Below are 60,343 nucleotides of genomic sequence, written 5' to 3' on the forward strand. Positions count from 1 at the left end.
CCAGCGCATCAGGGCTTCAGCCACCGATATCTCCTTAACGCCCCTGGAATAAGAAGAACAGTAATGTGGGGCAGCACATCATGCATCGAAAATGTGAACTTCGCGACTTTAAGCGGGCTTACTGAACTTGTACAACGCTTACAGCAAATCTCGAGTTGCTTAAAAAGACAGACAACCGATTTTTCTGTAGTGCGTGTCCTCAAGCTCCCATGAAAGCCAGCGTTTTATATAGTGGGATAACCGCGAGAAATTCCCGAATAAGCAGGCAGAGATAATTTTCATTTACCACTAAACAAACGTGTCTAAACTGCGTCGGTCCCAATGCGTGGTTCAAAAACCGCACATTATTGTTGTTTTAGCAGGAGACAAGGTTTTAAATGCCTCTTTCCCTGTCACGTACAGTTAACAGTATGTTGCCGCACGGATCACTGGCATGGTTGCCAGCATTCCTTTCGGGAGCCTACGTATAGATGGTCGATCTAAATACTCCGAATTTAAAAGTTCTATGGTGCTATCAGCAGAACCGTTTCGGGTAAGTGTTTTAAGTGATTCCCTTTTATTTGAAATAGAAAAAATATAATTGACAAAGTTCGGTTGTCTGTCCCTTTAAGCATTCTTTGTGTGCTTAGACAACAAACTGCACCCACCCAAGTTTTATAAATACCGCCAGTAGACAGCAGGACGCAATTTTGAAGATGGTGTCTCTTTGTGTGACGTTCTTTCCAATACAAACTTTCTCACTCCTCTTGTAAAGAATGAAGTGCCATCTTGTACCCATCCTACAAAAGCACTGTGCAAGTTTTTTCTGCAGCTGGTCTCGCAATGCTTCCATTATTGTGACAGTTTCGGCTGAGCCAAATGTTTTCTGAAGTTCTATAAAGGCTACGTACCGAGAATTATTAAGTATATCCTCTCTGCTGTCTGATGGTTTGAATGTTACGAATACTGGAGTAACATCAACCGGACCATGCGTGTTCTCTCGACTCATGTAAATCGGCGTTTCCCTTGTGAGATCAACCATTTGGTAAATTACTTGTGTACACAAAAAGTTCCAGTCTGCAATATTTAAGTTCTTCAACACTGTCGTTTTTCCCCACCGGCATTTTTACGGGCGCGTGGTAACTTTAAACTACACGGGAACTAGGATTATTTTGAAAACCTTTTTTGGTAAAACATCAACTCCACTGACTTGCCAGTCCACTTCAGTTATCGTCTGCACCTTTCCCACATTTTATTTTATCTCGTTTCTTATAGGCAAGCACACAACTTCGACTTTTTTTTAAATAAGAGGGACTAACAGTCAAGGACCCGTAAGAGTATTCTTCGTGATTCCCTAAGTCTTCCAATGCTCTGATAAGCAAGATTGACGAATTACCAGCAAGCGAGTTTTTAAAGGGACACTGAAGTGAATTTGTCAAGCTCCCGTTTTTGCTTGCACTGCGTAGACTGGCTCAAATTAGCCCACTTTTCATCGTTTATCCGGTTGACAAATCGGTAATTATTTTACAAAGCGCTTACAAAGCGCCAAAGAAGAAAAACTACCATGCGCGGTTTGCGGCGGCCGCACCAACTAAAGCTGTGACGTTGGGAGGAGCGGGACCGTGATTGGACGATGCCCAAGGTGAGCAACCAAACAAGTTTCGGTTTCGGTTTCGGTTTTGTAAAACACAACCTGTGCGTTGTTGGATGGGCATTCTCAATAACTCAGTAATCATCGTACCGCGCTTCTGCCATGTTGTCAGCTGTAAAAATGCATAAAGATAAGCCTCCCAGGACGGCTTGGAATCGTAGCAGTCACTAGCCGAGGCCTACGCAGTGCATGGACGCCCTCCGCGTGCCCGCAGACGCACAAATGTCATGCGCTTCCCCCCCCCCCCCCCCCCTATTTGGAGCTTGCCTCACTCATGCCTGTACCGTAAAATGCGTGTTCGCACCAGGCCACCAGGCCAAGGGTCTGTTCATTCTGGCCTGTGCCCACTGCCCGCAAGCAGTCGGTGCTTATGGACAGCGCGCCAACGAGAACTCGCTAGCGCGGCAGTGCCAGCATGCGCGCGTTCTGTGAACTAGTTCGTGGAGCCATGAACGTTGCGGCCCAAACAAAGGTGAACTCAATGTAGAAAACATCGGCAGAAAACAAAAAAGTTAACTTACAAAAAAAAAAAAAAAAAAAAAAAAAAGCACGTACCCGCGGGGACTCGAACTCGTGACTTGCAAAACACTCGGCAGCGACATACCTGCAGCCTTAGACAACTCGGCTACGAGACGGGCTGCGCCGACCTTGGTAATATAAGGTATATATTGTACAACAAGTTTACATTTTTATTTAGTTTTGGCATTTCAAGAAATTTAGGTGACTATTTGTTGTATTGTGCTCGTGCAGTAAGCGTCCCCCGAGTTTCCGCAATAGTTCACGTCTAGCAATTGCATTTCGTAGACGGAAAAGCGTTCGCAGATGCGTAGTCGTGCTGCTGACCGCTGTGCTTGTTCGCCCAGCGCAAAAAAGTGCTTCCCGCACCCTATTTTTACGCTGTACGGTAAAAATATCAGTTGATTTTATTTCCTTAGTACCTATATTGACTTCGCTGACTCTTCTCCCGCCTTCAAGAGGCCTTATATTTTCCTACGGGCGTACCAGTCAGCGAAGCGTCGCATGTGCGTTTGCGCAGCGCTTGTGTGAAGCGACCTTGACTTGGAGCTAGATACAGTGTACAAACTAACCAAGTAAAGAAAGGCCCATTCTTCCATTCACAAACATGTCCTGGCCCTGGCTTCGTTTCAACTGAGCGAACGAATTGCGACGACCCGTCGGCGTCCGGCGGACGAAACGCTGGGCCGACTGACTCTGTCTGAAGGCCGGGGAGCCGTGCAGATAGCTCAGCCAATTGCGAGCTCGGCTCCTCTCGACGTCACACGAAAACGCCGCAGAAAATGGGCGAGCGTAAAGAGAGGAGGACAGCATTTTCGAATTAAGTTTTCTACTAAATAAAAGCGCGTAAACGCGCCCAGAGTGGTCGTAACATGGCCTGGGTACCCCGGACTACAATTTGCGCAAGTAATCCCGCAATGTTTACATATCACTTCAGTGTCCCTTTAACACAAACTCGAATTACGCAAAAGGCGACTACAGCTTGCTCATTAAAAAATTTAGAACTTTTCTCACGAGTTTCACACAAGTTTGTCACGTTTGTGAGAAACTTTTGTGAAACGTATTTGAAACGTTGTGTGAAAACTAACTTATCAAATACATGTTCCACACGATGTGAGGCACCCGTATGCTTGGTTGCGCCCTTTTTCAAGAACAAATTACGGATTCTCTAGATTGCAATATCGAGTACTAAAATTACTAAACTCCTAACAGAACGCTGATATAAACCTGATTGATTGTAGGGTTTAACGCGCCGACGCAACGCAGGCGATGAGGCGCGCCGTAGTGGAGGGCTCCGGATTAATTTTGACCACCTGGGGATCTTTATCGTGCACCGAAATCTCGTACACATGGGCGTTTTTGCTTTTCGCCTCCATCAGAAAAGCGGCTGCCGCGGCCGGGAATCGAGCCCGCTACCTCGTGCTCAGCAGCGCAACGCCGTAGGCACTGAGCCACCGCGGCGGGTAATGATATAAACCTACCCGCCGCGGTGGCTCAGTGGCTAAGGCGTTGCGCTGCTGAGCACGAGGTCACGGGTTCGATTCCCGGCCGCGGCGGCCGCTTTTCTGATTGAGGCGAAAAGCAAAAACACCCGTGTGTACGAGATTTCGGCGCACGATAAAGATCCCCAGGTGGTCAAAATTAATCCGGAGCCCTCCACTACGGCGCGCCTCATCGCCTGCGTTGCATCGGCGCGTTAAACCCCACAATCAATCAATCAGATATAAACCTAAATTCTATTTCTAAGTGAATGTGGACAGCTCTAATTTCGGAATATGGTGAACTTGCTTGGAACCGGTGACTTAAGTGGTTGTGTAACTTGGTTGGCATGAATAATATGACTGTATTTTCGTCTCTATATCTTGATATTCCTTGTACCGAACCTGTCATTATTATGACCGTAGTTACGAGTTATGTAAAATGCTAAAGTATAAGGTTTTAATTTCTGATAATGTTTGGAACATCACGTCATATGTATACTTAAAATATTCCTCTCTTGTGGTTTGTATGTACGTACTTTTCTCTGTATATAGCAGAAAGTTAGTACTGTGCATATGTAAACATGTATGTACGTGTGGATTTATAGATGTATTTATATAACAGTGTGTCGAACGAAAAAAAAAAATACCGGTTACAGTTCAGGTGAAATAATTTCGTTCAGGCCCGACTAATTTACACACCGAACCTGCTCGTAAACGGGTTCGCAAGCCTGAACCGGTTCGCGAACCGGTTCGGACAGAATAATTATGACTAAGCGGGAAAAAAATTTCTTTGCAGCTCAAGGGACTTTAACCAAAAATGCAAGTTTGGTTTGTTCTAAAAACGACTTTGTCCCAATGGCAATGATGTTGATCTCAACGACAGCTTTAAACAATTTAGCTACATAACCTGGTAAATGAAGTTGTTGCCGTTCACCAGGCACTTTTCGGCTCAGCCCTTATGATGTCATAGGGGGACATTTACGCGATTGAAGCCCCTGACCAAAGCCACCGAAAAAAAAAGGTCTCTGAGATTTAGCGGTGACTCGACTTTTGTTTGAGCGCGGCTCTGTATTGCTAAGATGCCGTTAACGCACTGATAGATCGGTTTTTCAACATTACGTCAGCGCTGATGTGGGGAAGAGTCAAACTTGAAGGTTTTTCAATACTTGACATCTCTTTTTGTGGAAACACCGTCTTGCGGAACCGGAACAGCGTAGAACGAGTTACCAAACGCTATCTCTTTCACGTAAAGCAATGTCAGTTTATTTTGCTTTCATGGTTGCCTTGACGTCGCATGCAGAGCGTGTAGGCAGACGCAGCTGAAGAATAGCGCCGAGCACGATCTTAGACGACTTCGGTATAAAGATGCCTTTCACGCCCAGCAAAAAAAAAAAAAAATCTACCTGCCTTTTTACACCACTAACAATGTACAAGAAATGGTACAACAATTCCGACAGTTGCTACTGATGCGTAAACATTCTTTCCCACCGCTTTCCTATGTAACGATCCTCTATATACAGAGGTTTGTTATACAGAAGTGAATGTGTGAGACGATACTTTACCAAGAGTAATGTAGGCAGTTTTATATCACCGTATGAAACCACTGCGTCCCTAGGAATTACCTCTGCGTCCCTAGGAATTACAGAATGGAATAATTAGACACTCATAGGGCGTGGCTCGCTGTTGCACAGTGCAACAATCTGGTAGCCTACCTGCCCATCCACATTTTTTTCTCATTACACGAGCGTTTGGTCAACCAGGCAGTGGGGTGACTTCTCCTTCAGATCGGCCAGGGAACATATGAAAACGTATAATGCGCTCGATATGCGCTATTGCCTTGAGCGATTTAAATATTCTCCACCGAATAGATCACTCAGCGAAATTCAGCAAGTCACCTGGAGGCAGCTCCAGCCTACCTCCTATAACCCCTGTAAACTACCGTTAATCTATTCAGGAGCTTTCCGACCCGAATTTTCCTTATGCAGTGCCGAACTAGCAGATTTAGCCAATCTTTTGTATGGCTGCCCCGAGGACCCCAGTTCTGGCGGTATGTAATGACCTAATTCAGAGCTGTGGGAGGGCGCGATATTTCGCACCGACCCCTCTGGAATGTATGCTCTTGTCGCAAGCCCTCGGGCCCAATAACCCACCATACCGTGCCCCTTTCGGACGAAATTAAAGTTCTATATTCATCCATACATTAAGCGGGGACAAAGGGGGGATTAAGCAGGGGGGGGGCACGAGGGACAAAAACCCCGCCAACAAAGTATAATGAGTTCAGGAAAATTGTATCTTAAAATTTTGTTTCTTGTGCTATGTATAAAACCGGAATATTTCGCAAGATATTTATCAGAAATCTATTCTTCCTTTATTTTGTCGTTCATTCTGTGATGGTGTACGGTACCTGTATAGTCGCAGCGAGACCTCTGCATGGAAGCGCAAAGCATATGTTTCATATCGCCTGCACGCAGCCGGGTGAGCTATCATGCGCGCGACCAGCAGCAACATATGATATTAATATTCTTGCGCATTTCTTTCCTCGAGCTGCTACCACGAATAGGGCGGGCGTTGATAGTGTCCATCACGAAGATGATGGTACGTAAAGCAGCAGCAGCTCGAACAACACTGACCGCACTATATCAACAACGGGTGATTGAACCGTTTTGTCATGAACCGACAACCGTTATTCATTTTTTCTGTTCAGTTCCGGTTCGGGTTCAGCATGCTAAACAAATAACGGTTTGGGTTCAGTTCCGGCAAAAATATCGGTGCGGTTCCGGTTTTTGGTGCGGTTCTGGTTCGACACCTTGGTATATAGGTATACATATGTAAGTATCGCTAAACAGATTAATATATTGAAATATGCGTGTATATACGTGTGTATTCTGATTTTGTATGTATATATATATATATATATATATATATATATATATATATATATATATATATATATATATATATATATATATATATATATATATATATATATATATATGCAAATGAAGAACAGGGCGCGGACACGCTGAAGATTGTCGCCAGTCAGCTCGTTCCTTCACGTCCAGTGAATAAAGTCGCCGAAAGCACCAACACGACCTAGGTGGGTCATCTCCGCCGTCTTTCCCCCTTGGCTCCCTTGTTTGGTTATGGATCCCGCTTACAACGCCTGTCCTGACTTCTAAGTTCCTCGAATCACGGCCCGTATGACACCATGGAGCGCGCATCGTCAAGCCGCTGACGCCGTCTGACGATCTTCGTCGCCTTGGAAGCGAGACCGTCAATGCCAACCATTTGAAGCCCTACTACGAGCCCATCGTCTTGTTTTTCGCCATGAAGTCGCCAGGATGGTCCCTAGTCACCCGGGAGTGATTGTAATGAAGAAGAGAGCTCCAGGTCCAGGGATTCAAGCTCAGGCAGAAACCCAAGCTGAACCCAGACGCGTATTCTGGAGGTCGTGGGTTCGGATCCCACCCGGCGGGCATTTTTTCTCCACTTTCTTTCTGTCTTTCAAAATTCTTCATCTGTTTCAACCATAATAAATGACCTACCGCATTCACCCCTTTGCTTCCCTGGACATCCTTTACTACCAGCCTTTATTTCTGTATATATATCCGGCTGTCGAGCCGAACCGAAAACTGCAACTGAACTGATATTTTTTCCGGAATTAAACCCGAACAGAACTGAAGCGAAACAATAAATAACGGTTAGCGATTCACGACAAACCGATTCGACCACCCTCTTCACGTACCATCAGCTAGTGATCATCCACGGACTTTTACCCTTCAGATAAATCACAACATTATCAACGCCATCGCTATGCGTCGTGGCAACTCGAGGAAATGAACGCGCACTAATATAGAAATCGTTCGTTGCTGCTGGCCGCCTTAAGAAAATCCCACTGATGGCTGCGTGTAGGCAATGTAAAACATGCTTTGCGCTTTCATATACAGGTCTCGCTGCCGCTATACAAGCGTTGTACATCAACACAAAACGAACGCTAAAACAATGAAATAATTGGTTTTTAATGATTACCTTGCTTAATGCTTAAATTTTATGCATACCACGACAAAAACGAAATTTTAAGATTCAGTTTTTCTTAACCTGTTATACTTTGTTGGCACGACAATGGTGTCTTGTGTATTGGCCCGCTTAACGTATTGATAAATAAACTTTCATTTCATCAAAGATGGGGCAAGGAATAGTGTTTTATTGGTCGCGGTGGGTGGCGACAAGACCATGCCGTCCAGCAACCACCTGCGCTCGTGGCAAGGCCCAAACTTGCATCCACTGGCCGGTGCTGAGTATCGCGCCCGGCCACTGCTCTGAATTAGGTAATTACAGACCGCTAGGAGGGGTTGATCTAAATCTCGCCTTTCGGCTCTAGAGAGCATTAGGGTCGGTAAGGATAAATCAATGGTAATTTTCAGGTGGAATAGATTTTATTGGTTTATACCTGCCTCCAGGTGGCTTGCTGCATATTGTTGAGGGATTTATGAGGGGGAGGATATTTATGTCGATACTCGGGGACAACTTTCTATGAAAATGGAGCGAAAGCTGGGGGGGGGGGAGGAGGAGGAGGAGGGGAGCTAACTGCGCTGTGTTACTGGTTTCGGTTTCAGTTTCGGCGTGCCAGATACGCATTTGATACAGCTAATTTCTTTGCATGAGCTTCATTTTATGGTTGAGTGCGCTGAACTACGATCACAGAGCATGCAGGCATATTGGCGTCTCCTTCATCACGCTTCGTTTGTTTTTAAACACAAGCCAACGCTTTGACCGGAGAAGCCAGACCGACCGGAACGGAATAATACCGGCCAACTGTGTATCGTTCGCAAGAGAAGTGAATTTTGTGAGAAGTGAAGTTTTCACGGCATGCTATAATTTGTAAATTATTCCGGACCTCAAAACTGGGCAGCACCACTGGCATGTGTAGTGTACTTAGATATTGCGGGCGCGGTATTCGCCCCGAGATCGAACATGGTCGGCCCCTGGCGGCGGCGGGACGAACCGCTCCAAGTGTGGATGGCGCTTTCGCGTCGTCTGCTCTTTCACGTTGCACGCGGCACAAGACTCGTGCTGCACACGATAAAACAACCAATGTGTACTTGTTTAGCAGTAAGCAATGACATAATTACCTCTGCTTGCGCATTTCCTCTAGAGACGCAATGATCAGCGGCCGTTGCGGGTTAATACGCTGGTTTAATTCCACGAAACATCTTCCCCGTGGTGAAACTTATTATTCCTGTGAAACGTGTTATAAACACTGTTTCGACAGATTGCACTTTTCTTATTGATGAGTGCAGTCTTCTGCCGTTTCGGGAACGTCAAAGGGTGCTTTTTGAAGGTGGCGTGGTGCTATTTAAAGGATAAAAGTTTAATACACGAAACGGGTAAGACGCGACAAGACCTGTGCCACGGCGGCTGGATGAAAGGCGCACTGACGTGCGCTCTCATTTAGCGGCCGTGCCTATGCATACCACTGCACTTGTCACACCCTTGTAAAATTGCGCTGTGTCCTTATAGAAAGACGAAACAAACAAAAACAATTACACTGCACACGACCCGTGCGCTATCGCCCATACGTTACCGGGGATGTATTTTACACCCGTAAGCTCCTGTGTGATCCCGAATTCTTCCTGTACCTTTTCGATAATAAACACCATTTCTGGACAGGCGTTGCTTAGACTGTGTTGCTAATGTTACGAGTTATTTGAAATATATTTCTTAGGATGCGCAAGAGTACTTCGGGGGGATTTCTCGGTAAAATTAAGCACTTGTGAGTTTGCGCCTGTCCTGTGGAATTTCGAGTGTCATTTTAATATATCCCATTTTCAAATCCCGCCATGAATCACCTTGTCTAGAAATGTGTTTCACTCAGCATAACCAAATGCTTAATATGGTCACGTCTTAAACTCTTAAGATGGACATACGTTCAAAGGAGGAGGAAAAATCGCGTAATATAATGCAAGTTGTTGTCCACATGTGTGGAGGGTGTGCGCCATGACTCCCTGTTTTTTTTTTTTTTTTTCACAATGCTCGCTTTCAATACAATTTTGAAGAAGGCGAGCCACAATTCCTGGACAATCTCGGGCCGAAAATGGGGTTAATCAGTTTGGAAAATACCGGCGTCTACTCGTTGAAGTACTGCTGTTTCACCGCTACGGAACACTAAGCCTAGAGTACTTTTAATTGCAAGTAATACTGATAACCAATGTTTGGCTTTTCGCGTTACATGCGTTCTCTTCTCGCTGCGCTTGGAACGTTGGCAGAACACCCCAATCCCCCCCCCCCCCCCCAAAAAAAAAAAAAAAACGAAATGCACAGAAAATTCTTATCCGTTCCTTTTTTAGCCAATCCTCAAGAATTAAATGCCAAGACAAAAGCGAGGTTCTGTTTACAACACAAAGTAGTTACCGGTAACCCGTTGCGCTGTTTCGCAGCGAGAAATAAAAAGGGAACGTTTTACTACATCTGCCACAGGGCAATTTTATTTGCCATCTTTATGGTTCGTAAGCGACACAACAAAAGCATGCAAGCACATCTCGTTGTTCTAGCCACCTGTTAGATATTAGAAGGAACGGAAATGGTCAGCAGTTCACCCGTGACAGAAAATCTGTGCTCACTGTGAGGTCCCAGAACTTGGTTTACACACTGTAAACCTACTTGTCACTTTACAAGTCTAGCTCAACATGAGATGTTGATTGTAGTGCGCGCGTTAGAAATTTAATTCACAATTTCACTTGCGACGAAATCCTTAAATGAGTAATCACCGCTATTCATCAAACGTGCCTTCACAGTCCCTAAAATTTCGTTTAACTAAAGCTGCGCGCAAAAGACCTGTTAGAACGGTTGCATTTATATCTCTGCGCGGGTTCAAATTCGGTAATATTTTGCTGCCATTCGAACGCACAAAAAATATTGTAAGCTCTTAGAAAAAATTTCGGGGCAGTTAAGTGGTGTTACCAATTCAGGGCACCTACAAATGCAAGAATGCGTCACGCTACCAGTGAAAACGGTTGAAACTGCTGTTGTAAACTGAATTCCGGAGGTTGAGGCTTCGTGATCTGTTTCTACTTGTGGTTTTATTGAAGCCTCAAAGCCATAGTCTGGAAAGATCGACCTTGCTACGAGCCACGGCGTACAAGTTCATTGTCATTATTGCGGCCGTTCTGAGATTCCTAATGGGTCGCCGCTTTTTTGGCGTAATAATGAAAACTTATTGTCGCTTCCGTGCTATGCATTGAACGTTGAGAAACCGAATTACAGCATACCACTCTTGCCTGTGCCTTTGATGATCACATACAGTGCGAGAAAGGAATGAAGCGGCCCAGCGGGCGCACAGTGTGCATTCTCCCAGGCCACTCGGCGGACCATCCACACTAGCAGCGCGACGCTGTCGCCACCTACATGTCCATCTCGCGGCGAATATACCGAAAGAGCAGCATGCACACATGCTTACGCACACGCTCGCTTACACCGGCAAACTGGCTCACCAAACAGGTTGCGGAAACGGCGGAGAGTCCCGGTCGCATCAGTCTCACCTGGGCACACACTTTGCAAGCCACTTGCTTCGTTTGTTTGGAGAGCGAAGCTTTTAAAAATCCTGTGCCGAGAATGAAGGGGCGAGCTGCCGAAAACCATCAACATAGAGTTAACACTACTGACTGTCAACAAAAACGTCATGTTTCTTTTTGTTTTTTTCTCGGAAAGGAACCACCGCGACGCCAGCGACGACAGCCGCAACCAAACAAATCCGCAATGTAAGAAATAACGGTCTCTGTTTCATATATTCTGGCTAGTAATTTAGTGGCATTATAATCTAAGTCTAAAACATAACGACTATATGTTCTTGAATTGCTTAGGTTACCGCCAGCCAATTATTTTTGTTGAACTATTTCCAAGTGCGCCGCGAAAAGCCGTGGTTCGGCTCTGTAGCCTTGACTGCATGGCCACAGAAAGTTGTCCCCGAGTATAGGCGGTAGTGCATAACTGTCCAATGGTACGCTTTCGTGCGTTCCCTGGCCGATCTGAGGAAGAAGACACCCACATTCCGGTTGACAAAAAGCAGGGGCAGGCAGGCCACCAGACTGCTGCACCGCGAAACAGAGAACCACACCATAAAAGTGCCTATACTTGTCGCATTTTAAACATTCTGGTGGCGGTGGAGGTGGTGGTGGTGGTTGTTGTGTGGGATCAGGCGAGGTTAGCATGACTGGATACGCCGGCAATTGCTTCGCCCGAGCTCATTCTAATTAGTCAATGTTAGGGTCCTTTCACCACGAGTCTGCCAGTTCCGTCTCCTGAAGGAAGCTTAGTAGAAGGCGCGACACGTCTCTACGCAGTATCCAATGTCCCCTTGGGGAGACAATGTGGTCCAGAGTGGTGTGTGGGGCTGTTAACTTTCGAATCGCTGTGGGCATTGCGGTCCTTTCAGCATCATGCTCTGGGCGACAGATGACATAGTGGTGTACATCCCCTATCACTGTACATGACGAACACCGAGGCGATCGCACGAGGTCCACCTGAGCCCGTTCGGATGCGGTACAGCAAAGTTGCCCCCAATCTCGTAAGTCCCTTTGTGACGCAAGGCTGATGATAGGAATCTCTCAAGAACTTGAAATGTTCAACTGCTGCTCGCCTGAAGTCGTTCGAGTGATCGGCGAAAACTTTAACAGTCGGTGCAAATGACAGTGCATTCCGTGCCATCTGATCAGTGGTCTCATTGCCCTTGACGCCAACATGCGACTGAATCCATTGAAACCGCACATTAAAATTCTTGCTGCTGAGTTCTTGCACAAGGTCTAAAGAACGCTGAAAGATCCCTTTTTTCGTGGGGGATCCCATGCTACAAACGTTGTAGTGCTGCTTTCGAATCAGTCAGAATTGCAACTTCCTGCAGCTTGTATGGCTTAAGTTTTCTAAAAAAAAGCCGCGATTGCAATGTACTGGGATTCGGTGAAGGACACTACATAATCCTGGCGTGCAGCCCAGGAAACGTGGATATCAGGAATGACATAAGTCGCTGCACTAACCCCTCTGTGCGGATTGACCCAGCCATCCCTAAAAATTTTCAGGTGATTAGGGTAGGAGTTCTCCAGGTGTTCAAGCGCTAAAAATCTGGCTGCTTGCACTGGCGTGTTTCTTTTGACTCTCATGGGAGTAACATATAGCTGACACTGGAGACTCTCATAAGATCATGGCGGCACTGAAGTGTGAATTTTCCCCGACCACTGATGGCACAATATTTTCAGTGTTAAGAGAAGTATGCGCATGAGAGGCCGTCCTTATGCGAAGCCGACGCATTACCTGTGTCAATAACCTCTGAGACGCCATCAAGCGCAGTGCAAAAGACTGGCTCTCCCGTATGACCTTCTCGTTCGCCGCTACCTGAGGAACTCCAATTGCTGTCCTCAGCCCTTACATGTGCAACGCTTTGAGGCGTTCATATATTCTGAATAGGAGATCAGAGGCAAGTGATAAAGAATACGACTCAAAATCAGCGCTGAGTGCAGATTAATCATGGACGGCGGGTGACTCTAGCACTTAGCTCAAGCAATCCGCCTCAAAATGTTCACACGGGGAAGCAGAGCAGAAATAGGCATGACCACTGCCCGTCGCCAATACATTCTGCTGTCCAGAGTGACACCAAGGAACAGCACGTGAGTGGCTTTGCAGATAGCGAGGCTCCCCAATGATAAATTAACACGGGTGGACCGTCGCCGGTCCGGTTCCCAGTGAAAAGAGCAAAACACTACGTCTCGGCCGAGAACGTCAGTCCGACGGAGGACAAATATTTCTGCAGGGTGTGAACACTCCGTTGAACCATCACTGCCAGTCGCTTATGTTGATATCCCGACAACCAAATGCAAACATCGTCAGCGTACACGAATAACGTGAACTCGTAGTCGAACTTCTTTTAGTGCTCCAGGTAGCCGATCCATGGCCACGTTGAAAAGAATAGGGGGACAAAACACTAGCCTGGGGTACCACCCCTTGAGACGCTTTTTTTTCGCTTAGCACACTCCCCAACCGTACTTGCATGTACCGATCTGTGAGAAAACCGTGAACGAAGCGAAGGATGTTTCCTGACACCCCCATTGCATGAAGTCTGTCTACTATTGCTTGTCCCAGGACGCAGTCATAGGCCTTCGAAACGTCGAAAAACAGTTCACACTCGACGCGCTCGGTTATGCTCGACGTGGCTGATAAAGTCCAGAACGCTATCTCGGGCGCTTAAGCGTCACTGAGAACCCGTCATGCAAGTTGTTAGTTGTTTAAAACGATCTAGCCACCAGGCTAGTCTCACACAAACCAGTTCCTTCATCAACTTCGCTACACAGGATGTGAGGGAAACAGGCCGGCATGAAGACACCGCCGTTCAGTCCTTTCCAAGCTTAAGAACCAGCACCACCCAAGCGAGTTTCCACGACGAAGGAATAGTACCCGTCTCCCAAAATATGGTTGAAACACCGAAGGAGATCGTTTTTCCGTTCTGCCGGCCAATTAAGACAGCATTTGATTGACTTCGTCAGGACCTGGTGCACATGGTCTCCGTAAGGTACTTAGCGCGCTCTCGAACTCCAAGCGCGTGAGCAGCCTTTGCGGTCGCATCTCGCGTCAATGGGCCCTGGCACGACCAAGATCATCCCTGAGACTGTGCTCAGCTTAGAGCCAGTCATTGTGGGAACTTTGGTTGGGCACAGAGATGGATACATGGTGCTTTCATACTGTCTTATAAAACCCCTTACATTACTCTTGGCAGAGTGCTGTCTCATCGATTCACTTCTGTACAGAGGTGAAACAGGCTCTATACAGGCTCGTTGCATAAAATAGCGGCTGGAAAGGATGTTTACGCATTAGTAGACAACTGTCAAAATTTTTGTACTATTTCTTACAGATTATACCAGTAAAACTTCGTTTTACTGGTATAAAACGCAGGTAGAATTTTTTTGCCGGGCGTGAAAGGAAGCTCCGTACCGAAGTCGTTTAAGTTCGCGGTCAGCGCGATTCCCCATGCTGCATCTACTTACAGGCTCTTCATGAAAGTTCCAAGCAACCATCGCACCATATGCTTTACCGGCATCCGCAGGACATTGCATTCACCAAAAACGATAATAAGCATTGAAAAGCCTTCAAGTTTGACTATTACCAACGTCAGTGGTGACGTAATATGGGAAAACAGATTTTTCAGGCATTTAATTTCATGTTTGCAGTCGAGAGGTACGGTAAAACAAGATTGGAGGCACCACTAAATCTCACAAAGCTGATTTTTAGCTGCGGCTTTGGTAAAGTTATTATTATGATCTGCATCGTCCCTATTCAGACAAGGTCATCTTTTGTACGAACCAAACTTGTATGTTTTGGTCACGCTCCTTTTGAACCACAAACTTAATTTTTTTTCGCAATTAGATATAATTCATCGTGTTGAACCAGTTCGCGAACCAGTTCAAGCCTGCGAACCAGTTCGTGAATCGGTTCGGTGTCTAATTTAGTCGAACCGGAATGAACCGGAACGAAATTATTTCACTCGAACCGTAACGGAACCAGTATTTTTTCTGGTTCGACACACCGCTTTACACACACATGTGCCCGTTGCTAAACTCAGGGGCAGGGACCTTTGTCAAGCTGCTGCATTGCAGCTATTTGTTCTTGCCCTAGCATTCCTGTTGTTCGCTGTTAAAGAATGCTGAAATAAAATGAAATGAAATGAAAAAAAACTGTTCATTCCTGGCATCCGCCCGCTTTTTCCTTTTTGATTAAAACAGAGATCCCTCAGAAAACAAACCACCTAAGGCATAAGCACCGCACAGAAGGAAGTGGTTTAGGCATCGTCAATGTGAAATTCACCTGATGCTGCTGAGGATGAAGTCGATTGTATATTCTTGTGCCACAATAAAGGTTTCTGAAAGAAGGATATTATTTGCTTGCCCGGTTAACACCACATTTAAAGCAGCGGTGTCCCTTTCTGGCTCCTGGGTTGCGCCGTAGTAGTTAAGGTAAGCGCAGATGTTTGAAGCGCTCAACCCCCGCTTGATGTAGTCGGTGCAGCCTTCTACAAGTTTAGACACGAGGTACTTCCTGGCTGCTGCTCGAGCATGTAGCGCCTCTTCGATGGCCTTCAGTGTAGCCTTCCCAGAGTACAGGTACCTGCGTGGCACAAAACAACCATCTCAAGGCTACCCGCAACAGTACCTTTGTCGCATCAGTATAGATAAGGTAAGCCTATCATCATTCATCCAAGAAAAAAAAATTTTCGTCAAGTACTGTGAATGAGCACTTAAGCGATGAAATAGTGTGCCCTCCGCCGAGATGTTAGTGATGATAGCTGGAGTTAAATTCCGCCTCTTTATCACGCGAGAAACAATACAAAAACTTTGCTGTGTTAGCCAAACGTATGTACTTATGGTGGACAATAGTGTATTGGAAGTCGAACGAGAGCAGTAGCATGCCCGAATGAAAACAAAAAAAACTCCACAGTCGCCTACGTCAGATCAAAGTGAACGGCTCCACTTCTAGTCGCGGATTCATACTGCACTAACATTAACACTGACAATGCGGCACCAGATATTCCGCTACACCAAGCGACAGTAAAAACCAATGCTGCGCAAATTAGTTCATCACAGCTTCCGCGAGTGAAAGTTCACTCCCGGGATACATGGTATGAAAGGTTTGAAGGTATACTTGAGCGGATTCTCGTTCACGCAGGCGCTTCGTGTCTTAACTACTGCGTTTGGCCACCTGTAATGAAACGAGAAGTTCGGGCGCCAACGCCCACCAGCAAAGATGCCGTTCAGACACGAGTTACAGTCTTCAATACAGCGCTACGTAAGGTCCGGGCACCGCGCTTTTCCCGAGACTCGACGCTGGTTTTGCCATCTATTCAAGTTAGGTGCTAGACCGAGTTCCATGAATTTACGTTCTTCACTCTCACTGCCATTTCCGAAGCACGAGCACGCACAACGAACGCGGTCTTTACGCTGCAACAGTCCGTGCTTCGCACAACTTCGGTACATAGGGCTATAATAGGAACCAAAAGAGATCGCATGACGAAAAAAAAGTTTAGCACCGCCCAGCACGCACAACACAGCCGACGGCGCCTGGCACAGTACCACAGGAAAACACGGCCGTGGTGGCAATTGAACACCGGCGATCATATTTGCACTGTTATTCCCTGCGTATCGAACCACAGCAGCACTCTACCAACACCACCTAGATAAGTTATCTAGGTGGTGTTGACTCTACTCGAGGGAAAGTTATCGGAGCGTACATTTTAACCACGACCAGCTTTATAGATAGGGGCCTGTCAATTCCCGCCGAATCCGCGTGCCGAGTGTGTTTTTCCTTGCATGACTTTTAAATGCAGAGCATTTCTTAGCCTAGCCTGTTCCTGCGTCGGACGGTGTCAACAGTTCCGCGTCCGCAGCAGGTGCGCCTCTCCTTCCCTCCTCTCTCTCAACAGCAGCTGGCGTGCGCATGCGTCGTAGTCAGCCCGTTCGCTCCGTCGCGGTCTCGGCGTAACAGGTGCGTGATAGCAGCGCGGTGGGGCGTGGAAGGGCGCGCGCTGCTTGCGCATGCGCGCTCTCCCCCCCCCCCCCCCCCCCCCGTACTGCTCTCCCTTTACTGCGCGCGCTGCAAATATAGCGGCTAGCGGTCGCTCGTGTTTCAGTCACTGCGTTGCTCCTTCCTTCCTTGGTTGACGCTCGTGCCCACGTTTACTCGTGTCTGCTACTCCAGCATCACGGAAGAAGCGATGGAAGCAACACTGCCTTCAATCAGTACTGAGGCCCCAATGCTCTGCATTTACTCGTGTTCCCCTCGCGGGAAGGCGCGGGAATTTTTTTTTTAGTTCTTTCCGGCGCCACTACGCCGGCTTGCACTTCATTTGATACCCTACGCGTTAGCGCAGCCTGCCATCGTTGTTTTTTCGTCAAACCACCTACGCGAACCCCGCAGACATACATTTAAGGGGCTCACCTAATCGCATTCCTATCGGACTTACTAGTTCATGACCAACGGGTTTAAAAAGCATTGTGTACCGATACGAAACGTTTTACAAATTCACGAAAATGTTCCTAATGGCCAGTTTGCTCCTTTCAGAACTTTACCAATTTTTTACTTACATTAAAAATAGACAAGAAACGCATTTTGGCTTACCCCTTTTACACTAGATGTGCTAACTGTCTAGCAAGCAAGAGTTTTATTTTTTTATTTCAGCACAGAGGTGACATACTCTAAAATAAACAAACTACTTCGTTGTGAACATTGACATATATTTGAAAAGCTTTTGCTATTGGTGCACGATGGTTCTTCAGTCTGTGGGTCATGTAGTTGCAAGTCCCATATGAATATAAACAGGCGAGTCCCCCTTAATACTACCAGTCCTTCAAGCATTGAAGGACTCTGATACTACTGACTATAGGCGAAAAGCTGCCCGGCCAGTCCGTGTTTTGAAACGTGCTAAACCCGAGCGCAGCCACGATGCCACCGTCACAGCGTTGCCCGCTGTCTTTCTGCCTACTAATGTTGGCGGCAGAAATGGGTATTTACCTGGCGACTTACGAATTCCATCATGGCAGCCTCCATTGCAGCGAATGAGCAGGGACAACTTTCGTGTGCAAAAACGTTGTGTAAAGTTTTTCCCGGGGTAGGTAGCCAACTTTTGCGCCACGTTAACGGGTTAGACGCAGTGTTGAATTATCCGCAACTTAGAAAGGCAGCGCGTAGAGTGGCGCGTACTTCGCACGCTCCGAGGTAGCTTTCGCGGAGGCACCAGAGGAGTTCGGTTGTCGCTTCGGAGCTGAGCGGACGTGTTATTTCGCGCTCCTCCGCTTCGAAGGGACTTCGTTTCGGCGGCCCATTGTCCGCGCGGGCCGTCGCCCTGGATTTAAATGTTGTTCAGCTTTCGCTGTGCTGGTGTGGACCGTCGAGTTCCAGCTTCCGCGCCCCAGTACCACCAGTCTGTCGGCCGCACTCCATTCCAGTGGTCGGAACCGCCGCAGACTTCCCTCTTCGTCACAGTACTCGCTTGTACGCTTCACCCATCCCGTCGAGCTTCTCGTCTCCCGGACGCAGCCAGACGCCAGCCAGCAGAGTTCGAAATGTGTTTTGTGCGACGGAATCGGCCGCAGTGTAACTACTGTTTTCAACTATTTTCTCACCTTTCTATTCTTTACTTTTCTCTATCCTATCCTATTTCCCCAAATATTGCCGCCTCCGGACTGGGTTGAATGCAGGTGAGCTCCCATGAGAGCCCGTCCATTTTTTTCCCTTCTTCCTTTAAAAACGAATCCCTTCACCCTAATTGCTTTTTTTTCCTGATTGCGTCGCCCGCATGCGCTGTTTCAGTATATCTTCTTTTGAGTGTGGTAAAAAAATTCAGTTGATGTCCAGCGCTAGTCCGGTGTAGTCCCTTCTTCGTTGCCCCGTCCCTACCGCGCTATTACAACATGTTTCACACTCCCCCTCCCCCCCTCGGAGGCGTAAGCTAATAGGTGGTATTCATTGAAAAGTTTAGCTGTCTATTTCTTCGCTTGGCAACAATAGCAACGGCCACGGACATGGCGCGGCTTGTGCCACAGCGCCCGCACGCCGAAGAAAAGAAAAACACCGGCGTGCGTCGTCTGCTCTGTTTCAAACTGATTCTCAACAGCGGTGTCAACAGAGATGTTATTAATCGCACTCGCATTGGACTCGAGGCATTACTTTGCGTTCGGTGGGGCAGAGTTTGGAACGTCCAACACAGATCGTGTGCTTAGTCCGGACAAGTACCGCCATCCCGCGGAGCCCGACGTAACCAGTGACGGCGCACTCACATGGTTGCCTGTATGCGTGCCTCACTATTGAATACAGGCTATAGTCTCTTAGCGCTCCGTTGAGGTGCTCTATAAAACCGCTTGCTTTTGTAGTGAATAGAAGTTCGAACTGACCAATGCTACAAAGAAATGCCTGTAAATGTAAATCGTAAATGTTATTGCCCTTTTAAACAAACACGCCTTTTTCAGATAATGTAAATGCCTGTCTACGAGGCCCCTGCAGCACATGTGCTAACTTTTTGTCTCCAATTGCAATGCTTTTATGTAGTGGTCCTTGGATTAGCTTAGATTAAAAAACCATATATCTTCTGGGCGTCAAAAAAGACACTCAAGAGATTTTTTCTCTTTCTAGGTAAGCTAAGAAGGTTAAACAATGGTTGTATTCTTGGGGGATCTCATACAAGTTATACTATCACTGTTGCATGGTTGCTTAAGGTCGAAATTAATGTGTTTGATAGAAACTTTAACAAAATACCAACAGAAGCAAACCAGAGACTACAAGGTTATTATGCGAAACACGCAGTGCTGTTCTGGGTTGGTGGTAACTATAGCTTTCAGTACTTCTAACCACAAAGAAAGTAGTGCGCAAGTATTCATGAGTATCACTGCAGGGCTTTTTACCCTTTAAAATTCCATCTCCCCCTCTCCTAGAATAAAGTAAGAGAAAAATAATGTGGGGAAATAACTTTCTCCAGCAAAGCTACGGCAGGTTTAAAGCCAATAAACAGACAGGGCTAAAAGCCAAATAACCTCTCGGAAGAAAAACCAATTTGAAGATAAAAAAACCTTATGTGCTGGGGAAAAGCAGAAGAACGAAATAAACTAATACAAATAGAGGCAGCATAAATAAGCACAAAATGAAAAAAAAAAACAAGCGCAATTGTACGAGTCAGTTAGGCACAATAGCTCGCCACAAAGGCACAACTCCACTTCCGAAAAAATTCAAAAAAATGTGTACCCTATTTACATCATATACACAGCAAATGAGTCATATTTCAGTTGTTTTGGACAGGGTGCAGCCGAGGCAGTAAAATTAATTCTTGTCTTGAAGAAGAGGATTGAAGTGCATAAGAGAGAAAAATACACAGAAGTGCTGCAGAGGTGTTACCAGCATGCAGCTTCCTTCGTTTGTCAACCTTGTCATTTTGCCTGCTTATTTTTATGCCTTCTATTTTTTTTTTTGAACGTGGGGTTGTCTGTGTACTGGCAACTCCTGGGCCATGTTTTTTTTATTTTGTCCCCAAATTTCTATTCTTTATTTTATACCAGTCCTTTCTTTTCATTTCAAGCCACTTGCTCCCATTTCCATGCGTAGTGCAGCCAGCCTGACAGTTTTTCTCCTCCTTTCCTCGGTTAACCTCCCTACCTTTCTGGGTTCTTGGTCGGCTTCACCTTTCTCCTACTGTTTCTTCCTTCTTTTTTTTTCAACTCGCACATTAGGTCATCTTAGCCTCGCTGTTTACATCACAAACCTCACTATAGGCCTGGTGTGATTACTGGTGCTGAAATAAAATTTATTTGATGAGAACTGTTCATAGATACGAGCTCCTTGCCTTTTCTGTGTTTATTTTTGCTTGTTGTCGCAGCCAAAGAGTAACGTGCTATATGTGCTGTACGTATGAAAAGTAATGTAGTGATGTATGTATACAGGATTTTATTTGGTTGAGCTTGCACAAATAACTTCTTATGTCTCAAACAAAATCAGTGGAAGGATGAGTGGGCCAGGCTGTCGATGCAAAATTTCTTTTTTCGTTGCGAGAACTGCAACACGGAATATGTTCTGTGGTGTGAAGTACATGATACACAGGGATCTGATGGCACTATGATGCCCCTACTATTTTTGATGAAGATAAGAATGCAGGTGACCTGAACCTGAATGAGCATTAGCCGAAACATTTATAATCAACTGCAGCATTACTGGCACCCAGTTCAGGTAAAGCAACTTCGTAATTATCCTTGTTGCTGTGAGCATGCTAGAATTGAAGCGTGGAGATTCGAGTCTGGCATGGTATCTTTGTGGCCACCGCGATTTGACGTTGGCATAAATAAGGAGGCTGTGCTATGCACATCGAACTGCGAGGTGGATGGTTTAATATTCCCTTCTTCTATCTGATGTATACAGCTGAAAAACGTCTCCAGGTGGTCCGGCTGAATTGATACGTGGAAATATAGCTGTCGCAAATAAAAAAATCTGTTTAATTTATTTTCCGCTATCTTGATGACTTCTATATGCAATACATATTAAGTCTCAGAACACTCTACACTATTGAATGATGATGGTCCCATGCTAATCAATGTGATTCACCTGCTATAGTCATGTCTGGCAGCTGTTTCAAACAAAGCACTATTATTTAACTGATAAGGTTAAATAACTAATTTATAGATGCACTCAAATTCATTTACTTGTGAAGGGAGACACACATCCTTGGTCGGCTTCGCCTCGCATAAAATGCATGACGGGGCTATCGTGACCCGAGAACGCGCGTAGGTACGTTAGCTCTAGGTGCTTCCAAGGCGGCTTCTACAGGCACGCATATTTCCGGCCAACATTACAGGCATTTCAGGTAAAACCACCTTCAGTCGGGGTGTTCCTGATAACCGGGCAGAAGCGGAAGCGGCCGTTCATTAGCAAAGGCGCACAGGGAAGGACAGAAGAATTTTTCTTAGCGCCCCCTCCACTCTCCCCCACCCCCCAGCAGGCGGGTGCCCAGACATCAGCACCTAAGACTCGCACGAATAAAGTTTACTCCTCCTCATCCGCCTCCTCCTCTTCTTTGCAGGTATAAGCGTGGGCATAAGGAGTGGAAGTACAAGTAGGCGTAAAGGAATGTAATTTCGCAGATCCATCTAGTTTCGGAAATTTTTCATGCAAAGCCTCAACTATATCTTCGAAAATTCCGGATTGCGTGTTTCAGTAATCAAAGGGATATGCATGAATCGAAATCCCGCACACACCCCTCCGGGGATTCATGTACCCACGTGGGGGGCTACCAATTGTGCTCCTCTAGAAAAGCATCTTACTGTGAAATAAAATTATTATTGCAATTATTAGTCGGCGCTTCTTTCATATCGCACTCAAACAAAACAGCGTTCAGTGAAAGTATAACAGCCCACGTAACCAAGTTATACGCTAGCCATGGTAAAATGTTTCAGACGTTTGTTTGTTGTTAATTTACGAATCATATGCCTTCAAAGGCAGCCGACCTCTCGCGTACGTGACATGACCGACTGACGGCGAGTTAAAATCAGCAGCAGCCACTCCTTGCACGTAGTAGTCATGAATAGGGCTCCCGCGCTGGAGTTTTGGCGTCATGCAGCGCCCCCTCGTGCCCGCCGCGTGTGGGTAACACAGACGCAGACGACCCCCTCCGCCCTCCGTGTGTTTTAAATTACAAGCCCGAGCAAAACTTGGGTGTACTTATTTTAGTAGCGTTTTGGTGCGTTTCAGTGATGGCATGCTGAATGATATAGCCGTTAAAGTAGCTACAAGATACTATCCATTTAGGAGCCTGCGCCGCGGGAGAAACGTGAAGTCTATACATAAAAAGTAAAATCGAAGTTGGCCCAGGCGTCACTGCACCACGTGACCCCACCGCACCACCGCTGTATGGGCCGCCGAGCACTCTTCAATTTCATCTGCTCGAAACTGCTCTGCGGCCCGTTGTCGCGAAGCCAGCTATATGCTGTTTTTTTAAATGCATAGCATTTTAGTAACTCACAATGTCACGCGGCGTTGGCGTGCCTTGTCGTAGTCCGCATGCGCGTCTTGTCGTAGTCCGCATGCGCGCCTTGTCGTAGTCCGCAGGCGCGCCTTGTCGTAGTCCGCAGGCGCGCCTTGTCGTAGTCCGCAGCCAGGATAAGTTTCCGGCGCCCGGTTTCGAACCCATGACGCCGCGGGCGGAACGCAAGGTGCCCGGCGCACTACCGACCGAGCCACGAAACCGACACAGATTTCGATGCACCGAACGCGCCTTATATCCTTCACTCATTTCTCGTTTGTTTCGAAAGCGCCACAAGTTGTCCCGCGCCTCCAAAAAATGGCGACACGGGTCCCGCGATCGAGAGATACGACTTGCCGGCGCACCCCCTCGGAAATGCTGTGCATTTGATCGTGCCCCTCGCGAGGGGGACGTCTTTTTCACATGCCACCGGCAGGAATTACCACCGCCACAAAATAAGACCCGGCACCAGCGGGGCCACATCTGATACGGCGCTTTTTGGATAAACAGTGCGCTGTGCATCCAAGGGAGCGAGCGCAGGATCCTGCCCGTGCGGCTGCGAGTTCGCCGCCGATAAAAAGTCGCGTGCCGCCGATAGCAAAGTTCTGGAGCAACGTACACCGCGAAAGGGCAAGGCCAGGCCGCCGCACACATGGGGCCAGATTTTTCGTTCGCTTTTTCCACGGCTTTTGTCTTCCGCACGTACGCGGCAATCCTGCCCGCACGCGGGCATGAGATTGCCGAGCAGACAAATGCAGGAAGGACGGGGAACAGCTACCGCCAACGAAACATGAGAGATGCGCCACCCGACCATGGAGGTCACGTGCTGGGCCGACTGCGGCTGCTTGAGAAAGGGAAACGGCGGAGGGAGCGGCTTCAACGGACCTGGGCTTGCGAAGGCTAGCTGCGTGACGTCATGCCGTCTCCTAACTTTTTCTTCCTCCATGGATTTATCGGCTCTCTTTTCAGCGAGCTGCCTCGATCGTCGCGACGTGCGTCAGTATCGCCCGGTCGGGTGGTCCAACTTCCTGACGATAATTATCGTTCTTTCTTCTTGCGTACGGTCGAAAAAGGAACAGTTCGCAAGTAGCATAGAACATACAACGTTGCTCTCCAATAGCCTGAGCTGGCTCTCCTATAACAAAAGGTTGCTTCAGCGGGAGCATGCAAGCGGACGCGAGAAGGGCGCAGCCAGCTCAGCTGACACCACCGGCCCGGCACCGCCTTGAAAACGACTGGTCATATTTTCCCAGATTAAATGGTTTTTCACGCAAAATTTTACACTGCACGGTTTACGAACGGCAGGGTATGTTTCTACAAGCGGGTATAAGGTGGGGCAATAACATCATATAAATCCAACATCTGTTGCCTGCTTAGATATGTTCCTATATATTTACAGGACATGACACAGCCACATACACGGTGCGCGACCCCAAACATTTCCATACGATCGTCACAGTGGCTGTGTTCGTTATCTTCTAGTGCAGGGGTCAACAACCTACGACTCACGGGCCGCATGCAAGCCCCAAACCCTCCTCCTGTGACTTACTATCTGAAGGCCGACATGCCAGCCAGTTTTGACCTCACACGGGGTTAGACGGGAGCCAAGAACAGAGAATTAATCGCTTCGAGTTGCATTGTCCCCCATGTTCACGCTCAGCCAGATTCTCGGTTATTATCAAATATTATTGACAATTTCCGGAATTTTTTTTCTCTTTGCTTCACAGCCCCCTCCCCCTCCCATCCAATTTGCCGTCTTCCTGCAACTCGGCCCTCCAGGCAAAAACGTTTCCGACCCGTGTTTTACTGAAATCGAGTGGAGTTGCGCACTAGAATTAGCTGCAAAAATTAGTGCTTGATTACAGCGCCGTATGGTACATAATGACATAAGGACCTGCCTCTTTTATTATTTTTTTTTGCTTACTTGTTGACAAAATTAACCAAATTTTCCTAACTCTATCGAGCGCTCCTGCCTGCCAGCCACAATGAAGATACCCAGAACTGGCCCACTCCTGCGTTCCACGAACTAGCTCTTTAGAAACGCCTTGTGATTCTTACCTTTACTTTTTCTCTCTTTCCACCCTTATTTCGCATTGTGACCAGTGGTCCTCCTTCTCCGGTTAAAAGGTACACTAAATCTCATCCCAGGAGAACCGTTTTAAGAACAAATTCTAACCTCAACAGGACGTTGAAGCCATCCGGGTGGACATCCACGATGTTCACCGGCCCTTCTTCGGCGAGGCCCCCATAGAACATGGAGTAGAATACGTCATTCCGCATGGCAAGAAACAGCTTGTGACAGCGAAATTTCCGCTCAGGAACTTCGGGGAACATTTCCGAGCGAACGTTCAGCACGACGTCCGTCAACAGCCCGCTGTCCAGGTATTTCTCTACGCTAAACTGAGGGAAAAGGAGCATTGCAACAACGGCAAATAACACACATTCATCTCAAATGCAAGGCCTGCAAGGCACCACAAGATTGAGGATAGAAAACGCCATACAACGAGCCCCAGTAACCATATATTTCCATACTGGAGTATGCTAGAGTAACATTTGGCGCAATGTAATGTCAGCGCCAGAAGTTGGACTAACACATTAATCAGCGTGGGGGCTATGGAGCTCCTGGCGAGGCGAAGGGAACGAGCTTCGGAGGGTATTGTCCAGGGGGGCTGGTAATGTGGTGACGGGAGCCTCCCCAAAGTTCGACAGAAACTTCTGCAGCAGATCAACAGAAGGTCCGACTAGACTGTCGCCTTCATATCTTTAGAAAGTTCTAAGCATTCCACTCATTCCTTTTTTTTTCGTATAAGTTACAGTAATTTCTCTAAATACCACTAATGCATACCAGGTTACTTTGTTACTTTGATGTACCGGCATTTTCTGTATGAAAAACAAAGCATTTATATTTACGTTCTGTTACACTAAAAACACCTGCTTTATTTTCAAGAAATCTCCGTTTTGAACAATAACAGAACATCTGTGTTTTCTAAAGAAAAGAATGCCCTGTTTGATTTATTCTACATGAAAGACTTAAAAAAGCGATTATTTCACAGAACAGTACTCCTGTTCAACAGATTTTTTAAAGTGTGGAAGTGTGCGATTCCTACTCAGCATGTCCACACACGAGGTCTGTGGCTACAAAAATAGTAAACCAGAAAGTATAGAAAGTATTGCCAACAGCTGTTTTAGCGAGATACCAATGCAGTAGTTAAATAACTTCGCAGCAACGCAACACGCTCGAGAAAAGCATTTAGGTATAGGCATTCTGTGGTGCTATTCCAGACTTCTGGAATTTTGCTTGCCCTCCGAGGCTTCAATATACCCATGTGGCGAATTGAGTATCGCAAGCATACCAGCTGTCTTTTTGGAGCCAATAAAAGAAAGCGCTTGCGCTCAAATTGAGAATTCACGAAAAATTCCTCAAGTAGAGACTGGCCTGCGAACTTGCGATGTCCCACCGTTCAGAAACCGCCTCTATCAGGGTGCACCACAAGAGGACAAATAGCTCCTGTGTACATCAGCACCATGGTGAAGCCGGGTATGTTGAAAGGACAGTGTGCCTTCAAGAAATGGGGGCCAAGTAATAAGAAAAGTAGTTCGCTAGAGCTGAATTCAAATTGCTCGACTAAGCCCCTCCAAGGTGACCATAAACCTATTGCCTCTGCTTTTCATAATGGAGCCCCTTGCCACCCAGTCCTTCACTGTAACACTCACGTGAACAAGTAACGTGTACTTACGTGATGCTCAATGGAAGTCTGCAAGTATAAAGAAAGATATATTAGCAATAGGAACAGGAATTTGCTTTCGCTCCTACAATTCTGAACACAATTTCATCGAAAATGTATGAGTAAATGTGTCGTAAAACAGGCTAATTGCTTCGACGATACACAGTTCACAGCAGAACACAATATTATAGCCTACTGTAAGGCTGCTGGCGTCGTTTGTCCTTTGTCGTACCGGCATGCACGGAACGTTTTTACACACTTTTTGGTCGAAACGGGTGTAAAAATCTTGTCCCATGGCACACATCTTTAAAAGGTGTTTGTACTGAGAGGGGTGTAACGACGGAAAAGGGGTTTGCTTGTGAACCCCATACAATAAGGGTGTGCACACACCTTAAATAAGGGTGCGGGGTAGCGCACGCGTGGCAATGAGGATAGGCTGAGGACACAGCATGATATAGTGATACAGTCAACACGAGCAACACTGCCACTTGTACCCAGCAAAAAAACCAACGGCATGAACGAAGAGAGTGAGTAGATACCTTTGTTACCTTATAAATATGTCCGTTGTCCTCGCTTTTATAGCCAGCAGAGGAAAATCATTTGCTAGATTCGGTGGGCTTGTCGCAAAAATCAAATTATTTTTGCGCTAATTTCGGAATTAGGCAATTTAACGTTAGCATATACAATTTAGCACGCAGATGTGCAAAAACGTCTTAGTCGAAATGCATGGCGGGGAATCTGCTGTAGTTAGTATGTTCAATAAGTCGTGAAATTTAATTACCTTCCAAACACCTATTCCACACCCTTTCAACACCCTCCGAGAAAGGTGTTAATTATTATAGCGACGCTTTCTAGGTCTGACTGATGGCGGTGTTGCAACCAAAACTCCCTCCAGGAAAGCCAACTCTACACAATGTGAGGGCGCAAGATGGTGATAATTGATGACAAAACAAGAAAATAACGCTTTCCGTGACCGCAATCGACCCTGGGTAACTGCGCCACTCTGACACGGTCGAAACAGTTATAGGATATCGTGATTTGAATTTCCCGCTGCTTTTCCCACTTGTAAATATAGTTTCCAACAAACCAATTGTAAATGCCCACTTACTTCTTTCGCGCAAAGAAAGCTTCGCGTTTCAACCGTATTTCTCGTTATATGAAAGGGGCATTGTTTTCCTCCTCCTTTTCTACGTCTAAAACGCTGTCATGTCATGCAGTCATGTGCCGCAAATTTGAAATTATTCTTAACAAAAAGTTGGCTCATTGATTGAACTTTTGGGTTACATGAAAACAAAACAAAAAAAAACGAAGCGCAGTCACCACTGCACAGTTAAAAAAATAACAAAATGATGCATTGTACTTGGAAAGTCTTGGAGTCAATGAAATAACGTGTGGGCTCCATCGGCATAGTGGGACAAAACGGGTCAGAAAACGAGAGCACCGTTGTCGTAAGTGCATGGTTGTCTTCTTCACCTGCTTTTCAAACTAAAAAGAAAACGTGACCTGGACTTAGCACTTGGTGCAAACCACGCCACTAAAGATAAGCTAACATATGCTTGGGTATTTTTTACACATTTTATACACTTTCTTTTGTGCCAATAAAAGCGTCCTTTCGAGTAGTAAGCTTTGTGAGCATGGGAAGAACTTGGCTGTACTTGGATAGGCACCGGGGACGAAGAGACAAGGCGACTTAGCGCATTAAATCGAGAAAAGTACAAGTTAAACTAGCTCTCGACAGGGAGTGCTGGCGTCAGAAACAAGTAGCAAGGAGAGTTTCTTGTCAAGCGCATTGATTGAAACAACAAAAGGTGCAATATCTGTTCAAGGAACGCATAAATAAACAGATTATCCACCTTTCTCAGCATCATATAAACCATCCTCGGAGTGAGTTGAGTTCGAAAACTGCCGCAAATAAACTGCACATTTCACCGAGATTCTCGAAAATACATTTTTTAAGTGAGGATATTTATGTTGTACAAAGGTAGGTCCAAATTTAAAACAAATTTAAAGTCAATACACTCGCTCTATGCTTAATTTTAGGTTAAAGAGACCAAACTTTTTCGGTCTCATGTTTGGAGTCTGCCGGAAACGGGCTATTAAAAACAGTCAGACGGTCTGGGGCTTATTTTAATTAATGCTGTCGGGCTCGGGCCGGGCTCGGGCTACCATTTTAAAGATATGTCGCGCTCAGGCCGGGATTTTATCTCAATGTTTTTGTCGGGCCTTGTCTTTAGCGGGTCGGGTCGGGCCGGGCCTGGGAATTCCGGCCCGTGCAGTGCTCTCCGAGACAGTAAGTGCCAGACTGAGCCGTAGTTCTTAAAACCAAACCACGAATCCCCGTGTAATCTGCAAGTAAAACATTTGTTGTCTAGGGCGTAACTACTTAACAGTCGATCGTGTTAGTGTCATGGCGCATATTGAAATCAAGTGGTAATAACTTTATTTTGGGGAAATTGGAAATATTTAGTGACTGGGAAAACTCGGCTACACTGGTTCCGTAATTTCAGGATTGAAGAGAGAGAGAGAGAGAGCGCTGGGAAAAATGTTCAGGCGCAATGCACGGAAGTGGGCCGGCTCTTCCAACAAAGATCCCGCGCCAGAGGAAGTCTCAAGTCTCAACCGTTCGAACCGCACACTTTGGCATAAACACTGCCGTCAGGCGGCGCCTCAAGCCCTCGGGATGGCTTGGGGCGTCTCGGCGTAGCGGCAGTTGCAGTAAATCACGCTCCCGCGGCCGTTTTCTGCGTGTTTCGGGCGGCTGTTACGGGGGGAATCGTACGCTTCGGGGTCTTCTTGTCCGCTGGCCGCTTCCATTTTCGTTCCCCATCACGATTGAATTCGAAGAAGATGCCGAACTGACTGGCAATCGCGAACGTCACATACATTGCACGTACCTAAGTTAGTCGATCGCTAGGACAGCAAGGTTATATCACTCATTCCGTAAATAACCTTTTGTAAATTAGTTCAAATATAGTTTACTTTGCCATCGTATCCTGCAGTCGTCTTCTGGTCTTCCGCTCCATCGTCATCACCAGTACTTAGAGCGAAGGGTTTCTTCGCCGATAAACGAACCACAAACCACCAAGCCCGTCACTCCCCTCCCACCCGCCCCGCAAAAATGAAAACATTCCGCCTATGGATAGGCGACGACTACAGGGGGCTCAGGGACCCGAGCCCCCTCTGGGATTTACCGCCCTGTTAAGTTCGGGCTCCGCATGTAATTAATGAAGGCCGCCGGTGGCCCATGTATTGGCGTCGCCTCCGCTGGTGGCTACTTTCCCGTGTCCCTTTTATGTAGCCGCGCGGACGCCAAGTTCGGAGCCGTGGAGAGCTGTTGTGCCCGTCCTTTTGTGTGTCAAAGGATGGGGGCGATTAGCCTGAGTGCCTCTGTCGCGTCGAGGGTGGCAGGGTCATTCGGCATAACAAGCTGACGGGCGGCCAGATGATCGTACCTCTTAGTGTTGAAAGCGCGCGCGGTGTAAGTTTGGAAAATCTTCGACTCCGGCGGCGGCGTTGGTCGTTGAAGGGTCAAGCGCCTCGGAGACCACCGAGTGGGCCTGAAGCGCGTCTTCCGGTGGCACTGGCGGCAGGCGGCGGCGCCCTTCGTTTGGGAGGGAATTAGCAACCCTCATTGTCCCGCAACGCGGGCGTGCGGGAGGCGCCGCGCGGAGGGAGGTCAGCCGCGCGAGGACCGATCGGGGCCCTCGGCTTGGCTGTTGTTTGTGCAGATGCCGCCCGCTTAACGTAATGGATGGTTCACTTAAGGCCGCAGATGTCCTGTATTTTCTGGCCGGGTGTAACAGCGTGCGTAGGAAACGCACTTTGAGTGCATAAGAGAGATGGTTAGGTCACGTGACCGCAGGTGAGGACATGTGTGTGATTGGCTGGTTACTGTGGCCAATCAATGGTTTGTAATAATTGTTTTGAAAGGTTTTTCTCTCTTTCTTGAACGCCCCCTTTTTGGAGGCGGGGTTTTTGCTATCAAAACCGGAGTGTTGGGTTTTGTCGAGGGTCGGTCGAGAGGGGATCTAGTAGTATAGATCTCGGCCGAACAGGCTGCTGCTGTCAGAGTGACAATGTAACCGTCACTCTGACCTGATGTAAAGTTGGAGTTTTGTAAATAATGTAAATAAACCTAATATCTAGCAAGGAAGGCAGTCCTCATCCCTCACCCGCTCCAAGCATCGGTCGTCGGTCATCGGAGCGAGTCGAGATCGTCCCCTCGGCTCGCGCATCAAAAAGAACATCACTATTTCGTCTCCATCAGTTCGCCAAGAAGATGGAGAGGCGAAATCTAACTGGCGCAGTCGGCAGGATGACCACGACCATCGGCTGGAGCTGGTGGGGAACTGCGGAGAGACTCCTTCAACGCAAGGTTCGGCTCCGACCAACGACGAGCCAGACTCCAAGCATCGACGGGGCGACACCTCAGCGGGAGGCCTCGTGAGTTTCGGCTCAGTGCGGCAGCAGCCGCGATTCAACGGCAACGGGGCGACACCTCAGCGGGAGGCCTCGGGGGCTTCGGCCCAGGGCGGCGTAGGCCGCGGTTCAACGGGGCGACACCTCAGCGGGAGGCCTCGTGGGCTCTGGCCCAGGGCGGCGTAAGCCGCGGTTCAACGGGGCGACACCTCAGCGGGAGGCCTCGGGGGCTTCGGCCCAGGGCGGCGTAAGCCGCGGTTCAACGGGGCGACACCTCAGCGGGAGGCCTCGGGGGCTTCGGCCCAGGGCGGCGTAAGCCGCGGTTCAACGGGGCGACACCTCAGCGGGAGGCCTCGTGGGCTCTGGCCCAGGGCGGCGTAAGCCGCGGTTCAACGAGGCGACACCTCAGCGGGAGGCCTCGGAGGCTTCGGCCCAGGGCGGCGTAAGCCGCGGTTCAACGGGGCGACACCTCAGCGGGCTCTGGCCCAAGGAGCACGGCCCCATCCCAGCGGCGAGAGCGGCGCATCGGGTCCACTAGCTGCTGCATCAGCGACACTGCGACCCGACCGAACCCGGAGCGAGCACAGGTGGGCCCTGATTTGTTTTATCCGGGTTCACCATGGCCACTATGCTAACGGGATGTCGCGGCACCGACCGTAAGGTTAGTGCCATTGTGCTCGAGATTGAGGAGTTGAGAGCTGAATTAGCTCTCAAAAATGCCCAGCACGCTTTGGAAAAAGCTAGGCTAGCGGGTAGCCGGGGCGCGGATAGCCCGTCCGTGTGGACGGCTGAGGAGCTCAGTGCTCAACTAGCCCAAGGGAGGGCGGAGATCGCTTACGAGAAAGCGAAGCTCCGCAGGATCGGCGAACTCGAAGAGGACGCCAATCTTTTCACGGTGTTTGTTCCCTCGTGGGCGCTTCGAGCGCCACGGGAGAAGGAGAGTGGGAATGTCGTGGAGGTGGCCGAAGCCACCCCAGTTGTTGGGCAACACGTTGGCGTTCCCACTGTTGCAGATGAGATCTTGGAATCGCGTGAGACAAATGTCTTGGCTGCAGCGATTCTTTCTGTGGCGGCGGGCAATGTTGCCGTGGCCGCGCAGGGAGGTGTCGAGAGTAGCACCGCCCCATGCGCTGACATAGATTCCGCGGCCGACCGCGAGGAGCCCCGCGTGGATGAGCCAGTGCACAGATCGGGAGAAGCTGCAGAAAGCATGCTAATCTCAGAGGAGTCAGAGGAAGTGCAGGGGCCATGCAAGGCGCGCCTAATTGTGGAGCTTGCGTGCGGGAAGCATGAATGCGCAGGGGGTCCGCGGCGTCGTGCGCGTAGGTCGATTCCGACAGGCCCGAGAACGCGGAAGGCGGCGGCAGGTGTGACGGCGCAGGTGCGACAACGTCGGACGCGTTACCGCCGCGTAGGCTGTTCCTTTTCTCCCGGGAGCACGGGACACGGCGAGCCACACCAGGGTTTGCTTAGAATCAGCTGGTGGTGCATGGTGTGGAACCAGCTTCCGTGCGACGGTCGGTGTGTGCCGCCGTGGAAAGGGGTGTTTGCGCTGAATAGTGTACAGTGCTAGATAGAACAGATCAGTGTTGTTTGGCGCACACTTAGTTGTTTTTTTTTGTGTGTTTTTCTCTGGGTGTGTAGAGATCGCTCAGATGAGAATTATTGTTAGTTACCTGTACTGTCGTTCTCCCCCTTGTCAGTTTTTTTTGTGTGTGTGTGTTTGTGCATTTGTTGGTTGTGTTCAGCTGTCGTAAGGCGCGTGATTTACGAGTAGCTCAGCTTGGCGGTTTTAACTGTCTCATTGAGGGGTACAGCCGAGCCGCTGTTACAGCGCGCTAGGGAGTTTACCTCTGGGCACAAAGGCGAGTGTCTCTAATTATTTGCGCTCGTTGGCATGTGGTCATGGTGGGCCATGGAATGTGCAAGTAGGGCCCACTTGTGGCGCTTGTGTGCGAACTAGTGTTTGAAGTACTGAAAAATGAACTTTCAGTACATCGAATGTGGACAGCAGGTGAACCGCAACAGGGACGAACAATCTGTGTCGCATCCCGAAAGAACCGGCGTCCGCGAGTGCGTGAAGAGAACTTTCTTTTAACGTTTTGTTATTGGTACAGGAGTAGCCTCGTTTGGTACGTTTGGGTTTGTTCGGGTGTTTTTTTTTTCTTTCCTTAGATTGAAAGAATGTTCCTGCATGCGCTTAACGTCTAAGAATGGATGGTGTCATTCATTCAGTTGTCAAGTTTGAACATGTATACCCTTCGTGGGGTTTGTTGCCTTTAATGGTAGAGGGTGCCGCGAGTTTGTTCTAACGGGCCTTGTAGCTGAGCGCTTTCGTTTATTGTTTGATGTTGCGCAAGCCATGGCTAGGCCAAGGCACTGAGTATGCCGTGTTGTATCCGTTTTTTTTTTTTTTTGGTGCAGTTGGCCGGCGCGTTGTGCTGGTTAGGTTGGTGTGTGCCAGGGTAATTTTGTATTGTTGTACTATATTGTACTCGCGTTGTATTGTACTTGCGTAACGGTTTGGGTGTTTTTTTTTAGTTCTGGCTCTGCAGTAAGACGTAACGTGCGGGAGAGTTAATGTTGTACGTACAGCTAGTGTACGGACAACATTCTTAGTGCGGAGGTGTTAAGTTCGGGGTCCGCATGTAATTAATGAAGGCCGCCGGTGGCCCATGTATTGGCGTCGCCTCCGCTGGTGGCTACTTTCCCGTGTCCCTTTCATGTAGCCGCGCGGACGCCAAGTTCGGAGCCGTGGAGAGCTGTTGTGCCCGTCCTTTTGTGTGTCGAAGGATGGGGGCGATTAGCCTGAGTGCCTCTGTCGCGTCGAGGGTGGCAGGGTCATTCGGCATAACAAGCTGACGGGCGGCCAGATGATCGTACCTCTTAGTGTTGAAAGCGCGCGCGGTGTAAGTTTGGAAAATCTTCGACTCCGGCGGCGGCGTTGGTCGTTGAAGGGTCAAGCGCCTCGGAGACCACCGAGTGGGCCTGAAGCGCGTCTTCCGGTGGCACTGGCGGCAGGCGGCGGCGCCCTTCGTCTGGGAGGGAATTAGCAACCCTCATTGTCCCGCAACGCGGGCGTGCGGGAGGCGCCGCGCGGAGGGAGGTCAGCCGCGCGAGGACCGATCGGGGCCCTCGGCTTGGCTGTTGTTTGTGCAGATGCCGCCCGCTTAACGTAATGGATGGTTCACTTAAGGCCGCAGATGTCCTGTATTTTCTGGCCGGGTGTAACAGCGTGCGTAGGAAACGCACTTTGAGTGCATAAGAGAGAGGGTTAGGTCACGTGACCGCAGGTGAGGACATGTGTGTGATTGGCTGGTTACTGTGGCCAATCAATGGTTTGTAATAATTGTTTTGAAAGGTTTTTCTCTCTTTCTTGAACGCCCCCTTTTTGGAGGCGGGGTTTTTGCTATCAAAACCGGAGTGTTGGGTTTTGTCGAGGGTCGGTCGAGAGGGGATCTAGTAGTATAGATCTCGGCCGAACAGGCTGCTGCTGTCAGAGTGACAATGTAACCGTCACTCTGACCTGATGTAAAGTTGGAGTTTTGTAAATAATGTAAATAAACCTAATATCTAGCAAGGAAGGCAGTCCTCATCCCTCACCCGCTCCAAGCATCGGTCGTCGGTCATCGGAGCGAGTCGAGATCGTCCCCTCGGCTCGCGCATCAAAAAGAACATCACTATTTCGTCTTCATCAGTTCGCCAAGAAGATGGAGAGGCGAAATCTAACTCGCCCCCCCCCCCCCCCGGCTATGCTGACCCCACCCTCTCCCCTACTCCCCCGATGTTCCATCGCCAGTGTCATTACCACTTGAGGTTTCTTTTGATTTATCTCTACCTTTTCACTTAAAATTCTATTGTCGCTATAAGCTTCACAACTATTAGCGAAGACGGGCACGGCTTGCTTTCATACTTTCTATTTATTCCTTCAAATTCTAACCATACGAGGACAAGCACCCTAGAAGCACCAGCAGCGGTTGCGTCATCTGTATTTTTCTTTATTTCTGAACTTTTGACTGTGAACTCCATCTACCCACAAAATACCTTTAAATATATACACAGTAATAAATTATATTTTTTAAGAGAAGGACGGCGCCTACTAACTATCGGTGGGTCATAACGGATGAAGAATTTTTGGAGTCAGAAAGAAAGTGGTGAAAAAATGCCCGCCAGGTAGGATATATATATATATATATATATATATATATATATATATATATATATATATATATATATATATATATATATATATATATATATAATTATGAGAATTATGGGTAGATTTTATCATTATAATCTTACGATCATCATGATAGATATATATTGGAGTGGGGTTTATTCAGAGAGCCAAGGAACCGAGAGGATCAAGCACGGAGGCATTTAGTAAATGTAAAGCCAAATATTCTGCGTTTTTCCTTGTGTTTACATTTTCTGCGCTGAACCTGGAAATGTTCAACAGCGTGCACCAACTTGCCCAAATATCGATTCTTTTGCTGGAGGAAGCTAGTTTCTGATTTCGTCTAACGTCTGCTAAATGTGGTGCATAGAATATTTTTTGCCTGTCAGACACAAGAGAAATGTTTGCTGTGAAATGTCTCGAATTTACAGGTTGCTTGAGGGCCAACCACCGCGAAGTGTCGCACCACGCAACCAACGTTGTGATCAAGCAATGATTCATTGGGGGTCAAGACCGGGAGGGGGGCCGCAGCCAGAGGCGGCAACAAAAGGTGCAAGAACAAGACAGGTCTGCTACACCTTTGTGAAGTCCCGGCATGGCGGGCGTGGGCCCATTCATTTCAAAGTTGCAAAAATAAACATGCTAAACGGAAAGTTTTGTTCATCATTTACATGGGTCCACTGACTGATTGCCTTCTCCAGCTGCCAGTCCGGCCTCGCTTTGTAAAATAAAGAAAAAGAAATTATTATTGGTAGTATATTATACTAGCCAGCAAAAAGAAGTGCCATGGTGGTGCCGATGAGGGACCGACGGTCATGCGCCATCGGAAGAAATGCGGCCGTGCTGTGGCCTGAGGTTGGCGAGGTAGGCCCAACGTTTGGGGCCATATATATATATATATATATATATATATAGGTTGGCCTGCCGGAAGCCAATGTTAATCCTCATGGTTGGCCCAACCTATTCTGCCGATCCCGGGCAAACGTCGGCCAAGTTGCCAAACGCCTGATGGCCCATGGTTGGGCCAAGCAAATTTGGTTTTTGGTAGCTTGGGTATATATATATATATATATATATATATATATATATATATATATATATATATATATATATATATATATATATATATCGGCAGAATAGGTTGGGCCAACCATGAGGATTAACATTGGCTTCCGGCAGGCCAACTTATATATATGGCCCCAAACGTTGGGCCTACCTCGCCAACCTCAGGCCACAGCACGGCCGCATTTGTTCCGATAGCGCATGACCGTCGGTCCCTCATCGGCACCACCATGGCACTTCTTTTTGCTGGCTAGTATATATATATATATATATCAGGGTATCGAACCCGAACCGAACCGAAAACCGGAACTGAACCGGTATTTTTTCCGGAACTGAACCCGAACCCGAACCGCTATTTTTTGAGCACGCTGAACCTGAACCGGAACTGAACCGAAAAAGAAATAACGGTTACCGGTTCATGCCGAAACGGTTCGGCCCTCCGTTGTTGATATAGCACAGTCAATGCAATTCAGGCCTTTTTTTTCTTTCACGTACCATCAACTTCGTCCCCGTTCGCGCACTTCCCTTCCAGACAATTCAACGCTATCACGCTCTATGTAACAACAGGGGAAATGAATGAGCACCAATGTAGCAATGGTTTGTTGCTGCTGGAAGCGCTAGCGTAGTGCTAGCTGACCAAACGAAATGTCATTCTCGGCAGCTTGCAGGGGATATAAACGACTTTGCCCTTCCCTAGCTGCGACTTTATTGGAACAATCAGGCTGCAGGAGTGCTCCACTGCGCAGCAGCGTAAGCCCACACCCAATGTGTACAAACTTTTTGCAATGTATAATTTGTTTAAAAGGTCCGACACCTGCAAATTATTAATACTTGACAAGTGTGACGTACCGCAGGAGCCGCTCAGTGGCTAAGCCGTTTGCTGCTGACCACAAGTGGCCTCGATCTCCCTTCCCCACGACCGTTTTTCTGAAGTAGATGGAAATCGACAACGTCCGTGTATCGGTATTTTGATCCACGTTTAATGTCACCATCTGGTTAAAATAAGACTGCCGGCCTGCAACATAAGCTGCGCCTCGGAGCAGAGATATAGCACGGAGCATCAAATGCACCAGTTTTTTTTTAAATGTGTTTACACGGAAAACAACAAAAAGAAAAGGCGAATCACGTTGTTTTAAAATATTACGCAAAAAGTAAGTAAAACCGAATAAGTAAAAAAAAGCACCAAAACGTGGATATTGCTCTACACTTTTGTTTCCCCTGCCTGTCATAACCAAACGTGTCATCAATGCGGAGGAAGTGAGTTACGTGGTCAGTTTTTGAGGACAGTACAGTGAACAAGTTCCGTTTTTTACAGATAAAAATAACAACAGATATATCAGGAAAAACTGTTAAGGTGCGCACTTAATCCCTTGGCAAGAAACTGAAGCCCTATAGGCCTTGTTTAGGAAGCAGAAACAGTAATAAAGCAGATGACAAGTGCAGAAAGGCAGCCCGGTACCTCACACGTCCCCATTCGCCCAGCGATAACCTTTTCTGCTTGTTCTCCACTTTTGTCGCTTTCAGATCTGCTTTTTTCGAAGGTGAACTTGTACTGACTGCCAACTCACTACATTACTTCTGCTGCTATTCGTTCCGGAGGGGAGTACTGCTGTGGACGAATTAAGGAGCATCTACCTTAAGAAGTCCCATCTGATGCTCCGCGCGTCAAATTTCCCTTTCATTTTGTAACAGCATAATCTGTTATAAGATTATAAGATTCCGCTGTGTAGCACACGGAACGATGGCCCGGGGTCATGGTATACTGATTGTAATGCACACATCCGGTATAGCTATCGCAAAAGGAATTTCAGTGGCCAGAGCAATAATGCAGTGACAGAGCGTTAACTAAAGCTTACTTTTAACAAAAGTGTAGCTAACACATTCGATACGGTGACAGCTAACAAATTATTCAGGGTGACCAAATATTCTAATTCATTGGTAGTATTTATGTGCCTGTTGTAGGATTTTGCTATTTTGTTACAAATATAAAAAAAATGTGCGCCATTGGTATTAAGCGCTGGTATTTGAACGCGCCAGTAGGCAGGCCTAAATTTAAGGCTTCAAGGTTAGGCGATTCCATAGCGACAATTGCGATTTCAACAAAAAAAAGGAAAGGGCAGAAAATATACCCCACCGTAATTTCTCTTGGCGGTGGCTTTACGAATAGTCGCTACGACAACATAAAGTCTGGGCGAGAAAGTAGGTGGCAAATTGTTGACACTTCATCTGTGTTTCTAATATCTCGTAATTGTTTAAAGTTTGCTTTGCAACTGCGCCACTGCCCTTGGGGAACAGCAGCATTTTGAATTTTTGTTTGTATTTTGATTTAACTGTCGTTTTAAACTACTAAATGCTTTTTTTTAAGTTTCAGTGATAATTCAACTCATCGAACCGGTCGCGAAGCGGTTCGGCACGTGATTTTGTCGAACCGGAACTGACCCGGAACGAACCTGAACCAAAACTGTAACCGACCGGTATTTTTTTCGGTTCGACACCGAATATATATATATATATATATATATATATATATATATATATATATATATATATATATATATATATATATATATATATATAGCGAGAGAGATAGAATTCCGGGGTGTGCCTGCAGCCCCCCACCCCGGGAAAATAAAAAAATTTCGAGTACAGGGATTACAACTCCCAAACACTCCGCGGTGCGCCATTGCATCACAGCAAGCGCAGAAAAACGCACGCGGGGGCGAACGTAACCCATCGCCAACTACCGTGCCGTGACCCCAAGGACCCGCAAGTGCTTACGCGTCAAGAGTGTTCGGTTGGGATTGCATACTCCCTCGCACGGTGCGTGATCTTCGTGAGGCGGTCGCTTCACGCTAGCGCAACGCGACCGAACGTGGCCAGTAGCTACTTCTTCCTCGTCACTAAACGCTGTAGCTCTCACAGGGCGAAGCCATATTTGTTTTTGAAATGACATTTTGCTTACACATAAAGCGACTCGAGTCTAACGCACATAGCCCGAAAAAGAGAAAAAAAAAGAAACACTTCGATTCGACGTAAGCAGGCACCGCGGCGATTATTGGTAAGACGGAAAACAAACATTTCGTACACGTACCATTTTCCCTTCGTCAACGGCGATAACTCCGCAGGCGAACATACTATGCTGCACCAACAAGTGGGTGCGTCCCTCGAAGTAGCGCCCTGTCAGTGAGACCCTGGAATGGCGCGGCAGCCCACCAATTCCGAAACTTTAGAGGAGCAACTCGAGGCAAAAACACGCAGCGGGTAACGTTGAGAGGAGTACCAGACGCGTCGCGACAGCGGCGTTGTGTGAGAGTTTGTTTTATTGCCGCCGCTCAACTTCCAACACAGCCAAGAGGCGGCGCTAGTCTCCCGGCGGTGGCACGCATGGTAGCACGTATGGTAAGAAAGTTGACCTTGAGCTCCGGTTGACGAGCCTTACTGCGCATGCGCCAACTAGACATAGCAGCTGTTATGCGGTTACCTCGCTGCGCTCTTCTCGCCGCGACTTTCGTCTGCCGTTGCAGCATTAACTCTAAGGTTGCAGCGGTCCGTAGGTGTTTGGCTTGCGATTGTGATGAGGACGCTCACGAAGAGCTTCTGGAGAGCGCTTACGGTGGTGTGCAGTGTGTGATTGGGACGCTGAGTGTGTGCGACTGCCTAATCTGCGCGTAGTACGTTGCGACGGTGACCACGGGCGCTCTGCATCAGTTCTGTCGCCCTGATTTACGACAGTGATGAGTGCGTTCCCGACGAACTTCTGCGCTGTGTTTATTTAGCGCCGTGTTGAGGGGTTGAGGCCGCTCGGCGTTTCGTCGCCTACGTGCCGTGGCGAGAGGCAGCAACGCCGGTCGCACGAGGGCACTGGGACGGCGCATGACCACATAGAGTTAATACTACTGACTCATGACCACCCCCATCGTAACCTTGCAAGCTAGCCCACTGCAAACGATTCTGTGCGCATAAATTATTTCGCACCGGACTGCTACGTAGACCACAGGGCTGTGTTTTTGTCCCAGTATAACGGAGTTAACCTGTGCGACGTAAGGTATAATTGTGTGTTCGGAGTCGTGAGGCAGGCATGCAGGTAATGTTCGCCATTGCGAAGGTGTAGTAACTACCATGCTGAATAATCTGTCTGCTAATGACTTCGTTGGTCTGAAACCTTAAGCCAACTCATAATAGGACATGCAGCCCGGTGGGAGGTAGGGCTGCGCACAGGACAAAGTTTTTTTTGTTGTTTGTTGTTACCAACCAGGCCTCTGTTTGTTGTTACCATCCAGGCCTCAAGTAGTGAATGAGAAAATGTTAACTAGTTGCGCTTAGCCCTGGTGCCAAGCATTTTTCTTGGTGTGGGCCCTCTCAAGTTACCGTTTTTAAAATTATCCCTTCTGGAGCCCGTTCAAGCTGGTATAATGTCATGCATATAACCGATGCTGATTCATCCAATATGTCATTGATGTGTACTGCCACATGCCGCAGAACAATATTGTACTTCAGTTGGTACTTTTAGCAACAGATCTTATGATGTGCAATGCTTTCAAGTCCATTTCTTCTGCGTTTAGCATGACTGAGGACTTGTCTGCAACAATCTTAGCGCAAATAAGTTATTGCTTGTCAAACAGCACAAGAGTACTACTACAACTTAAAACTTAAATTAGGCAGGGATGAGGTTTTGCTTGTTAGTTTTCTCTCCCCAGCAGTGATGACAATGGCAGCTGAGTATTTTTTGTCGGTACAAGGACAACTTACCTTTTGTGTATATATTTAGAGGTGTGCGATTATAAACTTTGCATCTGTGAATTGAATACAAGAAGTTAAACTTGGCTGTGAATTGAATAAAATATTTTTGAATACAAATAGTAAAAGCTGGCTGCGAATTGAATATTTTCAAACCACACTACCTTTGCTTTGGTGTTTCTATAGTGTATAAAGCACAAGTACATAAAAAAGGCAGCTTAGGCAGTCAGAACTAGACATCTCTGTTCAGGTACTTGTGCTTGACATGCAAAAAGTGCAACAAAAATTGCAAAAGTGTAACAAAAATTTTGCATATATTGCCATGGAGAAATATGTGTTCCTCAAAATACTGCGACCACAGTAAGCATATTAAATATATTTAATATGATTGGTAGCAGTCCTCACCCGCCCCCCTTCCTAATCATTGAAGGAGGCTGGGCATGCTAGTTGCTGGTGAGACCTCACCAACAAGGCAGCAATGACGCTTGATTTCTCACTCGTGCCATTGTATTTACAGGAAACCTATTTTAGATTATAAATTTTGCTCTCATAGTGTTGCACTTGATCTTACATTCACCACAGTTAGGGAACACTTGTTTGGTGCAAGGCTTCTCTACATTGGGATTTTGGCACGGCTTCGGTGTCATGAAGAAAAACCAACCCGTAAGGTTTTATTATGTAGTGAAGCTTGAAAGTTTGCAAGTCTTGAGAAAGAGCAAACATTCGTTGCTCAACTATTTTCAAATTTCAAATATTGAAACAGCTGCAAATCAAATATCAAAAACTATTCGCAAAGTATTCTAAGTTGCGGATGTTCACACACCTTCAAATATACTGCGTGGTCACTTCGGTATCAGTGTATAATAAGTTTATGCAAATAATTTCATGAATGAAAGTTAAAAATGCCATAAGGTGTTCACTATGCAAGTTTGTCGCATTTATTTGAAATCATTGATAAGCATTGGGTGCACTTGATTGGATGGTTAACCCCTCTCTGTCTTCCCTGTACTATCTCCTTCCTTCCTTTACAGGGTGGGCATTCATAGGGGCACGTGTTGGGTAATATGTAGTGTTATGTTGTAGTATGTGTGGGTTTGTAGGCATCTGTACAACGGCTTTGGGCTTAAAGGTCGGTAAGGGGATCTGGCGGGTCTTTTCTGCTTTCTGCGGATCCCTGACTAGTAAATTTGAGAGCAGCAGTGTGTGCCGCCTCATTCCTTTGTAGTTTAAGAAGGCGTAATGTCCAGATGAGGTAGATGATGGCTAGATTTTCTAGGTTACTGGGGAGCATGGTGAAGTCTGTCATGGCTATGCTTGCATCAGTTTTTCACAAAGTTGTGGAAGTGGTGAGTGTGGCGGGCATCAAGGGTTTCTTATGAGTCATTAGTGGCAGAAGTCCCAGGGTTTTGTGCTTAAATATGCATCAAAACAGTGAACTGAATGAAGCTGGCTGCCTAGGCTAGTTGGGACTCAATCGTGGAAATTTTGGTCAAATGTCAAGCATGACTCAAGGAAAAGATAGAGACAGGAAAGAGCTTCATCAACGAAGCTTAATTTCCCTCTGAGTGATTACAAAGTAAACAAAACCCTCATGTGACACTGGTTTAACAGGACATGTAAAAAGCATTTACAGCTGCTGCACACTACACATTAATCATTCAGTAATCTATAGTGCATCTATCTCCCATCTTTATCACATAGACCTCAAAGATTTCTCGTTCCTGTTTTGTGCCATACAACTTCAGCACTCTCGTAATATCAAATTTTGGCATGCAGCCACCTGGCGTGCATTGAGTCTTGGAGTGGAGCACCAAGTCGGTTTCTGTTCCAGTCGTAAGCAATGCGGCATGCTCCCACTATCGCCTGTTAAGGGAGTGCCTTGTCTGCCCTATGTACCATCAAGATACATTGCAATATGAACAACAAAGCACGTGACTTTCAGTACATGCTGTGCATCATGGCGACGGGCTGTGTAGCCACAGTAGGAACAAGTTACAAGAATTAGTGTCCAACATTTCTCTACAAATAGCATTTCAGAATGTTAATTTGGCCCAATGCCGCATTTGGTGCGGGGTCCCGCTACGGTTATCAAATTTGTTGCTGTGTAGGATCAAGCAGAACACGACGAAGGCTGATAGCAGAAGCACAAACGGGCACCAAATATGGTGGTGGGCGAAATCAATATTTTCACAGACCAAACGGTGCCCTCTCAACACTCACGTGCAAGTTGGTCTAACTGGGAGTACACAATACCTTAGATAAACTGCACGAAGCTTATAATCCCTCCCAAACCTCCCGCCTCAACCACCTACCAGCCGAGACACCCTTGAACTCCTCAGATATCCAGCACCGCCTCAAGAAAAGCTACAACGTGTGCCCCTCCACATCCGTGAACACATTTGTGCAGACCAGTCACTGCTCAGAGGGCGCGACGAATAAAGTACACTCAGCGCCGCCCCGCGGAAGCTTGAGCTAACTTTGGGTCGGTGAGAGCCAGGCGGACGGCGCGCATTCATATATTCGGCATCTCTCGGTTGTTAGTTTTTGCGATTCTGCGATAGTTTTTGAAAGGTGTCTCGTGCTTCAAAACTCTTCTGGCAAATAGTTTCCCCGTGTCTCAAGTGCTTCTGTGCGATTTACGGACAATTTCGGGGCTGAACTACTACTGTCGGCCTCGCGTGCGCGAAAAGTTAGAGATTGTACGTTCCCCCACGCGTGTGCGCCGTGAAAGAAATTGATGGGACAGACATCGTTGCGAAGTCCCATTCTGAGCAAGGGAAGCTTATTTACAGCGCCAATTCAGGTCAGTATGAATTTTTTCTTGTTTTACAGCCTAATAAAGTGACCCCAGCGTATACAACGGCGCTCTACGACAGGAGCGTGTTTGTGTTGTTTCCTCTGTTCGCGCAACGACACTGCAGTTACTTTTCTGGTTGCCCTTCTTCAGCTCGGTTGGTGTTGTCACTAATTAACAACGGATTCCAAACGTTAACGCTGATGACAAAGTAAACGCAGTTCACACTGTTGGAAATCTGCTGCGGAGCTGTGGTTGTCTTTACGAAGATTCCGTCTATTTTCGGCTTCTATTTGTGAGTAATGTTAGAGTCGTCTTAGCGGCTAATTGTGATACAGTTTATTCAAGACCATTACGAATTCTAAAAAAAAAGCATTTCCTCCTCCCCTTCATACTCTGCTTAAACAATAGTAACCTCAACTTTCAGAGTACGCAAAACGCATTAAAGAAGTCAGCGCGAGTGAATGCAACCTTGCCTTTGATAGCTTTCCACGCTCTCGCGTGGAATGCGTGGCCAAACTCTGTACACTTCAGGGAACAAAGTAGGGCAGAAGCTGGATGCGTTTTGACCGTCTTGACATTGCTTATGGCATCACCCGCGAAGTGCTGTGAACATATTCTTGTGTCGCCTTTTGGCATCCATTCGGTGCCGTGAAAGTCTCTAAAAGAAGGTCACTGCTGATAAAACAATACTGGCGGATGCCGTAATACCTTGTGTCATGAAATACTACGACGGCGTGCGATTCATCGCAGCGCGCGATGTGTATGGAACACTGAAAGCAAACGTTTTAGTTTTACGGCCCCTCGCGTCTGCGCTGCGCATAAACAGTCATCGTACTCATAATTTTACCGCTTTCACTGACAAAAAATGTCATTTCTTTCTTACTGCTGAAATCCATTTCTTGCGACGCTTATTCTGCAGTGCTGCCCGAGAAACCTGTACACAACGATGGCAGGCTGCCTTTCGCGATTGTGGCAGTCCTTCACGCAGCAGTAGCGGCATGGCCACTAATTCTTTCCTGCAGCATTTTGATCATTTCGAACCCTGCAACTTGCAATTATAACTATGTTTCTTAAAAAACTTCCGCCACACAACGTCGAACAGCACGCAGCGCGCGTGTTTTTAGGTGCGCTGAACGGCTATACTCGGTTACAACTCAAGAATGGCACCACCTCATGCAGTGTATCACTATGCCAAAGCGCCGGACCCGTGAAGTCAGTGCGCGCGCGTTTTGAAAGGGGTTTGCTATGAATGCGTGATATCGTCTGCCTTGTCTCACGCAGTCTGTTTGCCGTCACTGGAGTCGTTTATAAGCATATTAAGTCCAAAAAATCGCGGGAACGGCTCACGCCATGTTCAAAATATTCCCAGTAACGCCCTACTTGCGCCGCACAGAGAAACATCCGGCTACGGTGATAAGGCACAGCGGCAACTTCCGGTGTCGTTCTTAAAGGGACCCAGAAAAGCTTTGTGAAGATGGCACTCAAATGCATTCAGGTGGTAGAACACATAACGGGGGATTTTTGAGCCAAGTGTGAGCCCCATAGGTTGTACGGATAATTTGTAAACAATTTTTGAAGATCGCATTGCCTTTCTCAGCCGATGAGCGCGCCGCCGCAGCGAGCCGACCGCGGCTGACGCAACACCGACCGCGGCTGACGCAACGGCGATCGCGCCTGACGCAACGGCGAGGCGCCCCCCTGATTCGGTCGATCGTCGGTCACCGGCAACGTCACTGCCATTGGCTTCCGGTTTCTCTTCCTCCTTCCTGCGCGATCCCGAGGTAAAGGCGAGTCTGCAGCGATTGACGCGTGCCTAGGCGCAGGAATGTAGCTAGCGGAGAACGGAAGTCGAGCGTCGCGATGTCACATGGCTATTCCCAGTGTTTCCAGCTGCTTTGAAAGAAGCAGAGAGGGAGGAGGAATCGATCGGCAAGGGGGGAGAGGTGCACTTAATTGCTTCTGGCGCAGCTAATACTGAATGTAGATCAATAATTCCAACGGCATTGCATCGCTATATTGGTACTACGCGACAATAAAAGCCTTTTGTAACTTTTACAAAAGGCTTTTCTGGGTCCCTTTTAGTTGTCACCGAGTATAGTCGTGACATCCACCGACCTAGAGTTGCTAAGCGGCGGCGAGAGATGGCGCTGCAGCGCAGCAGCAACACCATCTGTACATCTGCATCTGTACATCTGTACATCTGCACCATCTGTACATCTGTATATCTGCACCATCTGTACAGCAGCACCATGCTGTACATGGCTAGACTAGAAAGAAAGCTTGAAGGCAGTAAAATAGGTTTCAATCTATGTTATAGCCGCAAAGGACAGGAAGTGGAACAACATATCCCGGGACTGCTATATGCAGATGACATAGTACTACTAGCAGATAGCAAACAGTGTCTGCAACAGCTCACAGATATCTGCGGGGAAGAAGCCACTGAACTGGGGTTAGAGTTCAGCACAGCAAAGTCGGGAGTTCTAGTTTTTAATGACAACGCCCGTAACGAATCGGTATTCGTTCAAAAAGCAGCAATACCGTGGGTAACGGAATACAAATATCTGGGCATATGGTTAAACGAAGGTCAGGCGTATCTAGAAACTCATGAGGACCATTTAAGAATGAAAGGCAGAAGAAACGCCTCTATCATGAAGCACAGAGCACTGTGGGGATATAACAGATATGAAGTAGTGAGAGGAATCTGGAAGGGAGTAATGGTACCAGCACTCACCTTTTCAAACGCAGTAGGGTGTGTCAAATCAGAGATACAATCAGGGCTAGAAGTAAATCAGAGGGCCGTGGGTCGATTGGCATTAGGAGCACACAGCAAAACAACAAATGAGGCAGTGCAGGGAGATATGGGATGGGCATCCTTCGAAGTGAGAGAAGCAGAGAGCAAAATATGTTTTGAAGAACGACTTAGAAATCTGGATGATCAGAGATGGGCGGCCAAAGTGTTACGGTATCTTTACATGAAAAGCGTGGACACACAATGGAGGAAAAGAACCAGAAGGCTCAGGACAAAGTATGTGAAACCTGGAAGTGCAGGGGAAACGACCAAGGCAATAAAAAATGAAGTGAAAGAAACAGAAACAACGACCTGGAAAAAGAGGATGGATGCGAAGAAGTCCTTAGATATCTACAGAATCGGGAAGCAGGAGATCACAAGGGAAAAATTATTCGATAATACCAAAGGGAGTGCATTGCTCTTTGAAGCCCGAGCGGGTTGATTGCGGACAAAAACGCTTATCCGCGAGCCGGTACAGGAAGAACTATGCGCAGGCTGCGGAAATGAGCCAGAAACCATGCGACATATTGTAACGGAGTGCAAAAGTATCCGTCCAGTCCGCAGTGATGGAGCCATCCAGCTTCCGGAAGCCCTTGGCTTTAAGGTTAGCGGAAAAGTGAACTGGACAGCAGTAGAGGTTAGTAAAAGAAGGTTATAATGTTGGTGGGAAAAGAGCAGAGAACAATCTGGGAAGACATGCGAACAAAGAAGTCAGACTAGCACAAAAATTTCGTAAAAGTATTTTCTTTTTATTTCGACATTATTTTTTTAAATTATTTTGTTTGTATTTTTTGGCGAGGTGATTGCACAGTGGCGTTGAGACTAAGGCCGCTGTGCAACGCCACCCCGTTACAAAGGGTAAGCCACTAAGTATCATCATCAAGCATCATCATCAGCAGCAGCACGCAGGGGACGGTCCGGAAGACGAAAACGATAAGTTTTTGGTTTTTTCGTCCCTTTTTTTTGCTTGTGAGAGATAATGTTGTAGAAGTAGGAATCGGCTTAATTAATAGAGATAAACATGTAAAAGAGCAGTTAGCATGAGTAAGCGGGAACCTAAATGTAACAAGTGGGAAAGCCACGTGGTAGTAGTTAGTGTTTTTTTTTTCTTTGTTTGTATTAGCGCAGCGACAGAAATGTTTTAGGGTTGTGAGCAACGTGTGTGGCGGAACGGTGGCGACGCGACCAACGCGTTAGTGTTCAAGTGTGTGACGGGGCGACTCAGGCCTAGGGGTTGGCCGAACAATGCCCTCGAGGACGAGAATGGGCACTGGGTACGAGGACCAGGTGCAGTGCCAAGAGTGCCTGCGCTGGTGCTACTTGGGGGAGACGACGTTCGAGCGCGTGGCCGACGCTAAGAAGGCGCCCTTCGAGTGTAGGCCTTGCGAACGGGCCCGACAGGGCTTCGAACGCCTTGAGAAGCAGCTGAATGCTAGGGTGGAGGAGTTGGAGGGGTACCTGAGGGAGGAGAGAGAAGCGCGGATGGCTCTCGAGGCGCGAGTGGCCGAGCTTGACAACACTTGACAAGGCGGGGCAGGCGAAGATAGGGAGCCTACATGCCGCCGCATGTAGGCTCCCTAGGCGAAGACCGCTCAGTTGGTGCGCACGGTGGCCGAACTGGACTAAGCTCGAGAAAAGCAGGCCCAGCTAGAAAAGCGGGTGGAACTTGGAAGAGCTCGTGACTCCGGCGGCAGGAGACGACGCTGCGCGGGCTCAGCACGACGAGCGGCACGCCGGCGAGAACGAAGAGCCACAGGGGGTGACTGACGCTGCGCGCACGAGCGGTGTCCGTCAACGCAGAGCGGACTCGGGTAGCAAATAAAGCCCCGAGGCGGCGCCGGGAAGTGGTGGATCGCCAGCCAGGCCATTTGCTGCCGTGGCCAACCACAGTAGACCCCGAACACCTGCTAAAGTACCGGCTAAAGACGACAGGAGGCGCCAAGTCATCGTTGTCGGCGACTCCAACATGGGCAGGGTAGGAGAGGTGATCAAGGGGAGGGTGGGAGACGACGAACGCGTGAAGGTGAGCAAGCTTTCCGGAAAAAAATTCACCCCACCTCCCCGAAGGGAATCGTGAGGAAATGCGAATGCATTTCTTTGGCGCGAGAGTGCGCGGAATTTATAATTAATGAGGAGGCGGTGATTTGTAGCGTAACCATTTATTTAACACCTGTTTGTGTTGTCGTTGTACTTGACGGCCACTATCACTGCCTTGTGGTCGGTAGAGTGCACAGTCAAAGGGTCTTTGAGAAGCATGCGGGCGTGGGAGAGTGGGGCGAGCGTCGAGAGGAGAAGCACCGAAGCACCGCGCCTACCCTCGCCTACACTCTCCCACACACGCGGGAGCTCCAGCGAGCTCCCGAGATGCGAGCGCCCTCACACGCCCGAGCGCGCTCCTCCTCTCCACTCACTCGCCGCTGATCCGCCCGCACCACCTGCTCCGGTTGCTAGGAGAGAGAAGGAGCGCGCGCGCTCGCAGCTGTTGCTATGGGAGAGGGGGTGAGAGCGGAGAGATAACACCTGCGGGCGCGTGGACGCCGCACGGCGCCTGGCATGGCTCGACTAAGAAATGCATTCGCATTTAAAAGAGTAGGGGAAGTGATGGAACAAGCGAAGAGGCAATTGTGGGACAGAATGGAGGACCGCAGCTTGGTAGTGATAATATGGGGGGGGGGGGGACAATGTGTTGCAGGGACTCGGGGGAGGGTTCGCGAAGCAGATTGCGAACGGGGTCAACGAGCTGAAGGTGGTCTCGGTGGATGTGCAGAGTGCGGTCTGCACGGTGCCGGAGGTGCAGGAACAAGGGATCCTCGTAGAAAGGGCGGTGGTTGCGGCAAACAGGGAGCTTTGGACCCTGGGTAAAACGATGAATTTCGAGGTGGTCAACCTGAACCGGGACCTGGTCCGTGCAGGCCGCAACTCGGCGTTTGTGTTCGACGGCATACCCTTCAAAAGCCGTCTAGCTGAGCCTGTAGGGCACGGACTGGCAGCCCGCGCAGTGGCTTTTTTATGGGGGCCCCGAACGTTCAAGAAGAAGGCGGACTGAGTGGAGGAGGTAGCGAAAGGCAGGAAGGAGGGGGCACTGATGCACGGCGGCGGAAACGTAAAGCAGACAAGGAAAACAAACCATGGAACTAAAATCACTTATATAAACATGCAAGGCGGTCGCAAGCAGGAAAAATTGATTGAGATGCAAACCCAACTCGAGAAAGAAAAAATTGACGTGTACGCCATGACTGAAACCCACCTGAGAGATATGGAGGAGCCACCAGTGATGGATGACTACGTATGGGGTGCAACAGGGCAGCGGGAGAGAGGAAAGGTAGGGGCGTGGGCATGTTGATTAGGCGAGGAGGGAATTGGCAAAGGGAGAATCAGGGCTGCAAGGAGCACTTATGGGCTCGTGGAACGGTGGGTGGAAAAAAGACAGGGTTGGGAGTGGCCTATCTGTGGACAGGGAGTGACGCCAGAGAACAAAATAAAGAGTAGGTGGACTGCCTCAGAAAGGACATAAAGAAATTTAAAGAATCCGGCGAGGTGATATTAGTAGGAGACTTAAATGTCTATATTGAGGATCTAGATGGACATACGGACTATAACGGCGCAATAGTTCTAGATATCTGTGAAGAACAGCAACTAGTAATAGTTCATCGGGAACATAAATGCGACGGGCAGATAACGTGGCAAAGCGGCAATAGGCAGTCTTGCATAGACTACGGCCTGGTCTCAGAGCACACGTATACGAGCGGTTGAACCAAATGACGATAGATGAAGAAGGAGAAAACAGCCTGGGCAGCGACCACAGGCGTATAATCCTGAAATTTGACAGTGGAGGGGCTAGGCAGGAAACACCGGAGGTTGGGCTCCCGAAATTAAGAGAAAAGCAGATATAGCAGACATCGTCAATAGCATCGAAAGAGAATTAGAGGCCCAGCCCACGAAGGTGTGGGAATATGACGAGGTTGTGAGTTGTATTCAAAAGGAAATAAACAAAGTAAGGAAAAAAAAAACGCTGGAGGGGTAAAAGGAAACCACGAAGATGGTGGGACACGGAAATTAAACTGGCTATTGAAGAGCGACAACGGGCTTCTATATTGCACAGAAAGGCAAAACAAACGGGATATCAGGATGAAGAGGTGCAGTTACGGTGGAGCCGGTACCGAGAAAAGAAATTTGAGGTGCAAAAACTAGTACAAGCAAAGATTAAAACTGCAAGTGAGAAATGGGTATCAGATAAGAGCGCCCCCCAAAAATTCTGGAATCATTTAAAAGCATTGGGAAGGACGACTAAAGAGGTGCAGACTCAGATACAGGACGGGGACGGTAACGTTCTCCTGTGGGACAGCGCATTAAAATACCTACATGGAGTCATTGCAAATACTTTCGGCCAAACACGCGAGATATCGGCTAACCGGACACAGGTGGCCAATAGAAGAGCGACAGATCAAAAACTTAATATCGAATTTTTGGACTGGAAAAAGGCAGAACACCGTGTTCCCAAAAGTACGGCAACAGGACCGGATGGAATCCCAATAGAGATTATCAACCATTTGGGACCAGCGGGAAAGGCGCACGTACCTTAAAAGTTTGGACACCCAATGGCGGAAGAGGACGCGAAAGCTGGCGACTAAATATAACTGGACCGCGGCAAATAAACAATGGGGGGCAGTTAAAAGGACAGCAGTGGCTTAGCTCAGCTATGCCAGGATATTCGTAGCGTGAGCTAAAGTTCAGCTGGTTATTCTTGGGTTTCATCTAGGATTGGCTGATTATCATGCTTACTTGCTGCTAAGACGATTTCCAATCCAACACAATCCAATCCAATCCTGTCCTGTCCAATCCAGCCCAGTCACTGCTCCTCGCGCTCGCGCAGCACGGCTGTCCAGGAGCCACGCGAAAGAGCTATCAAGCGGCTCCGGCGCAGGAGGAGGACGAAAAACTTAATTAATGTATAAAACAGAGTTAAAGAGAGGGAGAAGCGGTTAGGCCTCTCTTGCGTGGGTGGTATTCCTCAGTCCGGGATCCCATTGGTCGAGGCCGCCGCCCGTGCCCGCTGGACGAGAGCCCGCTGAGACTCTAGGTCCGAGCAGCCGGACAGGGCCCCCTCCCAGCCCTCCCTCCTTGGCTTCGCTTTGACTTCTAACCCTGGATTTTACTGGCAGGCCCATACCATATGATATGTGTCTGCCCACTGACCGCAGAAGTTACACGAAGCCGAGAAGGACGGGTTAATGTGTTTGAGCATTGTGGGGCTGTAGAATGAGCCCGTCTGCAGCCGGCGAAGATGGCGCTCCTCAGTTCTATCCAGACCATTGGCGGGCACCGGGAACTCCCGCCTACCGAGGCGCAGGTATGTAGTGACCTCAGAGAATGTGGTTAGCGGGTAAGGTACGAGTGTACGGTCAGAGCCTGGGAAGTCAGAGGAACTCCGGTGGAGAGACGCTCGGGCGGCTGTGTGCGCAGCCTCGTTCCCCTCTACTCCCTAGTGGCCAGGTACCCATACAAGTTGTTTTGTGGTGTCGGATATTTCTGGATTAGCATTTGTGAGAATTTTTCTAGCTAGAAGTGCTATCCGACCCCTGATGAAATTTCGGCAAGCTTGTTGCGAGTCAGACATTATGTGCGTTGCGTCAGAGTGAGTGGCGGCCAGGGCTATAGCCGTCTCTTCAGCAAATTCAATTTTACTCGTTTTCACCGATAGTCCATCCACCTGTGTTCCCTCGTGCAGGACCGCAACCGTACAGATGCCCTCCGGTGTGGGCCCCGCTGCGTCTACATAATACACGCCTTTACGGGTGCCGTATTGTTTTGTTATGGCTGTTGCTCGGGCTTGCCTTCTTCCTGAGTTTCGGTCAGGATGCATATTACGGGGCAGAGGTTTAACGATTAGCTTTCGGCGCCAAGCGGGAGGGATGTCCGCTCTGTCTTCAGTGGTAGGAGGTAGAGTGATGCGGAGATCCTCAAGGACCTGCCTGCCAGTAGTCGTCATTGACAGTCGCGTGATTTGGCTCGTGTACTGAGCCTCTATGAGCTCGTTGATCGTATTGTGCATACCGAGCTGTGTTAAACGTTCGGTGGACGTCTTAGAAGGGAGTCCAAGGGCTCTCTTAACAACTGACCTGATCATAATGTCAAGTTTCTTAAGATCGTTTTGTCGTAGCTTGAGATAGGGCACTGCATATGTTATGCGGCTGATGACGAAGGCCTGCATTAGGCGGAGCGTATCGCATTCCTGGAGACCCCCGTGTTTGCCTGATACTCGACCGATCATGCGGCTGATTTGTTCGCACGTGGATTTAAGTTTGTTAAGGGCAATGGCGTTATTGCCTTTGTTATTAATTTGCAGGCCCAGCACGCGGATGGTCTCCACTTCGGATATCTGAGTGCCGCCCAAACTAATATGAATTTTAGGTACTTCTACCTTGTCCCGGGTGATGTGAAGCAGCTCGGATTTCGCCGGCGTGCACTTGAGCCCGCATTCATCAGCGTACGTGTGCACTAAAGTAGCCGCTGCCTGGAGGGTTTCCTCGATTTGTCCGACGCTTCCGGTTGTCGCCCACAAAGTAATATCGTCCGCGTATATAGCGTGGCGGACCCCGTCTACCATTTTGAGTCTCTCAGGAAGTTTCATCATGGCCACGTTGAACAGAAGGGGGGAAAGCACCGCCCCTTGAGGCGTGCCACGAGTTCCAATCTGTACGGGTCCATAATTTGTCATCTATTTTTATGTATGCCTTCCTTCCCTGAAGAAAATCCTGAATATAACGAAAGGTTTTGTGCCCGCAATTCGTGGAATTTAGATTACTAAGAATTTTGCCGGGCTTTACGTTATCGAATGCACCTTTCAAGTCTAGTGTTAGGATGGCCCTGTCCCCATGTTCTCCGTGAGGGGGGTCGATCACCTCCCGTTTAAGCTGGAGGAGAACATCTTGGGTTGACAGGTGTGCACGAAAACCAAACATGGTTGGGGAGAAGAGACCCTGTTCTTCGATGTAAGCAGAGAGACGCGTGCAGACCATCTTTTCCATGAGTTTTCCAACGCACGAAGTTAGAGAAATAGGCCGTAAGTTGTCCGTGTTTATCTCTTTACCAGGTTTGGGAATGAAGTGCACGATTGATGTTTTCCACTCGTCCGGAATTGGGGCGCCATCCCAGACTGCGTTAATGAAGTCTGTAAGCTCCTGAATAGATTTTTCGCTGAGCTTTGCTAGCAGAGTGACCGTGATGCGGTCTCCTCCCGGAGCCGTATCCCTCCTCAAGTTCGCAAGCGCTGCCTTTGTTTCCTCAAAAGTGTAAGGGGCATCGAGAGCCTCAACAGCCATCCCTTCGTAAGAAAGAGATAGCGCGTCTTGATCGATGGCAGTGCAAAAATATCTGTTTTCTAGCGCCTGCGCTAGTTCTTGGTTAGTTCCTTGAAAGGAATGAAAGGCGCGCCTGAAGTTTCGTGCACTTTCACCCCGTGTACTGCTCGGCTCGATAAGATATCGTAATATGCACCAGGTTTTCCTCACGCTGAGAGCTCCACTGAGTGAGTTGCACTTAGCGATCCAATTATTTCGAGCTAGCACCATGGAGTATTGTTCGGCTTGCTGTGTGAGTCGTGCTATCCTTAGCTTAAGTTTACTATTAAGCTTTTGCCGGCTCCAGCGTTTTGTGAGGGACCGACGGGCCTCCCAAATATGCATGAGATATGTGTCGATGGCCGGTGTTTCCTCAGTCGTCTGTATAGTAGTGGTATGTTGATCTCTACTTTCTATGAGAGCAGCAGCCCACGCATGGTAGCCCGTTGCCTGATCAAGCGCCGGAAGGTCTGAGTCCCTAAATTTAGTCCAGTCCGTAAGTTTCGCCTGGCCTTTCGCGTGCCTCGATTTTTGCGTCTCTACTGTTACCACGAGGATGCGGTGCTCGCTACCTAAGGTTTCTTCCGTGTTGATCCATGCATAGCGTTTTGAACTGCGAACTAGGGAGAGATCAGGACACGTGTCCCTAGCCACACTATTGCCTATGCGGGTCGGATAAAAAGGGTCTGTGAGGAGGGTAAAACCCATGTCTGCTATGTTTGCCGCTAATTTTCGCCCCTTGATGTCTTCTTTATGATACCCCCATTGATAGCTGTAAGCATTGAAATCTCCTACAATTACAAGTGGTGACCTTCCTGCAATTCGGGTGGCTTTGTGGAAGATTTCTGCAAACGTATCTTTCCGGTTTCTGGGCGGCTATAGATGTTCAGCACGTAGACGCCGCCTTGGAGGCGTCTTGTGGGTAATATTTGGACGAACGTGTGTTCAACATCCCGGTCTAAGGCGAGGTCAGTAGTGGTTGCCGTGTATTGTTTGTGCACAAGGATACAGGTGGATGGATCTAACTGGTGTGTGCTGTACGACCTGAATTTTACTGGTATTCCCACATCTTGCATCGCAATAACGTCTGGCATCGTCTCAAGAGTTTCCAAGTATTGATAGAGGGCATTCTGCTTTTTGTTAAAACCCCTACAATTCCATTGTAAAATTTGGATGCATCCCGCGTTTTTTGACACTTTCGCCATAAGCCCAATTATTTGTCTTCGGTTTTCGAGGTCCGCTGACGAACTGTGTATGGGATCGGGCGTTCGCCACTCTCCCCGAGTCGCCGATTGATTTTGTCCTCCCAAGCATTCAGCCGCGCATCTATGGGTTCCATTAGAGGTTTCATCATATTTTGGAGGATGGCAGGAAGGATGTTCTGAATGGTGATCTGAATGTGTGATTCAAGGTTGGTTTTAATGTCCGCTATTTTCTGAAGCAGGGCAAGTTCAAACTGTGTCTTTTCCTCTCGAATAGAGCCCCTGACACCCTGGTTCTCCAAAGGAGTGTTCTCTACCTTCTGCCTGTCTTCTGGATCTGCGGTCTGGATCATAGGCTCTTCACTTCCAGCATCCCCGTCCTGTGGAGGGGCTGGTGTGACTAGGCTACGTTCGGGTTTGATGGTGCGAATTTCTTGGCGAAGCTGTTCCAGCTCCCGCTTTAGCTGAATATTTTCGGCTTTAAGTGCCTGTATTGCCAACGAAGGAGGGGGGGAACTATAGCGACCCGTGCCCAGCTGCTCACCTTTGTGTGATCCGCTGCTGGCGGGTTCGTTGCTGTTTTGGCGTGCTTTCGGCCCTGGTTCCCTGGATCTTCTCCGTCCCCTTTTCGTTGATGCTGTAGCTGTCGTTCCGTGCCGGAGGGCTGGTCGTTACCAGCGCCTCTCGGGTTGGTGTTTTTGTTGGTGCCGCTGTTGTCCCTGGTCTGTGATGTCTAAATTTGGCGGCACAGTCCGCTGATCCGGTGAGGTGACTGTCCCCGCAGATGAGGCAAGTGGGCGTGCAGTTGTGTTCAAGTCCCGACTGCGCTTCGCCGCATGCCTGGCACCGTTGGGCGTTGGGCGTAGGGCACACGTCCGCGCGATGTCCGACCGCCCCGCATCGCGGGCAGGCCGGGGTGGTTTTTCGGTAAAGGCGGACCGTGATGGCTTCGTTCCACAGTAGAAAATGTGACGCGGCACTTTGCGTCCCTCAAAAGTCAGGACCGCCACATTTGTTTGTCCGAGTTCGCGTATGTTGAGGGTTTGGGCTTCGGGCGAATATATGACCCCGGAGATGTCTTGCTCCGTCACTGCCGGGTCTACGTTGATAACGCCCCGGCACGTATCTTCGGCTGGTTTGAGATGCGCCTGTACTCCTCGCCGTACGCCGTCGATGATGAGCTCTCTCACTGAAAGCACTTGTCTTATGCGCTCTGAATTACGCACTCCCGCGATGATGATGTTTTGGTCCCACGCAGGCCAGATGGTCAATTCATGCGAGGCTAGAGGGATACCTGTAGCCGTGCTAATGGCAGCTCCAAGTTTGTTCATGCCTTTGTACGCGGCAAGGTTTATCGTGTCTCTCGGCTTAATTACGACAACGGAGTCTTCCCTTCCCAGCTTCGGCATGAACGCTGGCTTCCAGCTCGCGCTGCGCGGTGTCTGTCGGCGCCGGTGTGCGTTCCCAGCGCGCTGCGTCCCAGTGGTCACACCGTCTTGGCGCAGTTGCTCCTGCTGTAGGCGTTCCTGCTGGCGCTCCGTTTTCTTCTTGATCACGTATTCGGTGAACTCGTCAAATACTGGTTGATTTGTGGGCGAAGTCTGAATTTCGACGACTTGCATGGTGTCTGGATCATATCCCGTCGCAGTCGTCATGGCGCTGCCCTCCCGCCTACGTGACTGGGTGGTTGGGCTTAGCGCGGCGTGTCGATGTTCGTGGCCGAACTTCGGCCGTAGAGCAGCCAATGGTGGGCCCACCTGGGTATTGTTGGTGTCCACAGAGTCCTGGAGGCTTGGCGAAAATGGTCCAGCTGATTTTCGGGCGGTGCGAAGTGAATTCAGGGTGGAAAACGAATTCATTCGGAGCTGACACGACGCACGTCAGCTCTGTACGAAGGAACACAGCTTGATGTTCGTCTTCATCCTACACGGTTCTGCGCCGCACGTGGCCTCGCGGCCTTCATTAGTGCCGACGCTTATCGCTGCGGCGGCGGCCTCCTCGCCATCCTCCGCCACGTCCCCTTTCCCTTCTCGCCTATCTCTCCCTGTTATGGGGCCGCTGCTTCGTACCGGGCACGTGCGGAAGGGGGTGTGGGTTGACCTCTAGCGCTCAAGGGTAAAACTGGTCACCCCGCGAAGACTGCCCAAGGTCGCCTAGTGTAGCTCCCACTACAAAAAAGTGGTGGTTGGGTGGTGGGGGGGCGGGGGGTAATTTAGATATTTGGCATCCCTCAATTTGGGTACGGAGATCGTGGAAAGGCGGGGGTGCTTAGAATCGAGTTCATACGGTAGTATCTACCGTTGTACGTAAGAACCACGTCAAGTGACGCGTTCCATAATCCTATATAGTGCGCGCTGATATTGGACCTTCACTCACCAAATCACAGGTGATAATTTTGGCGGATGCGTTCCCCCACTCGATGTCGAGGAAGACGGGCTTTTTGAAGTTGCACAGGCAATGTTAACATGCACCACTCACGCGAGATGTGTTCACACGTATGCTTCTGCAGACACCGCATGCAACGCTTTCCTGTCTTCACGGAACCACGTATACAAGCGACTACGCACAAGCAACTGGCTTCTGCGTGGCGGCTGCTGCGTCGATATCGGGAAAACGTTGCGCTGGTGTCGAACTCGTCCGCTCCCGAGATCTCCCCTTTGACGTCCTAGCGATGCAAACCACATTAGACAGTTTTAGCACCCCGTATGCTCCGTTATTGTCCAGATGAAACCAAAAGAAATGCGAACAACAGGGCGCACACGCTCCGACGCATGCTGCACCATCTGGCTACGAAGTCAGTAAGCTGCGCGCATGCGCACTCCTTCGAGTTTGAGAGTGTGACCTACTGTTAGGGGTTAGGGGAAATGCTTGATCAAGAAGCGACGCCGCTCGTTTATTTTGAGGCGCATTTTCACTCTGCGTCGCAACTGAGTAGGAGGATCGTTGAGGCAACGTTACTAGTTGGTTCTACTAACGTTGCGTTGAACGGCATCGTGTCAGCTGCAATCAGCCTGCTGCGCGCTTGGCTCCCGAATGTAGTAGATAACAGGATGCTCAGTTGCGACGGAGCATAAAAAGATGCCTCAAAATAAATGACCGGCGTCGCTTCTTTATCAAGCGTGTCCCCTAAAAGTAGGCCACACTCTCAAACGTTCTGACAGAACTACGCATGCGCGCAGTTCACTGACAGTGCAGCGAGACGGTGCGGAATGCGTCGCAGGCTGTCTGCTCCGTTGTTTGTATTTCGTTTGATCCCCCCTGTACGTGCCTGCCGTGTTGACCGGGACCCGTCTGGCACTCGTGCATTCGTCGCGGTGGGAGGGATTCGTTCCGCGGGCCAGCCCTCACCATACCCGCGCATTCGATCGTTACAATTGAAGGCGTCATCCTCGCCCTTCCAGCGCGTGCAGACGCAGTCGGGTCTCGGTCGCACACGGTAAGGAACAGAGGGATCATATACGGAGTCATCACAGCCTGCTTCAACTTTGATGGCCGAGCTCTTCCAATCGCCATGACACTTGGGGACGGTGCAGCAGTGCACGTGTGGGTAGATTGTTCGTTAACAAGAGAGAGTGGGTTGGAAAGCGCATCTCCCCTCGCACCATCTTCTTCGCCGATTCACTGACGCCGACTGTATGACGACACACGTATAGGAGGAATCTGCAAGGGTAAATTCGAGGGATTCTTAGTATGACAATATGTAGAAACTGTGCGCGAAGAACCAAAAAGTCGTCGTTAACCACTAAACGGGTCAAAATCTGCGTTTTGAAGGATTAACTATAGGCACAGTGCGAAGTCGTATGACGTCATTCCGGTGGAACAATGGAACATATTCACGCGATCAATCAGGTGATAGAGAAATGCGCGGATATACTCAACCTAGCCTTCATAGATTATAAGGAAGCATTTTACTCGATCGAAAAGTCAGCACTCATTCAGGCATTGCGGAATGAGGGTGTGGACGACCATTACGTTAGAATACATACTAGGGGATATCTACAATGGGTTCGTGCACAGCTACCATTGTCCTTTAGAAGGAGTGTCAGACAAGGAGACACAATCTCTCCAATCTTATTCACAGTGTGTTTACAAGAAGTATTCAGAACGTTGGATTGGGAACAGGTGGGAGTAAGGGTTAATGGAGAATATCTCAGTAACCACAGATTTGCTGATGTCGCTGCCTCAATTGCTAGTAACTCAAGGGACAAATTGCAAAGCATGCTTACCGCACTGGACAAGCAGAGCAGAATCTGGGCCTGAAAACTGATATGCAGAAAACTAAAGTAATGTTCGATAACCCCCGGAGAGTACAGCGGTTTGAGATAGGTGGCGAGGCAGTGGAAGTGGTAAGCGAATATATCTACTTAGGCCAAGTAGTGACCCCGGATCCCTACCATGAGGCAGAGATAATTGGAAGGATAAGAATGGGGTGGAATGCATTTGGCAGGCATTCTCAGGCAATGAATGGCAGCCTACCATTGTCCCTGAGTAAGGAAGTGTATGGCAGCTGCATCTTACCGATACTCATCCACGCGGGGCAGAAACTTGGAGGCTCACTAAGAGGGTTCAACTTAAATTGAGGACGACTCAGCGAGAAATGGCACGGATGATGATAGGTGTAACATTAAGGGACAAGAAGAGAGCGGAGTGGGTCAGGGAACTAACGCGTGTTAAGGACACACTAGTAGAAATCAAGAAGAAGAATTGTACGTGGGCAGGGCATGTAATGCGAAGGCAAGGTAACCGTTGGTCATTAAAGGTAACATAGTGGATGCCTAGAGAAGGCAAGCGTGGCAGTGGGCGGCAGAAAGTTACATGGGCAGATAAGATAATGAAGCCTACGGGGATAAATTGGTCGCAGTTACCACAGGACCGGTATAATTGGAGATCCATGGGCGAGGCCTTTGCCCTGCAGTGGGTATAGATAGTCCGACAACGACG

The 60,343-nt window shown here is 48.4% G+C and overlaps 1 protein-coding gene across 1 annotated transcript; it reads right to left on the reverse strand.

The window, feature by feature from the left end:
• Positions 1-11,070: 11,070 nt before the first annotated feature.
• LOC144148101 (BTB/POZ domain-containing protein 6-like) lies at positions 11,071-39,831 on the reverse strand. The gene is made up of 5 exons (XM_077679688.1): positions 39,630-39,831; positions 26,893-26,910; positions 25,332-25,555; positions 15,472-15,771; positions 11,071-11,251 (listed from the first exon to the last, which is right to left on the reverse strand). The coding sequence occupies exons 1-5, from the start codon at positions 39,669-39,671 to the stop codon at positions 11,080-11,082; spliced, it is 756 nt and encodes a 251-aa protein (XP_077535814.1). The 5' UTR covers positions 39,672-39,831; the 3' UTR covers positions 11,071-11,079.
• Positions 39,832-60,343: the final 20,512 nt, after the last annotated feature.

This window comes from Haemaphysalis longicornis, unplaced genomic scaffold (genome assembly GCF_048455015.1).
Source record: "Haemaphysalis longicornis isolate Haplotype H1 unplaced genomic scaffold, Haemaphysalis longicornis Haplotype H1 scaffold_766, whole genome shotgun sequence".
Taxonomy (NCBI): domain Eukaryota; kingdom Metazoa; phylum Arthropoda; class Arachnida; order Ixodida; family Ixodidae; genus Haemaphysalis; species Haemaphysalis longicornis.

Coding starts and splice junctions, on each gene's coding strand:
- LOC144148101 (XM_077679688.1), bottom strand. CDS start 39,671: ATGTTCGCCTGCGGAGTTATCGCCGTTGACGAAGGGAAAATG. Junction 15,772..25,331: donor GGCTTCAACGTCCTGTTGAG/GTTAGAATTTGT, acceptor TGTGCCACGCAG/GTACCTGTACTCTGGGAAGG. Junction 11,252..15,471: donor TTCATCCTCAGCAGCATCAG/GTGAATTTCACA, acceptor GGTTTTCGGCAG/CTCGCCCCTTCATTCTCGGC.